Source organism: Carassius auratus, chromosome 5, assembly GCF_003368295.1.
Source record: "Carassius auratus strain Wakin chromosome 5, ASM336829v1, whole genome shotgun sequence".
Classification (NCBI taxonomy): Eukaryota; Metazoa; Chordata; class Actinopteri; order Cypriniformes; family Cyprinidae; genus Carassius; species Carassius auratus.
The window spans coordinates 11,986,564-12,058,652 of NC_039247.1; the positions used below are offsets into that span (position 1 = coordinate 11,986,564).

General features: G+C 38.2%; 2 protein-coding genes across 2 annotated transcripts in view; one reads left to right on the forward strand and one right to left on the reverse strand.

Moving 5' to 3' along the window:
* Positions 1-6,427: 6,427 nt before the first annotated feature.
* On the reverse strand, positions 6,428-54,053 carry LOC113087641 (carboxyl-terminal PDZ ligand of neuronal nitric oxide synthase protein). The gene is made up of 11 exons (XM_026255604.1): positions 53,424-54,053; positions 47,555-47,626; positions 30,708-30,800; positions 30,498-30,556; positions 30,298-30,406; positions 28,693-28,789; positions 28,415-28,560; positions 25,883-26,038; positions 24,461-24,626; positions 20,651-20,942; positions 6,428-7,053 (listed from the first exon to the last, which is right to left on the reverse strand). Exons 1-11 carry the CDS (start codon positions 53,532-53,534, stop codon positions 6,489-6,491), a joined length of 1,866 nt encoding a protein of 621 aa, XP_026111389.1. The 5' UTR covers positions 53,535-54,053; the 3' UTR covers positions 6,428-6,488.
* Positions 54,054-57,080: 3,027 nt separating this feature from the next.
* ttll11 (tubulin tyrosine ligase-like family, member 11) overlaps positions 57,081-72,089 on the forward strand; it is an 18,894-nt gene continuing 3,885 nt past the window's right edge. The window contains exons 1-7 of the mRNA XM_026248559.1: positions 57,081-58,467; positions 62,827-62,926; positions 64,088-64,221; positions 65,550-66,125; positions 66,370-66,465; positions 67,321-67,436; positions 71,831-72,067. Coding sequence (XP_026104344.1) covers positions 57,955-58,467; positions 62,827-62,926; positions 64,088-64,221; positions 65,550-66,125; positions 66,370-66,465; positions 67,321-67,436; positions 71,831-72,067 — 1,772 coding nt within the window. The 5' untranslated portion in view covers positions 57,081-57,954. The remainder of the gene's footprint in view (positions 58,468-62,826; positions 62,927-64,087; positions 64,222-65,549; positions 66,126-66,369; positions 66,466-67,320; positions 67,437-71,830; positions 72,068-72,089) is intronic.

The window sequence follows — 72,089 nt, forward strand, 5'->3', positions numbered from 1 at the left end:
AACAGCGATATGAATGAGTACTCGTGCCCTGAGAGCAGCACATATTTTAGTAAAATAATAGTAATATGAATATTGAGTACTTGTTCCCTGAGTGCAGCACATAATGCACTAAAAATAACAGTAATATGAATATTGAGTACTCCTGCCCTGAAAGCAGCACATATTTTAGTAAAATAACAGTAATATGAATATTGAGTACTTGTTCCCTGAGAGCAGCACATAGTTTAGTAAAATAACAGTATTATGAATATTGATTACTCGTGACCTGAGAGTAGCACATAATACACTAAAAATAACAGTAATATGAATATTGATTACTCGTGCCCTGAGAGCAGCACATATTTTAGTAAAATAATAGTAATATGAATATTGAGTACTCCTACCCTGAGAGCAGTACCTTAAACTAAACATAACAGTAATATGAATATTGAGTACTCATGCCCTGAGAGCAGCACATATTTTAGTAAAATAATATTAATATGAATATTGAGTACTTCTGCCCTGAGTGCAGCACAAAATGCACTAAAAATAACAGTAATATGAATATTGAATACTCCTGCCCTGAAAGCAGCACTAGCAATATGAATATGGAGTTTTCCTGCCCTTAAAGCAGCACACAGTTCATTAAAAATAACAGTTATATTGAGTACTCCTGCCCTGATAGCAGTGCTAATGCTAATGCTAATGCTAACTGACTGATGTAATGTCAAGGAGATACGAATGAGTACTTTTTTTTCGCTCATTTCTGTTTCACAGACAGCGTGGAAACATTGGAAAAGCATGTTTTACTCCAGTTACCTCATAACCAGCTTTGCTGCAATTAACTGATGAAGCAGTCAAGTGAAAATGCATGATTATTTGTTCTGTGTATCTTTGTTTGCTAATTATCTTTTATGTTAATAATGCTGTGTCTAATTATCTAAAATGTTAGAGATTTTCATTTTTTTCATGAGAATATATGGTTGCACTTTATTTTACAGTACGTGTACTTCCATGTACTTATAGTGTACTTACAATGTATTTATCTAAGAAAGTTCTGGTAATACAAGGTAACTACATGGGGTAGGGTTAGGTTTAGGGGTAGGTTCAGGGTTAGTACCTAGTTAATACATAGTTATTGTAATTACTATAACAAGTACATAGTATGTACATGGGGAACAGGACTGTAAAATAAAGTGCTACCGAATATATGGTAAATGAACTTACCTTGCAATAAATGCCTCCCACGAAGCGTCAGTAATGTATCTGTCTGAAGTATTCCTTCCACACGTTCAAATTTCCTGACTCCGCCTCTGCTTCAATTTCATTGGTATAATCTGTAAACCAATCATTTTCCTTTCTGCCCTCAGAACATGTTTGAGTAAGTAAAACTCCCATCTGCATTCTTAAGTGGCTTTAAGAAAAGTGCTACAGCAGTGAAAATTCCCATTTCCACCATCAGGGCAATAATTAAGAATTTCCAATCAACAGAAAATGTTACGAAACTGTCTGGAAGAGTATGTGTGTCTATATCGTGGTGAGAAGGAGAGTTCGAGTCGCTAAAGACTCTCCAAGGATCACAGCTGGAAAACTGCAGAAAACAGTTGAGTCTCGGGTTCAGAAAACTTTACAAAAACATTGTCAAACAGCACCTACATCACCACCTGTTGTTTGGAGGGTTTCAAGAAAAATTATCCTAGCTCATCCAAAAACAAACTCCAGCATATTCAGTTATCAGAAATGACTGGAACTTTAAATGGGACCGGTTTCTATGCTGAGATGAAGCTAAAACATTAGCTTTTTAGCAGAAAAACACTCAAAGGGGTTTGGTGGACAGAGATAAAAAGTACCCCATGTGTACAATGAAATATAATGCTGTATTTTTGATGTTGTGGGCCTATATTTCTGCTGGAGGTCCTGGACATCTTGTTTAGATACATGGCATCATGGATTCTATCAAATACAGACAGATAAAAATCAGTAAGTGACTGAAATCTTATAATAGGCCATGTTTGGATCTTCCAACTGTACAATAATCCAAACACAAACCTCAAAAACACAGAGATGAGTCACTGAGCACAAAAGCAAGCTTCCAGCAGAGTCACAGGGCTAAGCAATCAGGGTTGAGTGATCTCATACCAGCACAGGTCCCACATACATGCTACCATCTTCCTGCAGCATGATGATTCACCGGTGCACTTCTCACATGAGGATCAGCAGCCCTCATCTGCAGTTAGTGGTTTGGTCTCTTTCGGTGGATTTAATAACTCTAGGCTTGGACCATTCCCGAGCTCGGAGCCCTTCCCCGGACAGCATGCCAAATATGCATTACCACACTTCAACTAATTATATGTAAGGGTGAACTTGTGAATCTCCTATATGATTGGAAAAGGTTTTCATTGATATAGACCCTGGCCTTGAGATCTTGGAGATCTCATTATTTCCGGGGTTATTGTGTCCTTAATGGCTCATGCTTTTTAGGGGCCCTCACTCATAATTTTAAGAATGAGAGAGAAGTGAATTTTAAGAATAACAAATGTCAAATTAATCTGTATTAAAGATTAAGTAATACAATATTACTACTTACTTTAAAGGGACACTGAGTAGGAATTACTCCCATCTAGTGGTGAAATTGTATTTTGCATTCAAACTAATTTTGCTCTCCAGCGCATCGCTTTTTCAAATGCGCATTGCATCTACGGTAGGCGATATGTACCAAAAAGCTTTGACAGGATGTATTCTAATAGCACTTCGTCGAGTTTTCCTTCAGGTGAACAGGTGTGTTATTTCAAACAAACTGCAACATGACAACTAACAAACGAATGTTACAGTATGAATTACTGACTGTGGAAAACATGAAATATTGTAATTAGTAGTTATGTCTAATTTATTCGTTATATTTTCTGAATTATATGCATTGTTAGATATAAAAAAAATATTATAATATAGACTGTAACACTGACTTACCTGTCGAGAAGAAAACTGGCCACTTCAGCGTCTCTTTTGAAATCTTTATCAAGCATTAGCTCTTTCCACCTAGAAAAAGCTTCCCCGACATTAACTCTTGTTTTCTGTAATCTACGGTCACGTTTCCTTTTACGTTCTATTTTTGACTGTTTTGGCGACGATGTTTTCTTCTTCTGTGGCGCGGCATATGTATGGTCCATAATAAGAATGCAATCCAGACTTTTACACTTGTCGGTGCAGTTTCAAGCGCCTCTCAATGCTCTGCACCTGCGTTTCTGGCTCTGACCGAAAACGCGCTGTGAAAACGCGTTGGCTTAGTACTTTTTGTCCCCCTCTGCTATTATAGTTTTGCAAGATGGCGGAACTACATGGAAGCCTCCGTCGACCTACCCGTCCCATGTATATAAAGATAATAAATTCTTCATTTACGAGGATTAGTTTAAACATTGGCATAGGTATTTGTACACCATTGAGGGCATATTTATGAATAAAAATATTGATTTTAGATAATAAAATACCTAAAAAGTTACTTATTGTCCCTTTAAAAATATTATGTATTTCAGGAAATATCCTAAATATCTTTCTCTTATTCTAATGCATCTAAATCTATTGCAGGTATGTGTGTATTGCTGGTTTAGTGATAGTATGGTGAGTATCTTTAGTGCATGTGTCAAGGGCCCAGAATTGCACTAATAGTGAGAAGCTCACATATGCCTAAGACTGTCTTCCTTTCCATTTATTCTTTATTATCATCCCCTCTGCTCTTTTCCTCTCTCAAGGAGGATGAAGTAAGAGGAATATCCCATGTCCTTTGTGAAATGAGTACCCTGCAGAAAATGGATTTCCTCTTTGCTATAAGTGGAGTAGAAAGCAGGGAAAAGTCCTACAGACTACCAGAAGACTGTTTATATGGTAAGTTTTCATTTCTGAGCATGACAGTATGTATTAAAGTCTGCATGAACCGGAAGTTGCAAACAACTTTTTGTGTTGTGATATATTTGCGAGAGAAACGGAGTACTAAATGAGGAAAAATAGTAGGCGTGGCTTTATTTTCCAACTAGCACCTGATTGGATCTAGAAAAGTAGGTGTTTTATTCATGGAGGCAGATCTAAATGCAAACAATCAGCTTTTGAAGCATACCTCATTCCTCGGAATGTAAAAATTCGAGCCATCTGGACCGTAACATGGGAATTTTAGGAAATGGGAAAAGTGTTTTGTGAGTGCCACAACCAAAAATGCACCTCCTCGCCATCTCCCTTTCATGTGCTGTCAATGCTTGCAAACACACAGGCCTGTCTACTGTTAGTTGGAGGGGCGTGGGTACGGATGCTAAGCAGACACCCAAACCATCAAACCTACGTCTTCACGGAAGGTCCTCCAATGCAGAGGGGAGGGGCATTTTCAGATTTTGATTAAAGATTAAGAAACCAAACATTTTTTTTTTGTGTGGATTGACTTGCATAGATGAATTGTTCACCGCAAAACGATCAGTTTAGGCCAACAAAGTAAATATAGTCAATTTTGATTTCAGTTGGACTTTAAGTCAAATAAGATCATGTTGTTTTCTCTAAAAGAGTAAAATGATGAAAGTTCAAATACTTGACCAATTCTGTACCATCATAAATCAATGGTGTCTCGAATTCTCCCCCTTGAGGTCATAAATTAGTCTTTTGTTAGTAGGATTGCTAGAAAGAGTAAGAAAAAGTATTACATAAGTATTACATAAAACATGAATGTGAGAATTTTTAATGACCAAAATACAACATTGTTGAAGAAAGATGAATACAGCTGAGATTAAAAACTGGTAATATAAGCATGCATGATTATTTTACTTTGCAATACTTAGGCCCAATCCCAATTCTACCCCTTAGCCCTTCCCCTTTCCCCTACCCCTCCGTTTCGCGCGTTCACGTGAAAGGTTTGGGGTGTCTCGATTCTATTTTGGTTGGAGGGTAGGGGAAGGGGAAGGGCCAGATAGCCCCTCAAACGAAGAATTTTCGGGACCACACTTTAAACGAAGGGGTATGAATTATCTCAGCAACATGGCTGCTACTGAGAACAAAAAGACACATAAATGTAAGATTTTTTGGCATAAATAAAGATTTTAACGAAAAGTAATCATTTGTTTTATATTACATTCAACTGTGAGTTCATATTAACGGTCGTGCTACTCATATCATTACAGACTGCATGATAGTGCCACAGCATATGTCTGATCAGGGCGAAAACTGCCGTAGACTAATTGTATCCTCTCATCGCTGGAAAATATAATGTAGTGATTCAGTATTTAAACTGTATGTAATAAAAGTCGTGGAGCAGCGTTGACCAGTTTTTTTTTCTCCTGGATGTGTGAGCTGCACGATTTCCAATATTTGTGTGTGTCAGTAAGCAGCTCATTAATACAGAACATTAATTAAAGGCTCTAATGCACACCAGCACACCAGTATGTGTGTGTATTGTATGAGCTAGACGACGAATGATGACGTGTGACGTCATAGTAGTGGTGTCCCAATCCTTAGGGGAATATCTTCTCCCCTACCCCTTGACACTTTGTTTCAAGGGACAAGGGGAAGGGGTAGGCGGAGGGGTAGGGGAAGGGGTATAAAATAGAATTGGGATTGGGCCTTAAGAAAAAGCATTGAAGGTTGAAACGACTTAGAAAGGTAGGAATGATCGGAAACACTTGGACTTGTTTTACTATGAACGATCAATTTAATTAAAAATTTTTTTATTCCAAAGTATATAATCTGGTGGTTTATTTGAAGAAGGGATCAAAAGGACAACAGTGTGAAACTACAGTGAGATCTGTGTAGTGAGTACACATTCACAGGATATGAAAATTATTGCATTTATTGCTAATGCAACTCTTTCTACCTGGAAAAGGTGATAATTATCTTCCTTCATTTTACCTTGATTGGTGAAGTGTTCAGTCCTCCAAGATGTCTAGACATAATCAAGTCTGTCTTTTTCTGTATTTATCTATCCATTCCATCTGCCATTATTGTATAAAGCAAAATGTGCACAATTTGTGAAATGTCTGCCATATTTTTTCCCCTCCTCGATTTCTTCATATTTCTATATGTTCCTCAACTATTTCTCACCAGTCATGTCTCTTATGTTAACATACTTTGGTTTCTTTACTACATAAATAACAATAAAAATAAATTGGACTGAACTTATTATATTAAAAAAAAACAAGCATCAGCAGGTTCTATTTAGCTTAGTAGAAGCCAATGCACTTCATTCATTACTAAAAATAACTCTTAATTTTAAATCAAAAAATACACTATCCATCTGAAGATAGTAGTCTACTCTGTGTCATACTAAATGTTATTTTAGCTAATTTTATAGATAAAATAATTTGAGGGCATTGCAGGTAAAGAAAGATGCGAAAAACCTGTGTGACATTATATGCAAAATAACAGTGTGAGCATGTGGCTAATATTACACAGTTCATTTGTCAGAAATGCCTCCTTTCTTCATTATGATTGTTTTTTTTTTAAGTTTCTCAACACTGTGGAGCTGTTATTATTGTGATTTCTCACATATTTTCCATGGGATCATAACTCCTGCATGGGGTGGAGACATTATAGGTGGCGTCCTCCAGAAACTCATCTTCGCTTAGGCTTATATGAAGGCAGGTGTCATTGACAGGTGAAGAGAATGGGATGGTTTGCTCATATCCCAGCGGTGTGGTAGAACGCAGTGGGGTCGCACCATCCACAGTTGGATGATCCTCTGGTAAGCTGCTGCAAGTGCTAGAACTGGAGATGAACGCAGAACTCTGGTCATCAGAGGGGTCATCTCTGGAATGGGGGAATACAAGGGATTTGTCATCTGAGCGCACGCCAGAATCCTCACTGTTTGAACATGACACACTGCTGCCGTTGATGTGAGAATAGAAATCCCCAGGTGAAACGGAGCATAGAGTGATGCCAGGAAATGAGGAGCTACCATTCACATTTGTGAGTATGTTTCCATTGACAGGTGTGGCTACAGCTGAAGATCTTGTCTCTGCCTCAACACCCTGAGAAAGTGTCCTGTTTGAACGCTTGTGGTTCAGGGGCTGAGGAGGAGGCTCCAGTTTAGGGATGGTTGGTTCAAACCTACGGACAAAAAAAGGTAACAAATTTTGTTAGTCACTGGGCTTGTCTGGGTAAAATTATTGTATAAAAATAACAAATAACCATACATTGTTAAAAGTGCTAGGACATCTGTCCTAACCTGGCACAATGCAGCAGTCTGATTTGTAAACAAATTAGTGTTTTAAACACTTTTTACATTCCAGTACTTGCAGCAGCTTACCAGAGGATCATCCAGATGTGGATAGTGCGACCCCACTGCGTTCTACCACACCGCTGGGAAATAATAATTTTTAGTCTGCTTCCTGCCTGAGGGTGTATTCACACCAGGAAACTCCACACATGACACACCCACAGCCAATAAAAAGTATTTAATGATTAAATATATGTGACCATGACCAATGACATTTCAGTGGGTGGGGCCACACAGCACATCACTGTAGAAATAGAACCCTAATTAAAATATCCAATTTATTGTCATGATTGCAGATACTTAGCAGTTAATTCATGGAAGAAAGCATTTTATCACTTATCATGGTTCTTCTTGTCAGGACATTGTGTCAGAACTGGAGGGAAATCATAGCAGGAAGATGGGCTTGTGTGGTGCACAGTGCTGATTCATCAAAAAGAGCTCATACACAAACAATTCTTTAAGACACATTCTCCATTCTGCATGTGCATGTGTGTGTGTGTGTGTGTGTGCTGGATTGCTCGCTGTCTTCCTGCTCGGTTCCGGTGGCTAAAAGCTTGAACGCTGCTCGGTTGATCTGTTCAGGTCCATGCCTCGCTCGGGACGCAAGCATTCTTCACCAATGCACATTTGAGTTTATTTAAGTTTGTCTTCTGTTACACTCAACACTTGTACTCATACACATCATACATCCATGCATTTGCCCTACACTACTGATATTGACATTCACACACCCCATATTTGGGTTTGTTGTTTAAACTTGTGTTGGATACACAATAAATGTATATTTTGTACCGTTTGATTGTGGCATGGTCTCCTATCGCTTGTTATGGCTCTTAGTTAATCGTAACAGAACTGATTCTGTGCTAATGTTATGAGCATGGGAAAGGCTTGAATGAAGGCAATCATCACCAATGACGTCATTACGTCGAGCGCAAAAGAACCGGTGAACCGTTTTCTTCAAACCGTTTATTGAATCAAACTGTCCAAAATAAATACTGGTGATCCAAAAACTGATGCAACTGGTTCTTTACTAGTGAACGAGTCAATCTTCATTCATTATCTGGCTCGGCTCGGTGTTCATCTTCAGTTCTCTCTTCAAAGCAGTTCAGTCAGTATACTGTTTGAGTAAATGAATTACTCCGGGATATTGGTTTGTTTTAATTCAGAGGGAGTGTCAGCCACATTAAAAAAGTTAACAGCTTAAGTCATTTATGGATTAATGCGTAATGGAGAAGTGAACCGTTTAAAATGATTCAGTTCGATTTGGTGAACTGGTTCAAAAAGATCCGGTTACATCGAATGATTCGTTCACGAACCGGATATGACAAACTGCTGTGTTTTGAACTCTCTCTCACAACAGACACGGAAGAGAAGACAATGCTAAATAAACTAAATAGCTAAATAAATAGTTTTTGCTATTTTTGGACCAAAATGTATTTTTGATGATTCAACAAATTCTAACTGACCCTCTGATGTCACATGGACTACTTTGATGATGTTTTTCTTACCTTTCTGGACATGGAGAGTATACCATACATACAGTTTCAATGGAGGGACTGAGAGCTCTCGGACTAAATCTAAAATATCTTAAAAAATAATTTTGATTTTTGGTTTAAGAGCTACCTTTATTGTAAGTTTATATTTTATGTCTGTTTTATCCAAATTTTAAGTCTGATCTCTTAGACTTAGTAATGATACACTTTTTTTCTGAATCATCCAAACATTTGGTCAAATCCCTAATCCTATATGAACAACTCTTCAGTAATACACTACTAAATATGCATACAATCCATCACAATCAGTGTAACTACACATACAAAGCTACAGCCTTCTGATCTTGGACTTTGGCTACAAGTTTAAACATTTTCTGTTTCTTTTCTATTTTCTTTCTTTCCTCCAATTAGCATATGATCACATCAGCAATTCTATCTGGCCTCCGACCAAACACTGTCACATCTCCTCCTCCACATCTTTCCAGAGAGCACTCTGCCTCCTGCCATCCCCTCGTCTCTGGGGATCTTATATTAACTCATCTTCCTGTGGGTGTGCAAATCTCAGTAATTTCTTTTTCAAATTTTTTCCATAATATACTGTACGCCTCTCCTGCCTAGTATTGCAATATGATTTTCAGTGTACATGTACTGCTATATATGTGTGTTTTTGTAAATGTGAAAAGCCCTCATTAGGCCATCCTTAAAAATATTCTTGTTTGCCGTAACCCGACCGACCCTGTCAATTTAGCACCGACTCAATTTTCTTTTTGCTTTTAGTCCGACCGACTTGCCGATTGTAAATTTGCGTTAAGACCGACCAATATTTTTTTTACTCTTCAAACAACTAATACAAACGCAATAAAATACGAATAATTATATTTAAGTAAGTATTGTAAATATATAAATTGCCTTGGCCTACATACAAATGAAGGTTATCTTCTTTAATCAAAAAAAAAACCCTTGACGTCATCGGTGTTTACACGGATGTCACACTGTGGCCTGTACGTTCGCTTCGTCTCTCATTCTCTGTCAGAGTCAACAGTTCGCGCTTGGTAAATGGCTAAGGCTGCAGTAAACTAAATGTTCGCGGTCACTGTTCAAAGTCATACGGGTTCGGGCAACATAATACATCTAAAATAAAATCATTAAAACAGCTCGACATCGCATTAACTTGGCACGAAGTTCTGGAAAAACTGTGCCCAGGTCTTTTCCCACCCCTTCTCCTCTCTAGTCTAAAACCGTGACCGTGTCGACTATCACTTTATGTTCGAAAATCTATTGCACGAATCAAGCACGAATCAACCAACACAAGTTTAGAAAACGAAAATAAGAAATTGATTTTAACGACCTTCTCTCGGAGCACGTCCAGGTTTTTTTTTTTTAACAGGCGCCACACAGCAACTGCAGCTTCGGACAAACACGCATAACAGCAAATAATACTTCTGCACACAGTTTCTCTTTTTACAACAGAAATGTGAATTCTGCCGGTATTCAGACAGTCTCATGCATACAGATAGGCTACAGATTAGGGTTAGAATCGCCTAGGGCTGTCAATAGCTGAAAAACTAGATTTTTTTACTTAAATATGATCAAAATTGTATTTGAATTTTAAATGCATAATTTCAGTTAGGTTGAAGAAAAGCTTTTTTATTCTTCATAATATTTAAAATAATGTTTATGAACCAATTATTATTAATTAAGTTGCTTAAAGAACTATAAACAAAACAGCATCATGTGTGCATGCATTGTTAAATAAATAAAAAGGGCTGAAAACATCACACAGAATACAATTTTTCATTGAAAAACATGAGATGCAGTGGGATGGGGAACAAAAACCCAACATAAAGTCTAGAGATATTTTTAGAAAATTAAATTAAATACATTAATTTTACATTTCTCTCTAAACATGCGGCTCTCTTGTGCGAGACGCGAGTCCAACGGTGTCCCTCTAGAAAATGCGTGAAATATGCGTTCAGTGTGAGCGGCTTGGTTTCAGTTTTGATGTAAACAAGATCTTCTCCACATTGATTTTTTTTAAGTGGCTTCAACTGGATAGGCTAACATAACCTTATAATGCAATGGCACATACATCATACATCGTCATCGCATCTCGTGCGCGTACACGAGGTGAAAGATGAGAAAGCAGATACTGTGTGTCGAGCTCGTCCGCCTTTGAAAGTTGTGTAGACACAGCTGTGTGCGCGGCGAAATGGAATAGAACACGTACCGGGGCTCATAAGGCAGCTTCCTTAATGCACACCTAAAATTCGAATGCGCATTCGGATTTTTAAGAATATTCGAAAAAAATATTTTTTTGACAGCCTAAAAAAATCGCCATGTCAATGCGATTTTTTTTGTTCTTGTTGAAATTTAATCGTAAACACAGCCATGTTGAAGCCTTGCAGTAGGCCTAAATGTTTTGCATTATGGCAGTCCACTCTGCTTATTGTTTTTCAAAAATGTTGTAGGCCTACTCCTGTTTGTCATTGCGCACATAACTTCACACAAATAAATCATCAGAAATATTGGTCTTTACCAATATATTGAATCTTTACATTCCTCCTGCCTGTTGTACGTGGATTTACCTATATTTGGTGTTATTTGCCATATAAAACTTTAGACATGCAAAATCGATTTTACAATCGATTCAATGAAAATTCGTCACTCAAAAATAACAGGATTTATTTCACAAAAGTGACAACCCAAGAAAGCAAAGTAAACGTTCTCTCATTTGTAGGTTGCATTGATACGTAGCGGTGGATGCAAGTAAAACAGTACCTCATTTTTTCTCACCTGAAATTCAAGCATTAAACATGTTTTTGAAAAAGATTTAAATTTGTTTGTGGTCTATATAGCCTGCATCAACATATATGTGCATAATAAAGTATTTAATAAAATATTAAACCCTATTGACATTCGACAGCAAGAGAGCACAAACACACAAACAATAAACTTTCAAAAATAAAATTCACTTTGCTAGTAAGAGTGTATGCCAGTGTACTACATACTGCAAACACACACACACACACACACACACACATGGTGAAGACTTTCCATAATTATGTTTAGAAGTAGGGAATGAAATAACAGCATAAAACAACAGAAGTTTTTACTTCTTAACCTACCTATTATAATTATTTTAACATTTTCAATAAGACAGTTTGTAATATGGAACAGACTTTTTTAGAGATGCACGATAATGTATATTGGTACCACATCAGTCAATATTATAAATATTTTAAAATGCATTAATTAGATTTTATTATTATTTTTATTATTATTATAAATAATACTTAATTGTACATGCTAATTCCCCCATTCTAAATGTAAAAAAATGGGTTATGAGGATAAACCAATTAAATATTATTTACACTAACATTATATGTTTAACATGCCGGCATAATAAAAGAAAGTACAAATACAGTTATACTCACAGGAGGCTGGTAAAGTGCAGAAGAGAGGAAAGGAGTGGAGAGGAAACTAGGTCTAGAGGAAGATAGGTCAGGTGAGGGCATGAGATGGAGACAGCATCAGAGAGGGTTAGAAGATTAGACAGGAGGAAGAAGGCTGTTACAGGAGGAAGTGGATAATCAGAAGAGGAGGCTCCTCACGTGTGCACCTGAGCAGAGAAATACAAAAATAAGTCTCTCTCCCTTTCAGCCTCACACTCACACAAACCTCTTCACCTAAACAGCTGAGAAAACCATCTAGATAATCATCCGATCTGACTCCCACTGTAACAACGCAATTACTGTCATTTTATAATCCTGCCAAATGCACTTTCCATTGACTTCAGTTGTTTTTATACTAAACTGATTTAATCTATTCCACACAGTCCATAAATGAATTCTCAATCTCAGCCATCATTTTGTATTTTCACATTTTCATAGGCATTATTTAGTATGTTCATCAAGTCATTTTATTTTCTTTAGCATTTGAGAATTAAAAACATACATTATTTGCCTTATTTATGAATCTTTTTTGTTTTCAGCTGAAGACCAAATGACTATTTTTTAGCATTTCCCTGGACCTGTGAGTGTTTTGTCAGTTTATAGAAATCAATAAGTGTGTTTTTACTTGTGTTTTTGTGTGTGTGTACAAGTATGAGTTTTTCTGGTGTCTCGATTCTCTTTTGGTTGGAGGGGTAGGGGTAAGCGAAAGGGCCAGATAGCCCTTCAAACGAAGATTTTTTGGGACCACACTTCAAACGAAGGGTTATGAATTATCTCAGCAACATGGCTGCAAGAGCGAACAAAAAGACACATAAATGTAAGCTTTTTGGCATGAATAAAGATTTTAACGAAAAGTAATAATTTGTTTTACGTTACATTCAATAGCGGTCATACTCAAATTAATGTTTGCAAAAAATCGCTGATATTTGCTAACGTCATATCATTACAGACTAATAATTAGAAATCGCTAAACCATTTTCTCAAATATTGTTTATTCGAGAGAAAGAGAGAAAAATGGAGGTTGCGTGTATTCGCGTCTGTGCGTTTTTCTTTTTAGAGTGAGTTTACTTAAAAACAGTGATTGTATCTTCTCGACGCTGGAAAATATAGCAATTCAGTATTTAAACTGTATGTAATAAAAGTCGTGGGGCAGCGTTGAGAAGTTTTTTTTTCTCCTGGATGTGTGAGCTGCGCGATTTCCGATATGTGTGTGTGTCAGTAAGCAGCTCATTAATACAGAACATTAATTAAAGGCTCTAATGCACACCAGCACACCAGTATGTGTGTGTATTGTATGAGCTAGACGACGAATGATGACGTGTGACGTCATAGTAGTGGTGTCCCAATCCTTAGGGGAATATCTTCTCCCCTACCTCTTGACACTCTGTTTCAAGGGACAAGGGGAAGGGGTAGGCGGAGGGGTAGGGGAAGGGGAAGGGGTATAAAATAGAATTGGGATTGGGCCTAAAACTCAAAATTGGAATCTGTGCCCATCATATACTATGCAGTTTTCTGCTTAATATATAAACACAAAGACTGCTGACTTAGTTTCCACAATTAGTGTTGATGCAGGCAAACTGATCATTGGGACACAAATATTGGTAAAAGTCATGTACTGTACTCCAACTTTAATTAAACTCATTCACACACACACACACACACACACACACACAGAGAGATAGAGAGAGAGATGCGTGTGATTAGTCGGAGTAGCAGTAATCAAGCAGCATGTGGAGATTATGGAAGATCAATGCAACAGCAGATAGATTAATCCATGATATTAAATCTGTCCATGGAATCATCCCTCTCACATTAACACAACACACACACAGATGCAAGCTCACACACACACACACACACACACACACACACACACACACACACACACACACACACACACACACACACACACACACACACACACACACACACACACACACGACATGACACACTGAAATCCTGTCTGACTGTTTCTAGATTGTGCCTCTTCTTCCTCATTATTTGTGACTGTAATGCTGCAGAGCATTGAAGTATACTGTAAAAATTGCTCATATGTAGACTTCATATTATTAAAAAAGTTAAATGAAATCCCACACTACAGTAAAAATATAACAACAGTACAAGTCACCTCTCTCTACAGCATATATAATATACTACTGTTCAAAAGTTAAAACAATAATATTAGTATGTTTAAATGTTATATTGAAATATAATTATAATTGAAAATACCTTCTTTTTTGCTTATGGTAATATATATTATAATGCAATTTATTTCTGTGATGGCAAAGCTGAATTTTCAGCATTTATTACTCCTATCTTCAGAGTCACATGATCCTTCAAAAAATCATTCTGATATCCTAATTTGATGCTCAATAGACATTTCTTGTTATTATCAATGTTGAAATGGTTGTTGATACATGTATCATTTTGTATTAATAGAAAGCTAAAAAAAAACAAAAACAAAATTTTAACAAGTGTCTTTACTGTCACTTTTGATAAATTCAATGTGTCTTTGCCTAATAAAAGAATAAATTTTTTATAAAAAATAAATCATACAGACCCCAATGAACTGGACTGCACTTATATCTATGAAAGTGGCATATAGACAAATTAACCTGATTGAAGCCAGCCATAACTAGAATTAGAAGTTTAGAAATCAGACAAAATCATAGATTAGCATGTATCTGCATTAATTTTCACATAAATAACTTATTGTGAATATCTACCTTAACTGATATCTGTTAACTGTTTAGCTGCATGTACAAATACAAGTTAATTCTGGGAGATTTTGTAAGGAGCAAAGTAACTAGTTGACCAGAATATAGAATACAGAATATTCCTGCACATGCCCTGGCTATATCCACCTGTGCCTTTATAGTTCATTTGTTTAAATAGTGGTTTATCTAGTGTAGTCTGTATGTAGCCAAGCTGTTTTTGGTAAGTGTTTTGAGAATTGTCTTTCAAGTCAAGTCTATTCAGAGGTCTTGTTATATCTTGTTTAACATTCAATAAAATATATTGTGACTCAGTGCTGGGCTGGATTTATGTGTTACAGTGACTGTGCATATTTTTTTGTGTTTCCCTGGACCTGTGAGTGTTTTGTCAGTTTATAGAAATCAATAAGTGTGTTTTTACTTGTGTTTTTGTATGTGTGTACAAGTGTGAGGTTTTCTGCAAGCTCTAAATTGCCCTAATAAAGTGTGAAAATTAATGTTTTCTGTGTGCGAGAGACTGCAGCTTTCCACGATAACTGTAAAATAAATAACTCTCCCAGACTAATGCACACATAATCTTGAATACATTATATAGACACACAAGCAGATCGAGAAGCAAGCATATATGCATACTATCACAAAAACACATATTTACATGCTTTCACTCTTTTTTTGTTACAGAAAAAAAATTGCAATCAATGACAAACAACAAACCAAAAGATTTTTACAATTGAAAATATTTGTATTTATATTTTAATATATTACATTCCTGTGATGGTAAAGTTGAATTTTCAGCAGACATTACTCCAGTCTTCAGTGTCATATGATCCTTCAGAAATGATTTTATTATGTTGGTTTTGTGCTCAAGAATCATTCTTGCTATAATTAATGTTTCAAACAGCAGTGCTGCGAAAGAAAAAAAGACCTGTCACAGAGGTTATGCACAACTGTATTCTGTTAACGTGCTCTCGCTACTTCTGGTTCAAGTGTTTGCATATGCTTGATTAAATATGAAGCAGTTTTAATCAAGATGCCTTCAAAGTAGATACAAAAGATCATAACCAATGTCCATCACATATGCAGAATGATATCTTAAAGTTTATTTGCATCCTTTTCATTAAAATTTATATAAAAAAATAATAATAAAACATCTACAATAAAATCAGCTAGCTAGATTATCTGATTATCATAAAAGTTCATAGATATTGCTATTATTTATTACAACTGTTAACATTCTCTGACAAGCGGAAGTAATGAGACTTGTTTTCCAAGTTTGGTCAGGTGATGTTCGACATACACCCTCTCCACCGTTTGCTCGTGGAAGTAAGCCTATGGGTAAGACTTCAGTTTCATTAGCTGCTATAGGTAAGTAACGAGGAGAATAACAACGTGCAGTAAACGGTAAAAAAGTTTGCAGTACATTTACATTTACATTTATTCATTTAAATGTACAAACCAGTGTTATTTTAGATATTATTAAGATAAAGATTAAAATAACATGATATGACACATCAATTGCCAATATCAAGCAGCCAATATCAAACTGTTTTGTACAGCTAAAAATAGCTGGACTCAAATGAGAATGGCGGAACTCATTTTTTTTTTTTTTTTGTCATACTTTCATGTGTTTAAGTGTATATCTGCAGGATTTGGCTGCATGAATCATATCAATGGCTTCACCTACGGTAATCTTGTATCACTGTGTCAGACAGCTCAGCTTCAGGGAGATTCCTCAGTATATAACATGGCTTTGATCAATGCACGCTCTCTGGTAAACCAAACTTTATTAAACAACTTTTTTTACTTCACATGCTTTGGAAATACTATGCATCACAGAAACCAGAAACTTGGATTAAACCTGGAGACTTAAGTCATTTCACTGAGCTAGTGCCACAGGGCTGCAATTTCTTTTAATTTCCCTTGGTTATCCGGCCAAGGAGGGGGGATTAGCGACAGTTTTTAAAGACTCTCACCTCTGTCATTCTTTATCAACTGGGACTCATAGTAATTTTGAAGTTCAGGGATTTTCTTAATGAGTTTGCTGAATTAATGAGGAAATTGTCACAAATCATGATAGATGGCTGATCTTGGGGGATTTTAACATTCAGGTCTGCTGTGACTCTAAACCACCTCAAAAGACTTTCTTAGTTTACTTGACACTTTTTACTTTCTGCAATGGGTGTCTGGACTAACTCGTGTTCAGGGCCACATTCTGGACTTGTTTTTATCCCGTGGTTTATCAGTGTTGGACATTATTATCGATGATGCAGGCTTGTCTAATCTTAAACCAGTATTATTTACTATGCCATTGGATGGGAAAGCTCATGGACATTCTCCTCTCCCACGATGGATTCGAATCATCACTGACAGTTCAAGTGACAAATTTTCCTCCATGTACGTACATCTCAGTGCTAATCAGGATATCAAATCCTCTACGTAACACTTGGATGCCAATAAACATCTACGTCTATTCAATGCTACCTGTTCTAATATTTGAAACACTATTGCACCACTAAAGTTGAAAAAAAAAAACAATCCAATACCTTGGCAAAATTATTTCACTCGTTCATTCCAACAGACCTGTAGAAAAGCTGAACGTAAATGGAAAAAAAAGACAAACTACAAGTGTCATATGAAATTTAAAGTGACTCTCTTTGTGCCTATCGGTAATCTGCTAAAGCTGTAAAGTGGAGTTAATTTTAAGAAATATATTCCCAGTGAAATGCTCTTAGACAGCAAATGCAATGAGTTTGCTTCCTTCTTTTCTGATAATATTATCAATATCAGGAAGGTGATTAGCACATCCTCAAGTAATGCAGAGGTCAGACAGATTCGGCCACAATATCAAAAATATACTATGTCTATTTTTGAAGCAACTGATAGCAAATTTCTGGAAGACATAGTGCACCACCTAAAATCGTCAACCTGCTATCTTGACACACTTCCCACATCTTTTTTCAAAAGTGTGCTTAACTGCTTAGAAGCAGATCTTTTAGAAATCATGAACACCTCACTTCTTTCTGGGACATTTCCAAACTCCCTAAAAACTGCAGTTGTTAAGCCCCCCCTGAAAAAGAGCAATCTTGATAACACCATTTTGAGCAATTTTAGACCAATATCTAATCTTCCTTTCTATAGGCAAAATTATAGAAAAGGTAGTTTTTAATCAGCTGAACAAATACTTAAACTCAAATGGATACCTGGACAATTTTCAATCAAAAATTTTTTTCAACCACAGCACAGAGACAGAACTCATTAAGATAATAAATGATATTCGCTTAAATTGTGACTCTGGCAAAATATCGGTGCTGGTATTGCTAGATCTCAATGCTGAGTTTGACACTGTCGATCATAACATACTTCTACAGAGACTGGAAAACTGGGTCTGGCTTTCTGGGATGGTACTCAAATGGTTCAGGTCATACTTAGAAGGGAGAGGCTATTATGTGAGTCTAAGAGAGCATAAGTCTAAGTGGACGTCTATGACATATGGAGTCCCACAAGGCTCAATTCTTGCACCGCTCTTGTTTAGCCTGTATATGCTTCCACTAAGTCAAATAATGAGAAAGAACCAAATTGCATATCACAGCTATGCTGATGTTACCCAGATTTACCTAGCCTTATCTCCAAATGACTACAGCCGCATTGACTCCCTCTGCCAATGCATTGATGAAATAAATAGTTGGATGTGCGAGAACTTTCTTCAGTTAAACAAGGAAAAAAAACGTCATTGAATTTGTCATTGAATTTGGAAACAATGATGAAGTTTTCAAGGTGAATGCATACCTTGACTCTAGGGGTCAACAACTAAAAATCAAGTCAGGAATCTTGGTGTGATTCTGGAGACAGACCTTAGTTTCAGTAGTCATCTCAAAGCAGTAACTAAATCAGCATACTATCATTTAAAAAAACATTGCAAGAATTAGATGTTTTTCTTCCAGCCAAGACTTGGAGAAACTTGTTCATGCCTTTATCACCAGCAGGGTGGACTATAGTAATGGGCTCCTCACCGGCATTCCCAAAAAGACCATTAGAGAGCTGCAGCTCATCTGGAACGCTGCTGCCAGGATTCTAACTAGAACCAGTTACATTTAGGATTCATTTTAAAGTACTTTTACTCGTATATAAGTCACTAAATGACCTAGGACCGAAATATATTGCAGATATGCTCACTCAATATAAACATAACAGACCACTCAGATCATTAGGATCGAGTCAGTTAGAAATACCAAGGGTTCACACAAAACAAGGGGAGTCTGCCTTTAGTTACTATGGCGCCTGCAGTTGGAATCAGCTTCCAGAAGAGATCAGATGTGCTAAAACACTAGTCACATTTAAATCTAGACTTAAAACTCACCTGTTTAGCTGTGCATTTATTGAATGAGCACTGTGCAATATCTGAACTGACTGCACTATATTTTCACTGTTTTTTTATGTAAAATCATTTTCTAACTGTTTTTAAATTCATTTTAATTAAGTAAATTTTTAGTCATTTTAAAAGTTTTTAGAATTGCTTGATTTATTTTTGTTATTATTTTTCTTCATGATTAATTTACTTTCTTTTATGTAAAGCACTTTGAATTACCATTGTGTACGAAATGTGCTATATAAATAAACTTGCCTTGACTTGCCTTGCCTATATTCCACAGTTGAAGACAACGTATTTCTCCTCCTTGGCATTTACTATTTTATGACTTGCTGTGCAATGATCTTTTATTTGAATTAACCTCGTCCATTTTAAAGTGTTTGTTTTATAATTTGTGTTTTATTGTTTATTATCTTGTTGACTTGTTTTTTGCATTCTCTGTGCAGCACTTTGGTCGACTTTGGTTGTTTTAAATGTGCTTCATAAATAAACATTGTATCGCATTGTTTATGTCTCATCTTTTCTTGTCTTTATCAGCATTCTAATCCATCTTGTAGATGTCCTGGGAACTAGGTCCACTTAAAGTGGGAACTAAATGTCTTTTCCAAATCAAGAATTATACATTCACAAAGAATTAATTATTATACACAGTCTGTGCCAATGTCGCACACCATAATCATTTCAGCATCACTTGACCATTGAGTGTAGTTTGGGCTCCTCCTCAATGCATCTTATAAATGTAGTCATATGTCCTGTACACATCCAGTCTCTTTTTCTTCATTAGCAACATGCAGTTATATAGGAGGTGTTGAAATTTACCATTAGCTCCTTGCATTCTTTCATTTAACAAGTTAAGTAAAACTATGAATATGCAATATAGTGCATAAATTGAGCAAAAATGCTCCTCTTTATAGTTATTTTTTGTAGCTGACGATGGATGAGTTTATGGATGCTGAATGGTTATTCTGAAGCAGATATTTTTTACGTGGCATTGATTACAAGCTTTTCAAACACTGAATGAGCAGTTACATGAGACATTCTAGTAAGATGTACTGTATCTTATAAAATACCTTTTGATGTAATTTCATGTATATTTCATGCTATAGTAGTAAAGAGAGATTTGTTGGGTTCACATGCTGCTTGAATTGAGGTGCTAAAGAACGCCAAAACAGTATTTTTATTTCAGTTTAAATTTAGTTATGAATTTGGCTGATACTTGTTTATTAAAATGTAACAAAGCATGAAGCTTATTGCGATTATTGAGGGGGTGAGAGGTTAATATTTCCAATAAAAAATTTACCCCCTAATAAGGGCCACCCTTATTTGCAAATCTTTGTATGGCAGACTAAAACTAATTAATCTGTATATAAGTCAATTTAAGTGCTATTATCTTGTGTTGTTACCTCTCATCAAGCGCTGTTGAATTCTGTGTTTTTAGCTTAGCAACATCCCTTCTTGCTACATCCAGTCCTGCTTCACTTCTTGCACTCGCTGGCTTCCCATTGGCTGTAACGGTGGGTGCACCACATAGGTTGAGCAGATTGAGGTAGGACTCAGCGTGGGAGGAAACAGGAGGATTTTCTGGTGGTCCTGCTGGAGTGGAGATGATGGGCTGGTCCGAGCAAGGGGTGCAGAGGCTCTTCAGGTTCAGAGAGTGAAAACGAGGGGGCACGCTACTCCATGGTGATTCTTCTTCTAGAAGATACAAATTCCAGTTTGACACATGAAGTCAAGGTCTTAATAGCCAACTTGAAACAGTCAGTAACAATAGAGGATGGGGATATCATACCTACAGAAGTTTTTGAATTTCAATGCTTATGTAAATTAAGCTTATGATTGGAAAAAAAATGCTAATGGCCATACAGTAGCTCTTCAGTGACAGACACTTAAGGGTATAAGCATATGTATTCACACATACCGTACACACACACACACACACACACACACACACACACACACACACACACTTTCTGAAAGTGAAATTCTGCATGGAGCCTAGTGCTGATGAATCAAACCCAATAAACTCCTGCACTAAACTCTGAAATAGATTAGTGTACACCAAACAACTCAATAACATCCCAGCCTGCCAAAAAATGCATGTGTGTGTTTATGATTGTAATAGCGCATAACAGTGACTACCCAAGTATTTTTCCCATTCATTTCTTTTGTACCTCTCCTTGAACTGTCACCTTACCGTGGTGGAGAGGTTTGAGTACCCGAATGATCCTGGGAGCTATGTTTTCTGGGGCTATATGCTCCTGGTAGGGTCTCCCAAGGCAAACAGGTCCTTGGTGACGGGACAGTCTAAGAACAGTTCACAAACCCCTTTATGTCGACAAAAACAGCAAGGACCGAGATGTGGGGCCCCACATTGGAGCCAGGCCCTGGGTTGGGGCTCGTATGTGAGCGCCTGGTGGCTGGGCCTCCGCTCATGGGGTCCGGCCGGGCTCAGCCCGAAGGAGTGACGTGGGGCCGCCCTCCTGTGGCCTCACCACCTGCAGGAGGGAGCGTAAGGGGCCGGTGCATAGTGGATCAGGCGACAATCGAAGGCGAGACCCCCGACAACCCAATCTCTGGACACGGAATCTGGCTTTAGGGACGTGGAATGTCCCCTTGTTGGCGGGGAAGGAGCCTGAGCTTGTGCGGGAGGTTGAGAGGTACCGACTAGAGATAATTGGGCTCACCTCCACGCACAGCTTGGGCTCTGGAACCACACTTCTTTAGAGAGGCTGGACTCTCTACCACTCTGGAGTTGCCCATGGTGAGAGGCGGAGGGCTGGAGTGGGTTTGCTTATAGCCCCCCAGCTCAGCCGCCATGTGTTGGAGTTCACCCCGGTGAACGAGAGGGTCGCTTCCCTGCGCCTTCGAGTCAGGGATAGGTCTCTCACTGTCGTTTGTGCCTATGGGCCGAACGGCAGTGCGGACTACCCGGCCCTCTTGGAGTCCCTGGGAGGGGTACTTGAGGGGGAAGCAGTGCCATACCAACACTGTTTACAGTGGAGATGGGCACCTGTTGACCTCAACTGGGGATATCATCGGGCGGTGGAAGGAATACTTCGAGGATATCCTCAAGCCCACCAACTTGTCTTTCATTGAGGAAGCAGTGGTTGGGGACTCGGAGGAGGACTCGTCCATCACCCGGGCTGAAGTCATCGAGGTAGTTAAAAAGCTCTTCGGTGACAAGGCACCAGGGGTGGATGAGATCCACCCCTTGAGTACCTCAAATCTCTGGATGTTGTGGGGTTGTCTTGGCTGACATGCCTTTGCAACATCGCATGGCGGTTGGGGACAGTACCTCTGGACTGGCAGACTGGGGTGGTGGTCCCTCTTTTCAAGAAGGGGGACCGGAGAGTGTGTTCCAACTATAGGGGGATCACACTTCTCAGCCTCCCGGGAAAGTCTATGCCAGGTTACTGGAGAGAAGAATTCGGCCAATAGTGGAACCTCGGATTCAGGAGGAACAGTGTTGTTTTCGTCCCGGTCGTGGAACACTGGACCAGCTCTAAACTCCTTTCCAGGGTGCTGGAGGGTTGGGAGTTTGCCCAACCAGTCCACATGTGTTTTGTGGATTTGGAGAAGGCATTCAACCGTGTTACTCGTGGAATCCTGTGGAGGGTGCTCTGGGAGTATGGTGTCGGCAGCCCCCTGCTTAGGGCTGTCCTGTCCCTGTACGACCGGAGCAAGAGCTTGGTTCGCATTGCCGGCAGTAAGTCAGACCTGTTCCCAGTGAAGTTTGGACTCCGGCAGGGCTGCTCTTTGTCACCGGTTCTGTTCATAATTTTTATGGACAGAATTTCTAGGCGCAGCCAAGGGCCTGAGAGTGTCCGGATTGGGGACCATACAATTTCGTCGCTGCTTTTTGCGGATGATGTTGTCATGTTGGCCTCCTCAGACCAGGACCTTCAGCATGCACTGGGACGGTTTGCAGCCGAGTGTGAAGCAGCTGGGATGAGAATCAGCACCTCCAAGTCCGAGGCCATGGTTCTCAGTCAGAAAAGGGTGGATTGCCCACTTCAGGTTGGTGGAGAGTTCCTGCCTCAAGTGGAGGAGTTCAGGTATCTTGGGGTCTTGTTCACGAGTGAGGGAAGGATGGGACGGGAGATTGACAGACGGGTCGGTGCAGCTTCTGCAGTAATGCGGTCACTGTACCTGTCTGTCGTGGTGAAGAAAGAGCTGAGCTGTAAGGCAAAGCTTTTGATTTACCGGTCAATCTACGTTCCTACTCTCACCTATGGTCATGAGCTGTGGGTCATGACCGAAAGGACAAGATCCCGGATACAGGCGGCCGAAATGAGCTTTCTCCGTAGGGTGGCTTGGCGCTTCCTTAGAGATAGGGTGAGAAGCTCAGTCACTCAGGAGGAGCTCAGAGTAGAGCCATTGCTCCTCCACATCGAGAGGAGCCAGCTGAGGTGGCTCGGGCATCTATTTCAGATGCCTCCTTGATGCCTTCCCAGGGAGGTGTTCCAGGCACGTCCCACCAGGAGGAGGCCCCGGGGAAGACCTAGGACACGCTGGAGGGACTATGTCTCCCGGCTGGCCTGGGAACACCTCGGGGTTCCCCTGGAAGAGCTGGAGAAAGTGGCTAGGGAGAGGGAAGTCTGGGCGTCTCTGCTTAGACTGTTGCCCTGGCGACCCGGCCCCGGATAAGTGGAAGATGATGGATGGATGGATGGATGGATTTCTTTTGTAGAAATATATTATAAAAAAGTAGCTAAGAGATGAATCACAGCAACATAATTTTTGTCTAACAACAACAACAAAAATATTTTCAGAAATCACAAAAATACATTTAAGCAAATCAAATTATGTGCTTAAAATTCTTGTTAATATACACTACAATTAAAAAGTGCAAAAATACATTAAAACAAAAAATACAGTAACAAGAGCAATATTGGGAAATATTTTTTTAAATGCCAACACTACATTTTAAGCAGTAATAAATAAATAATGAAGGTATTTATAAAGCACAGACAATAACCAAATCATAAATAATGGTACAATATTAAACAATTAATTATGTTGATTATCAATTTAAATACATTATATCTTTAAGATTACTGCAAAATATTCAAATATTTTATTTCTTTTAGAGTGTAGAGAGACTCATTTTATGAAATAACTTGTGATGTTTTATGGGAGTGATTTTAGTCTCCAATCAGTGTAGCTCTCTTCAGGATTCTGGGGAGTGTTGTGTTTACACATATGTGTCTTACTCTGTGTGGCTCCACTGACTCTGATCTCCAGTTGGCTGAGGTGTTTCACCAGCAGGGCAGTATGTTGCAGTAAGTCTCGGTTCTGCAGCAGCAGCTGGTGAGTTCTGGCCTGTGCCTCCATGCGAGCAGCCGTCTCTGCGGCCAGCTGATCCTTCAGGAGCTGCACCTACAGCAAAAACACAATTAATCAAGACAAGGGAATCATGCCAGCCGAAGATGAGTTGAGGACTATAGTGAGTGAAGTTAATTTTAGTTCAGGTAATCCAGGTCATATAGAGTTGATTCTCCAACTAGTTTTTGGTGTATCAGTAGCAATGACATTAATCAAGCTTTTAATTTATTATTCTATTAATTGATCATTTTCAATTGGCTTTCAGCAGTGGTTTATTTTGTTGTCTTCATCATTTGTGAAACTGTTTGAGAAATTCAGCCCAATGGAAAGAAAACAATATCTCTTTAATATCTCAGTTGCATCTCCTAGATAGCAATTAGATAAATGGAGAGCAAATAGAAAACATATTGTGAGAAAAAATTCCAGTAATCTCCTCTGGAGTAGTGGTTTTCCACCTTTTTGTCTCTAAGACCCCCTTACTGTCGATGACAACATTTAAAGGGCAACAAAAGAGATATCTCAAACTTAAACTAGGAGTCATGTAAATAAATAAAATAATAATTGACATAGCTGCTTATTTTGAAACTTTTTTAATTGCTTTAAATTGGACTGGGAACATTAAAATAATTAAGTTCCATAATGAATGTTCTTCATGGCTTATTATTGGCTCATGGATTTGTATTGCAAGTGTGCTGAGGCCCCCTAGAAAACCAGTCCTGTAGACTTTTAAAAGAGATCCCAACAATATCAAGAACTGTGCCAATAACAAAAAACAAAACAAAAAGCAAATACACAATTAAATCAAATTTCAAAGTTTTAATTATAAACTGCTATAATTAACTTTTAATTTTGTCTCAATTGTTCAGAAATCCTGTTAACACCCAAAAGAAACTAAAAACGAAATCTCCAGAGATATAAAAGACCAATCTCTGAGCAACAACATTTTTCTCCGGGCGGGTGGTGATTGTACGTCAATATCATTATCCAAGCTATTGCTCTACAGTAGCATGACTGTGCTGAATCAGAGTTGAGAGCACATCAGCTTCCTCTCTCTCTGACAGCACATTATAACCATAACAGCATCTGAAGCCTATACAGTATTCCAAATGAGATCTAATGTCATTAGTCAGAGAGAGAATGATAAAAATGACTCAATATAAGAACAGGCAAATGCATGGAGATGATTGCCTTGTTCTATCTACTCTGATAATAGTAGATTAGATGATGGTGAAACACGGAATCAACTGCTGCATGTCCCATAGAGCTGTAGCGCCTCCTAGAGCCAGAAAAGGGTAGAAATGATGTCTTACCTGTGCTACAGCGGTCTGTGTTTGTTGCTGCTGCTGTAGCAGTTGTTGTTGGAGTAACTGTAGGTGGTGTTGGGTGGCCAAAGGTGTGAGAGTAGGAAAGCAAGGGCTGCTGGGAGATAGTGTGTAGGGAGAGACACCCTCCTGGCCTTGTAAAGACTGATAGATAAAGATGAGAAAATGAGAGAGGGAAACCAATGTTAACAAACGACTTGCATCTTAAAACATTCTCATTTGAAACATCATCTTCGAAAGGGTTGATAACTGTGCATGTGTTTGCATTGGGAGAGCACTTTAATATGTGGATCCACAGGAGAAAAGGACACATCAAGTGCTTGCTTGAGAAGTGGATCATGTACACTTAGACACAACTAAAGACACACACTGAGAGAGAGAGAGAGAGAGAGAGAAACTAAAATTAGAAACAAACTTTCTCTAAGTAGCTTTACCCTGTCTGTTAAAAACTGAGACAGAAACATGACTCTAGGGATTTAAACACCGAAACTCTCTCTGCTTTCTCACCCACCTAATTATATTTTGGATAAAATTTACAGTATGGTTGCACTGCATTTACTAATAATGAACAGTTGTATTTTACGTTAACAATTTAACGTTAACAATTTAATTATTTTTTCTTGTTAATGCATTACCTAATAAAACCTTTATTTTTTATTCCTAACCATTTATCATTACATAAACCTTTGTACATTTAAAGATTTCCATAGACAGTATTTAGACATTTAAGGAATAGTTCACCCCAAATCGAAAATGATATATCACTATCTACACTCCCCGAGTTCCAAACCTGTATAATTTTTTTTCTTCAAAGAGTCAAAGGGGACCAGAGACTGATTGGTTAATCACAGTCATCACAACTTCTGTTCATCTTGATTATTGATAAATTGAGGCATTCTGGGGTATAATATTTATGCATAATTTTTTTTGTACAGTTAATAAACTAAACAAAATTCGACCATTTTCCCTGGAAAAGAAAAAAATTGAAATGGTGTGATTTCTGATGTTAACCACCAGGAGGAGCTGGAGGTTTTATTTCAGGGGTACATCAGAGTGAGCACGTCTGCAAAAGCAAGTCAGACTGCCAAAATTAAAACGTTCATGAAATCTTTTCATGTCCATTATCTCCACCGTACACACAGGAATGCCTTCCATAAGTAGGATGGCACAGAGATAATAATTTACAACTACATTTTTATAAAAGCATAAAAACGGAAGCTGCAACAATGAATTTTCCCATTCTGTCTTCATCTATCCAGTAGATTCATTTGTCATGAACATTAGCTACAAAGCTAATGAAACACCACTGGATTTTGGTGTTTGCTAGACAAGGAATACATGAATGCATTAAGAATGTGATTGCTGCTAAATTAATAACTGTAAAAGGACTGAATGCATTATCTGCTTTCAGGCTAGCTATCCTTTCTGCACTGGGAATTTTTGTAATGAACGATGGAGAGATATCAAACATCAAACAATTTTTTTAATTAGAATTTTTTAAACTGAATAATCCTTATGGCTCTCTTTTATGATATATGAACTTTTAAACATCGACATGCAGCAAAATCACAGTTTGCCTTTAAATTCATGACAAGTATCCAACAATAAATAAATAATAATACAAATGTAAAACAACAATAATATATTATTTAAAGTCTAAAAAGCATGTATATATCATGGTAATATCTGTTGAATTGATTTGTTTAAATGTTTAAATTCCTTGATCTTTTTTTAATAATGTTTTTGCTTTTATTTACTTTAAAAATACACTACATCTCAAAAGTTTTGAGTCAGTAAGAAGTTTGAAATTAACAATTTTATTCGGCAAGGATGCATTCATTAATCAAAGAATCCTTGGAAAAAAAATGGTATCATGGTTTCCACAAAATTATTAAGTAGCACTACTTCTTTTTACATTGATAATAATACAAATGTTGAAATGTAAATGATATTTGACAATAGTATTGTTTTATTGTAGCTAGTGTGGCAGCCTATCTATAAATGAGCCACTCGTTGATGAAATATTAGGTAAAAATATATGTAATCTTTTACACTATTACAGTGGTCCAAATAAGATCAGAAAAAAAAGATAATAACCACTGAGAATAATGAGCAAAAGTTACACATGCAGATGCATTACACTAATGAGAAGTGAAATTAAAATAAAGACACCATGCCACGAAAATCTCAGTGAAAGGAATATATATATATATATTTTAAATCCTGACCTAACCACATGATTTCTAGATAGATTCATGATTTTCTAGCTAGATTTTGAAAATAATGTGCAGACCAGGGGCAACATTACATTATCACTGAATACCCAGAAGGAGGAATAAGGTTTAGATAAAGGGGAAAAAACAATAGTGAAAGAAGATCAAAGGGCTTTCTTCCATTTATAAACAGCCTTATTTCCAGCTGACAAGCGATATTTGACAGACGTCTGTGGGGAGAAATGATGTAAGAGCTTCTCTTCTGGACAATCCACTCAGTCATACTCATACTCCAGATCGCTCTCACCTGGAGGGTTTGTCCAGGTTTCACCATGCTGAGCTCTGACAGACTCTGAAGGATATCATCCATAGCTTGCTCACTGAGCTTTGTGCAGTGTGACTCCGTTCCAGTGACATCATCCATTCCGTGCTCCGTGCCTGTCAGATGACGAGCTGTAAACAACAGCAGCATTTCAAGAATATGATTACTTTAAGAAACAAATTACACAACAATGTACTTCACAGATTTGATTCACTCTATTATGACGTGTTTCATGCATTAATGCTCTGATGGCATGGTCTCACCTTCAGGGCTGGGCTCTTCTCCAGACTGATCGCTCTGGCCGTCTGCAGGGCCGTCTGGCTGTTCATCTGCATTCTGCTCAGCATGCTGCAGACTCAGCTTATGGACACCTCAAACGCCTGACCTAAGGTATATTAGTGCTGTCAATCGATTAAAAAAAATTAACTAATTAATCGTACAATTTTTTTAAATTAATCGCGATTAATCGCGATTAATTGCAATTAAAAGACTGAAACTTTTTGGATATGTAAATGTAAAATGTAAATAATTAATGTAAACTCAAGACAAAGAAACTATTTAAATTCAAAATATGATTGTTTATTGGAATTTTTGTTTAACTTGTAACACAGATTTTCTCATGTAAACAACATACCTGCAATAAACCATCAATTTCCTCCAAATTAACTGTTGGCTTGAAAGCCATATTTATTACAGAAATAAAAACACAGGCATGTAAGTACCATTTGAATTTCAAAACAATCAATGCCAATAAAAAACAAAAATGATTTCCATGTTGAATTCTAAGTGGACTGCAAAAAAATTCCAAAGTATAGTCATTGCCAGTGCTTCAAGTGGGCCGGTATGCACCGGTACTCAGTACCGCCACTTCCAAATATAGCTCTTGAGCGTACCGCCACCTCTCCGTGCACCCAGAACTTGCTTGTAGCGTACCGGTACGCTCATTTGGACATCTATTTTAATAGAGGTTTTAATCTTTTACCTGCACTGCCGATTTTCAGAGCGCCCTTCACAATGCAAGCTTCCTAATTCATCCCACCCAGAGAAGGTGTGTGAAACTCGTTGTGAGTTATACTAAAGCAAAATCTTGAGTATTTATTGTCTGATAAACATTAAAAACTGTCTGCGGAGGTTGAGTCGTCCTGCAGCCCCCGCTGGCTGCTCATTGGCTGCAGCATCTTTTTTCTAAGTTCTAAAAAAATACCGTAGACGGCAAGGCACAAATTTAGATATTCATTTATCTAATTAATCTATAGCCTATGCACAAAGACAATATGATCTTTTTGTCCCCTTTTTGTTTTAAAGCTTGATGAAGAGAGCGCAAGTTGCTGCAGCTGCGAGGAGGACAGTGATGCACGCGCACAGGAGTGATTGACAGTTCGCGGCACTGTGTACAAAAAATACTCCGCTACACAATTATTTCGTTATTTTCGTTTAAGCTTATTAACGTTAGCTTTACAGAAAGGTCTGATTTACGCACTGTTACAGTCATTGTTTTTTTTTTTTTTTTAAACAATGACATTTGAGTTCATGATTTTAATGTTGATGTTTCTTGTGGCAGACTAAATGAAGAGTAATGTTTCTTGTGGCAGACTGAAGAGTAATCCGGCAGAGTTTTATACTGAAACTTTCCGTCTAAAAGTCCTTCCTTGGTCTTATCCATATTTCTTTGCACGTTGAATATATATATATATGTATATATATATATCATGAAAAAAGCAAAGGGCAAAGAATGACAGAAAGAGCAGATACAACAGACAAATAGGTGAAGAGTATCAAGGTTAAGGCCCTGTACAAAATTCATCACTTGATCAAGGACAAAAAAAATGGCAAGAATATTAATCCTATGTGAAAGGAGACTGCTCTACCTTTTTTTTGGACTTGAATACATTGCATCTGAACAAACTGCTGGATCCATCACGAGCAATGTAGCTGAAAATCTTCAGATCCTGAGAATCATGGGATACATAGAAGATCCTTAGAGCAAACAGGAGAGAAAATGGAAAACATAGGTGAAAAATTAAGACATTAGGTCAAAATACAATTTATTTTGTTCTGCGTGTCTCACCTGTATACGGGGTCGTGCATAACCAGCATCTTGCTCTCATCCCACGTCCATTCTTTCCTCTTGAGGTCAAAACAAGGCAAATGTCAGGGACTCTCATTATGAATGTGGACAAAAATGTAAACTTCAGATTTTTAGTTCTGTAATTCTGATACAGAATAATGATGTTCATGTGTTATGTCAGAGGTGTAGAGCTGATGACATCACACATGCCTTGGGTTTCTTGCGCAGCACCACTTTGACCCCGTCTACTGAGACCACTATGCTCACTTTCTTCTTCTTCATGCTCTTTGCCTTGAACTCATACTGCAAGGAAAAAGCAAAGTGATTTAAAAAAAAAATCTGAGAACAATCACAGAACCAAAACACAGCTGCCTATTCTAAAGTTTTCCATTAAAAGATCAAAGAAAACATCCAATGTCCAAAACTTTAAAATGCAAACTGAAGTACTGGGACCAATCCTAAACTCATTAGCACCTAAACAGCTAAATTATGGAAACAGATGAATCAACAATCAGTCTTGCCCTGAGAGCCTGGTTCAAATTATACTATAATGAATCATTTACAATAAACAACAACTTTCTTAAAAAGCTGAAATTGATGTAGAAATGTGCGACTGTTATCTTTTATGGTGTGTAATTTATTCCTTTGATGGACAAGCTGATTTTTATCTTCCATTACTGCTTAAGTGTTTACTGTCATTACAGTCTTCAGTGTCATCTGATGAATAAAAGTAACAAAAATATATATAAAAAAACAGTATTTATTTGACATAGAAACCTTGTGTAATATTATAAATGTTTTTACTGTCACTTTTGATCAATTGAATGCATGCTTGTTAAATAACAGTATTAATTTATTTTAAAACAAATGTCTTCAATCTTAATAATTTAGATTGACCTTATTTAAATTTTTTGGTTCTTTGAAACTCTTTTGAGTTGGATATGAATCGTTTCTGCTGAAAGTATACCTATTCATTATTGAAGTCAAGTCCTGGACTGAACCGAGAAAGCTACACTCATTCGCAGGAACATTACGCTGATCTGTCCATCTCTTGTAGGTCAGAGGAAAACAAGGAGTGATGGTGGAAGCATAAAGACTCTATGAGATTTACTACAGGAAAAGGACATGACAGGTCTGTCCACGGGTGCAGATGACAAACCTTTAGTCTTGCTGAAGAGCTTGAGTGTGTTGAAGTTGCTAAAACTTTAAACTACCCTGTCAGAGTTAATCACCATCATGGCTCTCTTTTAAAACAAGATGTGCTTATATTCACTTAGACCACATGTGTTAGATTACTCATCTATTTGTAATTTACTTTGGGCAGCAGTATCTGTTAAAGTGATAGTTCACCCGAAAGTTACAATTCCGTCATCATTTACTCTATGGAAATCAATGGCAATGGCTCATCTGTATGGTTAACTGTAATATCTTGACTGCAAATGCAATGAATGAATGAAAGTTAGGGGGTTAGTGTTTCCAAGCGCTTTTTTGCAAGTAGCAGTCAACCTCGTCTTGCCAGTGTGCTAGTTTTAATGGCTGCAGTTGATGGAGAATTCAGGAAAACATTATAGTTTAAAGAATTCATATTCACATGAATTAAATGTATTCATTTCAAACATATAAGCATTTAGAATGAATTCATCAAGTACAATAAATGTTAAAAGTTTATAAATCTCTCATAGACTAACATTGTTGAAAACAATTCTTACACATATGTGCATAATGAAATGTAATGGTCTTGTCTTATAAGGCATATACTGTTTTTAACAATTTGTAGTCACACTGTATTATAGAGTAAAGAAGACAGGGCTTCAAATGTGGGCCTATATAGGCTAAACACTATTCTTTTGCACTATTCTATTACCTTCAGGAAATGTACATTATCCATACTTCATTTCTTCTTTATTAGAAGGATCAGCACATAAATTGAAGAAACAACATAATGTCCCAAAAATCCCATTTACTGTTTAATATTATTTTATATTAATATTTTAACTAGGAAATTCACAAGGGACAATATTTATGGCTTACTCTACAATACAGCTTTCTATAAATTCATACTATAGCCAGAACGTCAAAAGCACTGAAATGAATGTCCTCTGACCAGAGATGCACATTACTTAGTATGCATGCAGCTATTTAGGACCAAGGACAGCTCTAGACCAAGCAAAATAAAAGCAAAAGAAAAGAAGTTGGGAGTCGGCGGACAAGACATGGCTGGGAGTGAATACAAAATAAGGCTGCTTGTCAAATGCTCCACACCAATTGACCATTCAGCCTTCACGGTTTCTCTTCCATATCACTCTAAACACTACCATCCCAAAACTGCACAAAACACAAAATACACTGTAGATTAGCTCTATCTTTTCTATGGAATATGGCATATGAGACAGTGAGAAAGGTAATAATACATAAGGGACCCACCATAACTACCAATCAATAAATAAAAAAAAATAAACACAAATAAATATAACACTAAACAGTATCTTGCCTTCTTGTTCCTTCTCTTCGTGTTCACTTGCTTTTCCTTGAACACCACTTACACGTGTCATGTCATATATATATATAGTCAGGATCTGATTCAAGACATGACACGTGTAAGTGGTGTTCAAGGAAAAGCAAGTGAACACGAAGAGAAGGAACAAGAAGGCAAGATACTGTATAGTGTTATATTTATTTGTGCTCATTTTGTGCAAAAAGTTAAGATGTCAAAATGTCACCTCTTAAAGGACAAATAGTGAATTCAATTTTAATCTTTCTTATTGCTCAAGTGCAAAGTGCACCGAAATATTTAAGATACATTGAATAGCCATTGTTCTCTATGCATACACATTTCACTGAAAAGTTTAAAAGCTGCAGTTGACATTAATAATAATAATAATAATAATAATAAAATACAATTAAAGCTAAAGAAATCTCCCAGGAGACAAGGTGGTCAGACTTCAAATTTGGGATTAAGCTGAATCCAGACATCTTTAATCCTGCCCTGCTTTTATGTCTAATTTCCATTTTGTTAAAAAGCATCTGTATAGTGGGCTTAAAGTTGACAAATCGGACACACTCAACACTTAATGACATTCCTTACTGATCTTCCTCTTGCCTTTCAAGTGAATTTAGATGCCAGAATATGAAAGAAAACAGACATCAAAAGCATTTACTCAGCGACTCAGATGTTGTGTGTTTCATTGTGAAAGTGAAGCTACTTTGTCTGGTCTTCCAAAAGAGGACACAACTACAAATCAGCGGTTAAGTTGTATTTACAACGCTGTTCCAGAACAGTTCAACCCAAATATTCAGATGTGTGCTGCACATTTTATGGAGGACTGTTTCCTGATCCTGAGAGAGAAGACTACAATGCCGGCTGTTCTGACTCACAGTCTCCAAGCATATTAACATATTTAAAGGATTTGCCACTGATGATTCAAATGCAGAGTTTTGTGCAGTTTATAGTAATGCTTGTTGTATGCTGGTTCTCCGATCACAAATGCAGACATGGTTTTATGTTTGTTCAGCGCGATACACAACGCAACATGTATTAAGACAGTATTTTAATTAAATAAGTATATGGTCCATTAAGCTGCATGTTTCAGAGCGAAGCCTGTCAACATGCTCTTTGTTTAAAATTATTAACATACTTATTACTAAAATACTAATACATTCAGTTTATATTTTACAGTGCAGCTGTATTACAATATATTTTTGTCTTAGAAATAATAATAATAATTGTTGTTGTTTTTAACTGTATTGAAAATGGTATTGAATATGGATATTATTCAAGGTATTGTATTGAAAAGGTATAATATATAATTTAAACATCATGACAACACTACTGAGGATAAATTGATTATTATTTTTTTTTTTTTTTGACATCATGGTGACTTTTTGGTAAATGGAGAAAAACAACTGAATGAAAAGCATAAGAACCCAAGACAGAGAGATAAAGTGAGATCAGTTATTACATAAATTTGAAATAAATACACTACATACAGTGTCTGTTGTCATACCACTGCTTCCATCATACACACAGCAAAAATATGTATTTGTAATGTTAGTTGTTTCTCTTAGGAATTTCACCTTTGGCTCAAGGGATGCAAGAACTGGCGCTGCCATTGGAAATGACCTTGACCAGTGTGGGATGCTGAGAGCGTGTTAAGTTCCCTGCTTGATTGAGATTTCCGCTTGACTTCAGACCAATGGGGAGTGTGTGTAATTATGACAGAGTGTACTTCAAGAAGTGAACGAGAGAGATCATGCGACAGACCCGGAGAGAGGGAACACTAAACAGACTTCCGAACTCATTTCTTAGAAGCAGAGTTGACAGAGCTACCAGCTGGGAGTGGGTCGAGTCGAGGGCCACATCAGTTTATCAGTTTATGTCACGCACCCCATGGGCGGGATTTAATAACCTTTACTGTGCTGCTGGCACGCTAGAATGGCTTGACATTTCATAGTGTGTATGTGAAAACAGACCATAAGCCATATTACATGAAGCATTAAGGTTTGTTCCAACAAGCTGTTGTTATTTTTGTAGACTTTTATATATGCATTTCATGCTTGCATCTGTCAGACTGCAAAAAGTCATGCTGGGAAAACAACAGTCAGGTTTCAAATTTGCACAAACTTGAGGAGGCATGAGAAATATTAATATAGATGTATATCTGAATAAAATATTAATACTTCCTTCGGAGAATAGATATTTTCTTAAGATTAAAGTTTAACACTGTTCTTACTTCATTACTTCATCGTTCTTACTTCTTACTAAATTTGTGATGTATGTGCCTAAAAAACATTTTTTATAGATTTTTGTGTGTGTGTGTGTGTTTGTGTGTTCATCAATCCAACCTTGCTTGTGTTCATAAGCTGAATAGGTTCTTGACTGAATAGATGACAAGACGTGAGAGGAACTCCCTGTAGTACCATCTCACAACCGCAACCATTAGAGTTTATGGGCCCTATTTTAACGATCTAACGCAGTGTGTAAAGCGCACAACACAGGTGCACTCAGGGCGTGTCCAAATCCACTTCTGCTATTTTCACGATGGAAAAACGGTCCGTGTCCCGGGGCGCATTTTTGGAATGGGTTGTCCCTATTCTCTTAATGAGTAATGGGCGTAACCTTCAATACACCAATCAGAGTGTCATCTTCCATTCCATTTAAGAGTGAGATGCGGTTGGGCCATGATGGATCGCTATGGTGCAATTTGTTGGGGGAAAAGCTGAACTCTTCTCAAGCGAAGAAATCGATCTGCTCGTGTGCAAACTTAAAGCAGGTATCCACCAAAGCTCTGTGCAATGAGTCAGTATATATATGTGTGTACTGGCACAACTGTTCAATTAATTCACCAATTTTATTCGTCATTATAAGTAGAATTGCAAATAGGTAGACTAATTCTTATACACCCAATTAATATCAATCATTACATTTTTATATTTATGTAGCCTACACAATAATATTCTTTTACACTGTACCAGAGGCGCATTTTCTACCAACGCGCTCTTTAAAAAATAAAAAATAAATAAAATAAAACAGTATTGCGCCATTGACTTTAGACTTTAGTCCAGGTTTGAGTTGGTCTATGGCGCAGTCTATTTTCAGTTCCTCAAAATAGCAATGTGCCTGTACACACCTATTTTTTAAACCAGCACGCCCATGGGCGCAAATGCATTTGCTAATTAAACAACGTGGCACTGGACGGGAAAATGCGAACGGCGCCGGACTGAAACTAGCAAACACACTTTCGCTGCGCCTTGTGTCACATTGTGCCGCGTGTATGATAGGGCCCTATGTGCGCAATTGTGTGTGTGTGTGTTATAGCAATGAAGTGAAAGAGACTGCTGACTTTGTGATTCTTTCTGCTGGGTAGATGTCAGTACTGGGCTTTGAAAAATCCATATTATTCAACTATTAGTTTGGGCCTAACAACATTGTTACCATTTCAGACCCATCAGTGAATGACCTGGACTTCATGTGCATAAACAGCACAGTAACCAGTGTGAGACCAGTTCAAAACAACACCTTCATTCTGATTAAAGTAGTATGGTGTTTGGACATTTGTTCACACAGAAGGACAAGTATGAGGGCAACATCTGTCCCATGTGCATGTCTAAGTTTGTGTTTGAACAACAATGTCAACATTCCAGCGACCAAGTCATATGGACTGTGCGAAGATTAAATATAAAAGATTATTGTTTTATAGATTAAGGGCAGATCTTTGTTAAATAAACAAGTACAAGCACCGGTCATACACTTGCATTCAAAAGTGAGGTCAGTGGGATTTTTTTTTTTTTAAGACTATAATACTTTTATTCAGCAAGGATTACTTAAATATATGTATTTTGAAAGTACATGTATTTTACAATGTAATAAAAGACGTATCAGCCAAAGAATGCTGTTCTACTAATCATAAAAGAATCCTGAAGTTTTTATATTGATTTCCATAAACATATTGAGCGGAATAACGGTTTTCAACATTGATGACAATAATAAATGTTTTCTCAGCACCAAATCAGCACATTAGAATGAATTCTGAAGGATCATGAGAAACTGAAGACTGGAGTAATGGCTTTTAAATAAGTTTCCAGATTCCTACTAAATTAATTTTATTTACAAACATTAATTTGAATTACAACTGGGTGGCTTATCTGCTTCCGGGATTTAGATTTTGATGTCACATGCCTAAGGATCATATATAAATACATTATAACATTAAAATAGACAGTGAAAAAAATAAATATTTGATCTTTATTTGAAATTTGGTGGCTCTTAAATGAAAATTATATTTACCCCGTAACCTTGATAACAGGAGGTGCAGAGCCATTTTCGTTTCAACATCTTTCATACAAGTTCATGACTTTTTTACTCATTTATCTTAATTACACATCTGACAGAAATTTGTAAAAAAAAAACAAAGTCATTGTTTCATAAAATAACAAATTGTTAATCTTATTTGGCAATAACAGGCTCAAACACATTACCTTTCAGGCTCTCTCTTAACACAAGAAGATGAGAAATGACAGGCTCCACAGAAACAGGGAATGAGAGAAACTCCCAGAGAGAGAGAGAGAGAGAGAGAGAGAGAGAGAGAGAGAGAGAGAGAGAGAGATACAATAGAACAACCATCTCTCCCTCTCTCAGTTTCTTTTTCTCAAGCCCTGAGGCGGTTGTACCAATCACAAAACAAACTAAAACCCAACAGATGGAGTTCACTTAGAGTGGTGTTTCAGCATGCCAGTGAGTGCAGGTGAATGTTAAAAGTGTGCCATGTTCGTGCGGGTGGAGTTTGGCCGAATGCACTTGGTGCTCAAACACCCTGAAAGTTTCAGGACTCAAGGTGAGTTTCGCCAGAGTTAGTGGGGGGGGTTGCCATGGTAATATGGGGGCCCGGTCTTGCGTACGTGGTTAACACTGACAGAATTAATCAGAATAAATGAAAGAGAGTGTGAGAGAGAAGACTAGAATAATAGAAGAAAAGCAGCAAAAGAGGGAGGAACCCTGCTGAGTGTGGTGGGACAGAGGATTTACTCAGGATTTCCTTTCCATAAGACTTTCAAAAATGAGAACACAAACATTTTGAGTTTGTGTAGTGAAAATGGAATGAAAAGCATGTGTTCCTGTTTGTACATGCATGCATTAAAATGTATCTAGTTGTCTCGAGAATGTTAATTACTCAGTCATTTCTCTCATTTAATGTGATTTAAAAGAGAATCTTGACAGCTTGTAGTTGAGGAGGGAGAGATGTCATGGTCATGGATGCAAGTCCATGTCAGCCATTACTGCATCTGTCCCTGGGCTACTGCACAACAATGAAGCATTTCATTCTCTCTGTTGCCCCATATAAGCCCCCTCCCCATGAGACACACACACACACACACACACACCACCCCTAACCCCTACTACCTCCTCTCCACTCCACTCCACTCCACTCCACTCCACTCCACTCCACTCCTCTCCTCTCGACCTCTTTATCACATTCTCTCGTGGTTTTCTGAGACTGCCAGTAGCATCAGCTTCACAGTCGAACATGGACACATGATGATTCACGATATCGATATCAACAAAAGATAGATTCTTTTACACACACTTTATCTGGGAACAAAACAATATTTTAATGGAACATTTATTTATTAAAGTCCAAACAGGATTTTCCATTAAGTGATGTATGGTTTTTGTATGGTGGATCAGAGCTCAGCTGATTTAACATTTAAGGAAAATACCATCAAATGTTATGGTGGAATATTAAAATGTTATATAAAAGGCAGATGAGAAACTAGAATCCACTGAAATCAAAGTGAAAACATTATCATTTAACCAATGAGTCATACTTAACTTATATTTGCTCATTCGTGCATTCATTCACTGACCTACAAAATCCTACACTGACAGTGGCAGATGTAGAAATTAAGTTGTCTAATTAAATATGACACAAGTTAGTTTAAGCACTGGAAATTAGTAATTACTACAGACCTGATCTCTGGATAAATACATCAAACTATTAATTCTCAAAATTCATTGTTGATATTGTATGTATCTGTTTCTACAAATGTAAGTATCAGTCGCTACATAAAGATAGGCTACTTACACACAAAGAAAACACACAAAGATAGACATAAAATCAAACCTCCATATCCAATATACAGTAGCATGTGTGTGGGTTTACTCATTTAACCAAACCTAGTTAAACTTAGCTAAATATTGCTCATGGTCCCAACAGGTAGCTAAATCTCCCTTTGGTTACATCTGACTGACAAATTCTCAATTACAAAGTTTTTGTAATTGTTCAAAAGATGTGTAATAGCACCCCCGAGTGTATAACAGTAAAAACACGAAAAGCCGTGTCAGTGGCGGGGGAGCGTTGTCTTCTAAATGACGAGATAACTCATAAATGGCGGGGAAAGAATTAAGAAAATAAGTAGTACAGGTCAAGATAACTCTTAGTGCCAGGATGAGTGGTGTGTTATTCAATGTGGCTGTTGTTAGCTGGGATAACATACTGCTGGATGGCGCCATTGACCAATCAGAATCAAGTATTCCACAGAGCCATGTAATAATGCTATTTAAATAATATTTTTAGTATTTACAATATGAATTAAGTTTAATGTTTCTCCTTAAATAAAATTTAAGACATATTTAGACAAAGCTGATATCTCAATGAAACGTATAAGAGAATCAGCCCTTAGTATCCTGAGCGTAGAGTAACCTGTCAGCTCCATAGCCCTGTGGGCAGCACATCGACATAAAGGCACAACTGCACTTCAGACAACATGGGTTTGAATCAAAGTTAAAGATACTTTCCTGCTCCTGTTCAATTCTCACCTGTCCAAATGTTTCCTGTGTCTACTTCTAGCTGCCTCTGAGAAGTAAAACATTTTTATAATGGTGTCTTGCTAGATATTGCAGCAAGACAATAAAGAGATCTCCCATGTTTCTCCCACATTTCTCTCCCATTGCCATTTTGGATTCCTTTATTTGTCTCAGTTGCTTATACTTTTATCTCTCCTAACGATTTTTAGTAGAAACTTCTGAGACACTGTTGAGACTAAAATGAGAAATACATGAGAATCACAACCAAGTCTCTTGAGGTTAGAAAGAGCAACCACTGAGCAATACATTTTTCCTATGGGGGAGCATGTGAACAGTGACAAGTGAATGTGGAACTTATCATTTTGCTCAATTATATGAAACAACAGACATCTAGAGTATTCGCACATTTAGACAGCTAAGTAAAGATATGTGAGGGCTCAGCAGACATCACTGTTGCCATTGTGTCATTCTGCATATATATATATATATATATATATATATATATATATATATATATATATTGTGACGAGTCAGCTGCCTCCTCCCTGATTGTCACCGGCACCCCGTCCTAAATCGCCGCCCTTCACCAGGCTCCCCACTAGAGTGGGTGTGTGAGAGGAGGGGCGCTGGACGAGTCAGGGCTGGCGGCGTGTGATGGGGCACACCTGAAGGAAGTGGAGCCTCATTACCGCCGCTGTTTAAAAGCCCGATGCGCCTCTCCTCAGGAGACCGGTCTCTTCCCCGTGCATGCACACTGGTGTCCTTGTGGGTCCAGGAAGGGTGCGTTGAGGGACTCCCGCGCCACCAAGACGTGAGCTGCCGGACCCGCGATCCGGAGTAGAACCGCACCCGTTTACACGGCCGACAGGCCAGGATGCCGGGCCGTCCATCCCCTACCAGCGCCGCGGCCAACGAGAGAGACGCGGCCGCTAGGAGAAGCCGCCGCCCCTCGCGCCCCGGACCGAGGAGGGGAGTGCGTGCGGCCGCCAGACTCCGCCCCTTGCCTGGACCCTTCCTCGATGAACACTGCCCGACCTACACAAACCCCGCAGCACGACGAGGACACCAGATTCCCTGTTATTTTGGACACTTTCCCCCTTTGGCCACTTTTATTCCTGTTATTTTAGGATTTCTGTTAATAAAAGCCTCTCCGAGGCCTGACGCCACGCCCACTGTGTCTGTCTTGTGCTCCTCCCGTGACACTGGTGGAGAATGCGGGCAAGACGGAGCCTAGACAGCGCAGTTGGGAAACATCTGGTGACGTCACTCCCTCTCGCTTGCAAATGTTCGTGAGAACCCGGACTGGGACGGAGGAAAACCGGGGACAGCCTCCCAGCCACAAAAGGGTAAGTGACTTCTGTTATCGTCATTTTGCCCTGTGGTTGGTTGAGGCTGTCACTAAAACCCGGTTTCTCTGTCCCTGTTCCGGCGCGCTGCGAGAGGGAGGACCGCCCGGAGAGGAATCCCCGCCCACTCCGACCGTTTGGAGTCTGGTTGAGGATGGTAGCACTCCCGTGTGGGTGGCGCCCTGGGGACGGGGATGTCGCTTGGGAGGGGGAATGTGACGAGTCAGCTGCCTCCTCCCTGATTGTCACCGGCACCCCGTCCTAAATCGCCGCCCTTCACCAGGCTCCCGACTGGAGTGGGTGTGTGAGAGGAGGGGCGCTGGACGAGTCAGGGCTGGCGGCGTGTGATGGGGCACACCTGAAGGAAGTGGAGCCTCATTACTGCCGCTGTTTAAAAGCCCGACGCGCCTCTCCTCAGGAGACCGGTCTCTTCCCCGTGCATGCACACTGGTGTCCTCGTGGGTCCAGGAAGGGTGCGTTGAGGGACTCCCGCGCCACCAAGACGTGAGCTGCCGGACCCGCGATCCGGAGGAGAACCGCACCCGTTTACACGGCCGACAGGCCAGGATGCCGGGCCGTCCATCCCCTACCAGCGCCGCGGCCAACGAGAGAGACGCGGCCGCTAGGAGAAGCCGCCGCCCCTTGCGCCCCGGACCGAGGAGGGGAGCGCGTGCGGCCGCCGGACTCCGCCCCTTGCCTGGACCCTTCCTCGATGAACACTGCCCGACCTACACAAACCCCGCAGCACGACGAGGACACCAGATTCCCTGTTATTTTGGACACTTTCCCCCTTTGGCCACTTTTATTCCTGTTATTTTAGGATTTCTGTTAATAAAAGCCTCTATGAGGCCTGACGCCACGCCCACTCTGTCTGTCTTGTGCTCCTCCCGTGACTATATATATATATATATATATATATATATATATATATATATATATATATATATATATATATAATAAAATCAATATGCGCTACAGTGTAAATAAATGACTTGCTTTCTTTTGGCGGTTGGCCTCTAAAGAGATGCATCAGAACTAATAAATTTACATTGCATACAGATCTTTCTTGTGTTTGCTTTTCTTATTTGGTCAGCTATAAAAATATAGAAACTCCGGCAAACTACTAAGCATACCTGGGAATAAATTCAAACTTTATAAATGAAACTTCATAATAGACACTATATATAATAACATTACATTACACATTCATCTTTTAAAGACACACACTGCTTTATGGTCTTTTAATAGCTTCTACAGATTAGACCTGTTGAGAAATGAAGGCACAAAATAATTCAAGTCTTAATTATGTTAGCCTACAGTATTACCTGGCTGAAATGTTTCCCAAAGGGAAGTGACAGAATGAAGAAGTAAATGAGAAAGAGAGAAAATAAAAAAGGGACAGGGTCTCAGAAGGTCAGAGACATGGCTGTGTCATTTTTTCTTCATTGTAAGCAGAGGATTTTGAAGTTATTTTTAGGTCTGATAGCACAAGACCTAAGTAGCTGTCAATCACATACTGCCTGGCATTCTTAAAGGGGGGGTGAAATGCTTGTTTTCACTCAATATCCTGTTAATCTTGAGTAACTATAGAGAAGTACTGCATCCTTCATAACTCCAAAAAGTTTTTAGTTTTATTATATTCATAAGAGAAAGATAGTCTGTACCGATTTTTCCCGGAAAAACACGACTGGCTGGAGGCGTGACGTGTGGGCGGAACTAAAGAATCACGAGCGCGAGTAGGCTTTTGCGTTGAGAGCGTTTGGAAGCTGTGACATTACCGTGAGGGAAAAACCATCATCCAAAACAAACCATGGCTAACAGTCAGATTCAGCCGTTTATTTATGATCCAGAATCAGATCCCGAGGCTGAAACTGAACGAGAGCAGCAGCAGCAACGACTCGCTCCGAGCGGGGCTCGAACCCGGGTCTCCGGCATGGGAGGGTACGCACTAACAAGGAGGCAGAGATATTTTAAGCAGTTTTACTCATCGCCTGCGGTTCCAACACACGATCGTGACCCTTTTTCGTTGGGATTGCATCATCCTTAAGAAATAAACAATACGCAAATCCGTCGTCAAACTGGGCCTTGTTTGTAAAACAAGCATCTTCGAAATGCAGGGAACAAACAAAAACACTTGCACAACTCCGTTGATGCTCTGTAAAATTAAACTCCATCCACTGGTCCCTTAAAGCTGCAGTAGGGAACTTTTGATGCTCTAGCGGTTAATAAACAGAACTGCTTGTGTCTTGCGGAAGAACATCGTAGCCGGAACTACTTCTCTCTGTTTATGTCTATGAAGAATCACAAAGGTACTGGTTACTCCGCCGCGGTACCCCCGAATCAATCTAAAATAGTCCGAATTTAAACACTTATTATAGGTGCACCCTAGTGATTCAGGACAAGCTAAAAACACGGTTTGGAAAATGGATTCATGGTGTACTCGCTTATTATGTTCATTTTTCTACATTTTGAACACAAACAAAATACAGACCTCAGCTCTGATTGGTTGTTTTTTACGGGGAGCGCATGACTTTCTGCAAATGGCAATAGGACCACTAGGAGGAGCCAGAGGAGCTTGATTTTTTTCACAGATTATATGTCTCATATTCTACTGTCAGGACATAATGACAGGTTTAATAAATATGTAAAAAATATTTTTTTACAAAAGTTCCCTACAGCACCTTTAATGCTGTTTTTTTTTTGGTAATCTGTGCAGGGTTGTCTTGCCCTGGCAACCAAAAACACACTCCTTTTGTGACATTTCGCGACGCTCTCGCTCTGATCAGTGAATGCCTGTTGTGCTCTAAGTGCTCTGCTATACAGGAGCGCGCGCTCTTCCGGCAGACGTGCACTTGGGACCCATATAAGGAAATTCCGCTCCATCTAACGTCACACAGAGCCATACTCGAAAAAAACTTTCAGAAACTTGTGACAAACCGGAAGGATTGGGAACAAAAATACTCCTTCAAACGTACAACTTAATTTTTAAAACTTTGTCCATGTTTAGCATGGGAATCCAACTCTTTAACAGTGTAAAAAACTCAGTATGCATGAAATAGCATTTCACCCCCCCTTTAAGAGACATTCAGCAGGCTGACCTTTCACCCAAACATCACAGAGGGACTGACAGAAAGAGAACACTGTCAGGTAATGTATTTGCTGCCCAATGCTGAATGATCTCAGAGCGAGTTTGTAAAAGAACAACTCAATCTTCATCGTCAACATTATCCTGATACTCTACACACTTAACATCTGTGTTGTATGAATGTCTTCACAGTGCAATAGCAGAAACGTATGAATATTGTTCACATGAATATATATATATATATATATATATATATATATATATATATATATATATATATATATATATATATATATATATATACAGTGGGGCTCGAAGGTTTGGGCACCCCTTGCAGAATATGTGAAAATATGAGTAATTTTCAAAAAATAAGAGAGATCATACTAAATGCATGTTATAAACAAGATGCATTAAGAGCTGGGGGGTGAAAACTTTTGGAATTTGAAGATCAAGGTAAACTGTACTTATTTGTGTACCGGGAAACATACAAGTATCTTCTGTTGCTTACTAAGGGCAGAACTAAATGGAAAAAAAATTATATTTCTACAAAAAAAGACAAATTTGGCCATCTTCATCGTGTTCAAAAGTTTTCACCCCCCAGCTCTTAATGCATCTTGTTTCTTTCTGGAGCATCAGTGAATGTTTGAATCTTTTTAAATAGTTGTGTTTGAGTCCCGCAATTGTCCTTAGTGTGAAAAGATGTATCTCAGAATCATAAAGTCACTGCTGAAAAGGGTTCAAATATGCAAAGATGCTGGAAAACTGAAGAATCTGCATGACCTTAAAGATTTTTCTGAAGAACGCTGCTCAGTTTAACTGTTCAGAACAAACAAGGGACTCATGCACAACCATCACAAAACAGAAAGACAGTCGTGGATCATCAGGTGGCCACACACAGTACTAAGAACCAAGGGTTCCCAAACTTTTGAGTGGGGTTATTTTAATAATTTCAGCATTTTTTGTCTTGTGGACTAAATGTTAATATATTTTATGTACAATATCTTACTCAGGACAGTACTAAATAAAAAATAACATGCATTTAGTATGATCTCTCTTATTTTTTGAAAATTACTCATATTTTCACAGATTCTGCAAGGGGTGCCCAAACTTTCGAGCCCCACTGTATATATATATTTTATATATGTGATATATGCACATGCCTATGAGTGGGTGAGCCTGCCTCCGGACATTTACACTTAGAAGTGAAAAATATAGACAAGGGACAACTTCAGTACAGGAAAGATAGCAAGATCCTTCAGAAATCATTCCAAAATGCTGATCTGGTGTTCAATAGTCTTCTATTGTTATTATAAATGTTGAAAACAGTCGCAATGCTTAATATTTTTGTTGAAATGTGATAGATTTTTGTAGGATTCTTTGAATAGAAAGCATTTATTTGAAACAGAAAAAAAAATATTTAGTAACATAATAAATGTCTTTACTGTCACTTTTGATTGTTAAATGCATCCTCGATGAACAATCGACCTTGAGCTGTAACAACTGTTCATTCAGATAGGCTTCTATGAAGCCCCATCATGGAAAGCTTCTTTTCCATTGTGTAAACTAAGCTATTTTAAGTATTACTTTGTGGTTTCATGTAGACACGCAATCAAACACACATTCACAGCTGGTGAGTAAGAAATCTGCTCATCAGGGCTGGTTTTAAAAGGGCTGAATTGCCAGGCAAAACTTCATCTGATGACAGTTATAAAAGCTCATTTTGATAAATTGGGGAGAAACTTTTAAAGAGAGAAAAGAGAGAAGGAAAGATGCTGCAAAGACGGTCTAATTATTTACTGTTGTTTTCAGCAGAATCCAACATAACAAGGGCATGAATTCTAGATTTGTCTCTGAGGAAAACCACTAACCCAGAAAATATCAGCAGTGAAACAAATTAAACAAACTGACACTGACATTCCTCTTAAAAGCCCAGAACAACTCTATCAGAAGGTCCTATTTAGAAATGTCAATTTTTTCACTATTTTCACATCCACAAGCAAGTCAAATATCCCCTAAACCTCCAAAGGGGGTGTACCCCGACATCCTTTGTCATTTTTATACTTTCCAATCTAAATCTATACTATCCATATATATATATATATATATATATATATATATATATATATATATATATATATATATATATATATATATACAGTATACCCTCAATATATTTTAAGACTTTTAATGTATGTTGTCCCTTTAAGCAATTGTAAATAAAGTATACTTCACAAAAAAAGGGGGATTTTTATTTTTTTTATAACATACATTTAGTATACATCTTAATGCGGTCATGTGATGTTGCTAAAAATAACATTATTTTGTGTATTTGGTGTGATGAAATGTGTTTATGCCATTTAGGGTAAAAAAAAAAAAATAAATAAAATTTTCCACATAATGTACTTTATTGTTTCTAGTCTATGTCCTGCCTTCTGAAATGCATAGATTTTTACAAGGCTCGTCGTTCTGAAAAGCAAGGTGTGCTCTGATTGGCCATCCAGTGCGCTGTGATTGGCCAAATGTTTCAAGTCTTGACTTTTATAAAGAATATCTCTTTGGAGTTGAGACTTTGGTCTTTGCAACTTTACAAATCTTCTTTATGCATAAAGAGCTTGTAACACTCCAAAGAGAAAGGAAAAATTGAAATCGAATCATTTGACCCCTTTAAATATATATTACATGATAACTATATGTACAGAAAAAAATATTTTCTATGGGTTAAATATAGTAAGGAAATTTATATGTAGACACAAGAGGAGAGGAGAGAAATAGAAAGGTTTATGAAAATCTTGTAGCTGAAGCACTTTGATCTCCTGGCTGGCTTGTCACACGCTCTAAAGTTTACAAGTCATGCACACACACAAATTCCCACTCTGTGATCAAGCAACTTAAAACTTGGATAAACCCGCACACACCCACACACACACACACAAACTGACCAATCAACCAAAAAATGGGAGTCATCTTCAATTTCCATTTGCTGTAGACACCGCAAAAATAATTCATGGGAAATAACAAGGGTTTCTGTGCCCCGGTGGCTGAGTATGTGTGTGTGATCTCCCTTTTATCAGTGCGTGCAGCATGAAATATGAAACCTCAGGTGCAAAAATACTACCAGGATACAGCCTAAACTAAGCACACACTGGTAGACTCTGCAGAGTATGGAGAATGTAATAAATATAGAGGAACAAGCTGTTTTTTTCCCATCTAATGAGTCTTACACTGCAAAAGACGTATCTGAGAAAACAGCTGATGAGAGCCAATCAGCAATGATTACTCAGCACTCATAGAGTCTGTGTCTGAGAGTGAGAGTGTCTGATCTTACCCTTATTCTTCTCATAGCAGCGACTATCTCCATACGACTGTTGGGTCTTGGGACATCCAGGCTTCCAACATACTGCAAAAGAAACAAATGCTTGAAATGTTAGAAAAAGAGTGTTCTGTTTATACTCCATTATTAACTGCAACAGAGGAATCATCTAGTCTAAAATTAATGAGGCAGTTTCATTTGCACAAACACACACAAACACACTTTTTATGTTAATAATTGCCAAGTTACTTTTGCATTGGCAGGACATTGGAAGCCTCATTTCTCAAACTCAATTTATGCTTAAAGGGGTCACCTGGTGCCCATTTTCCAAGTTGATATGATTCTTAAGTGTCTAAATGAAAAATCTGTAACATAGTTTGGTTAAAATGTCTCAGTGGTAGTGTAAAAAAAAACACCTTTTTATCCTGTCAGAAACAGCTCTTTTCAGAGCAAGCCGTTTTGTAGCATTTTGCTTTAAATGATAATGAGCTCTGCTGACCCTGCCCGTCTCTTAAAAGCCACTCTCTGAGGGACTGTTTACTTAAGCCACATTCATCGTTAAACCTGCTAATTAGCACATTATTAGGAAAGGCAATTTGCAAAGATTCATTAATAGAACTTATAATCACTTTTTCTGTAGGTGAAGCTGGACCACTAATGATTTGTATCAAGATGGACACATTAAGGTAGACACATCGACGGTGCACATCTAGGGTGCACTCCCTTCAGAAACAAATGTAATACACTGCTTTTTCAGTGGCTCAAATGTCAGGAGTAAAATATATTCATTATTACATCCAACAACAAAACACCTTAATCACTTAGGAGACATTTTTGTCTACACCTGGTCCAGCGTTGAAACACTGGCTACATTTACATGCAACCAAATTATCCATTTGTAATCAGATTGATTGCTCAATCACACTGAAAAACCTTCATGTAAACACATTAATCGATCCGACTGAGCTCGATCGGAATGAAATTTAGATTGGATTGAAGGGGGTAGTTTGTTCCTCTTCGAAAACAATTGAGAGTGTATGTAAACACTCGATCGGATTGAACCGTGAAACTGCAAGGACTGCACATGTGCAAAGACGCAGAAATAACGTAATGACATTGTGACGAGTGGGGCAGTGGAGTGATTGGAAAGAACGACACCTGCGACACTCACCGGTCTTGAGTCCCATGGAGGATATGGAAGGATACAAAAGAGGACCAACGACAGTGAAGGACGAGAGAGGACCAGGCCTGGATTTTAGTTGTGTTTCGTTTTTGTTTGTCTGTAGCAGTCGTCCGTGAGGGGCTGCCATGCTGTTTTGTCTTTATTTTATTATTAAAGCTTATTTGATTGTCCGCCGGTTCCCGCCTCCTTTCTTCCCACGAAAGAACATTGTTACATTGGTGCCGAAGCCCTGGAGGAAGGACGGACGAGCTGCCGAAGTTCCCTCGCCTCTGGAGTGAACCCGTGGTGCCATCAAGCAGGTGTAGCAGTTGGGCGCCGGGGATGCTCAAGGCGGTGGGCTGGAGTGAGTTGCGGGGGACGGACGAGCTCCCATGGAGGAGATGGAAGGATACAAAAGAGGATCGACACTCTCTCTCTCTCCCCCAGAGGTATAGGCGAATAATCTGGTTTCCAAAAATATCGATGAGAGAGCAGTTTTCTATGTCTCTGGGTCCCAAGGCACAGAGCGTCGTGGACAGACCAACACCTGACCACACTTATCCTTCTCTCTCACCAGCAGGCAACAGCTGGCAGTTCGAGAGCGTCATCAAAAGCCCTACTCCCGCACCCTCTGCCAAACCATGAAAACAGGTAAGCGTTGTGCCGCACACTCGATCATATTACCCCAATTTTACAGTCACTGGCTGCACTGGCTAACTTTTAAGTTCTGTATCAGTTACAAAATATTATTACTTACCTATTAGGCACTTAATGGGTTAGCTCCTGTGTAAGGGAAACAGGTCAATTTAGCTCAAAGGGAATCATTTAAGATTTTAAAGAGAATTTGAACAGAATCACTGTTTCACAGCTGATCACTGAGGCGCCCTGCGATTCATTGAACGAGCCATTTAACATCAAATCTGCACTGGATATCAATATCCAAAGTATAGTGAAAACACTATTAATTAGCACAGTAACAAGATCGGCAGTTTAAGACATTAAATTGTAAGCACAAAACACAAGATACTTCTCTTTTCAATATGATAAGGATTTATTAGATACATCTAAGACATATAAACTAATCTAACACATAAGCAGACACTCTCACACATACACACAAGTTGCAGGAAGATAGAAAGTTAGAAAATAATAAGTTTAAGAGAATGAAAATGTGAAATCCCAAGTTTACAGCAATACGTGAAATTGCGACATGAACAGCCATCAATCACTCCATTAACCCTCGCATTAAGTTCCTCAATGAGGTTAAATTATATTATATACACCAGTACAGATGTGAGACTGGAAGTGTTACTTGCATTGCCAGTGTAAAGGGGTTCTCTTTGTTGTTGTTGAAAGGGGGTTTCCCGAGGTTGCTGATTGACTGGAAGTTCAGTAGTCATTGAAGTGGCTTGGGTATTTAAACTGGCCTTTTGGCCACACCTCAAATGTTGTCTTGACCAATTAGATATTGTCTTTCAGGATATCATAAATCATAATTGTTCTAATGGTGTTAATGTTGAAAGCTGTTCTGTGAAAGAGTTGGACGGTTGGTTATCTTGCTTCTGACTTGTGGCACTAGGAATTGATTTACAACGTCCTGTTGCCTTTCTGAGGAATTCGGCTCTTCTTGTTTCAATGCTCCGGATCGACTCTATAATTTGTCTGGTCCGGGTGTGATATGCAACACCTGCATACCTAAATAGTCTTCTACCACATTACAATCTATCACGCTACCTAAGGTCGCAAAACTCTCGAATTTTGGTAGTAACCTATGATAGTCCACTAAAGGAGATAGAGCTTTTTCACATTTGGCTCCCAAACTCTGGAATAGCCTTCCTGATAACATTTGGGGTTCAGACACGCTCTCTCCGTTTAAATCTAGATTAAACACACATCTCTTTGGCCAAACATTCAAATAATGCATCTCATAATCTTGTACTGCAGTTATATCTGATCAAATGCACATTATTCTTTAGCTTGGGTTAAACAAATCAATTTTGCTTGTTTGGAATACCAGCTATGCTAATTATTATTAATCTATTTGTTTCTCTATTTTTGATAAGTATGTCACTAGGATTTACACAAGCTTCAGTCTGGATCCAGAACACCTAAGAATAGAAGATGCAAACCCCTTCAGAAGACCTCAGATGATGCCAACCCTGAAACAACAACTAACCAATCAATTCTGCTATAAGTTTGATTGCAACATATAATAATTGCTGTTAATAGTGTTCATCGTCTGTTTGATTAAGTCTTCAATAGATTTTTCTGTACATCTCTGTCATATGAACATTAACTGACAGTGACCATTGATAAGCTACTAATAAACATTGTAGAAACTGAATATTTTTCTAAATTTCTTCAAAATGATTTGTGTCGTGAAAAGCGCGATACAAATAAACTTGAATTGAATGGAATACTGAGACCCTCTTTGGTCCACCCACGAGCCGCCTGAGATGGGTCCCTGCATTCCACCTCGCTGCCCCATCAGTCTCAGCTGTGCGACACAGTTTGCCCGGCATTTCCCCAAGTTCAGTGGAATCTGCTTCACAGCAGTGAAGCTGGCCGATGCTTCTATTTTGCGTGTGGAGATTGCTGTCCTACTGGCAAAGGATGCAATAGAGCCAGTCCTTCCAGTCAATATAAAGATGGGGTTTTATAGCCCCTATTTCATTTATTCCCAAGAAATGTGGTTGGTTTTCGACCAGTTTTGTACCTGTGTTTCTTGACCTGGGCCGTTTATGCAGAAACACATCTTTGGGTACATCCGTCCCCGGGATTGGATGTACTTCCATGTGTTAATCCTGCCACCCCACACACCGTTTCTGTGGTTTGCATTCAAAGGACGTGCATATCAGTACAAGGTCCTGCTCTTCCGGTTGTCCCTGTCTCACCCTGTCTTAACGAAAGTTGTGGGGGGAGGCTCTTGCTCCCCTCAGAGAGCAGGGTTTTCGCATCCTCATCTATCTCAACGATTGACTTATACTAGCACAGTCTTGGCATTAGTTGTGTGAGCACAGAGACCTGGTGTTCAGGCACATCACCTAATTGGGTCTTCAGGTTGGGTGCGTGTTAGGGAGTGAGTCCCTCTCTGTCCGTTCGAAGTCATGTTCCGGTGGGGGGGTCCCCTCAAGCACGGGGCTTAGTGCGGCTGCACCAGTTACACCCCCAAGGACGGCCCTGTGCGCAAATATGCATTTCCCCCATTTTCACAGATGCTGTGCAAGGTCAGGGAGGTTGAGGCGCAGTTCCTGCTTGTGGTGCTTTCTTTCACTGTATAAATCCAGCAGAGAGGGACAGCAAAACTGACAACAGGTCACCAAAAATAGCAACTTATACCGCTGATTAAAGCTGTAAAAGACAAGACTGCAGGACTGCAGTCAGAATGAGTGACTGCCATTGTGAGTGGTTCTAGGTCTTGGCTTTCCAGCTTTGGCCAATAAAATTCCTGGAAGATAATCCTGCATCACAAATTGGAGCTAAAATTACTCAGCGATAGGCTTCTGAGTGGATCAGTATACAAAGCTTTGGGTTTCCTGAGGCATTTTGCTGCCTGCAGATTTGAAAAGCTTACAGAAAAGCTCTATGGGAAACCACCAGCATTTATGACACATGAGACAACAGACTGTAATATTTTAAATATGCAATTGTCTGAGTATATAAATGTATTTAAAAAAATGTCTGTGTTAAAAATAGTTAGAGGAGTTATCTGGGACCTTAAAGCATGTCCTAACTTTCATTAATGGGCACAAATTAAATATTTATAAATTAGTCATAACCAGGCGGTCATAAATGATATATGCTGAATAGGACATTGGTTGCTGTAGGCAATATGAATATAAGCAATAAAGACAATTATTGTATAATACTAAAAATAATGATTATCCAGCAGAAAATCTAGCAGAGTTTTGTGACTTATAGTGATTGACAAAATACAATGACTATCCCAAAACCTCAACCACTGATTGAGAATTGATGTTCAGTGCTCTCGCTACCAATGTGGCTGAATATGTTTTGAGACACAGCCACAAAGTAGGGGTTTATTCAATGAAATGTTAATGATCCAATGTCCCAGTAAAATCTTTCCACAGCTTCTGAAGAAACCAAATACCCTCCAGAGTTTAAAAGACGTTTCGGCTCAGTTAAAGTACCAGTGTGACCAGCCATGCAGCCATTACTAAGAAAGTTGTACCAGACACCAAAATTGTTTATGCATGTTTTCAGTTTTTGTTTTTTATATTTAGGGGGCTTAGAGTAAAGAAAAAAATGTCTTGACTGCAAAAGAATAAAGGTTGTAATTATTATCTAAAGAAAGACGGTAATCACCTAATCTAAGGTAGCAAGTTACAATCACTATCTAGAAAGCATTTGTTGTCATCTAACAAAAAAAAAAAAAAAAAAAATTAAGAGATTATTTTTATTATTTTAATATCTTAACTGCTTTACAGAGCAGACCGAGTAACCCTAAAGAAACTTATCCATGACTCAAAATGCCTAAATATTTGCAAAGAAAATATTGCAACCAAACCAAAATTTAAATTAGGATTACATTTATACGAACTGTGCACGTGTTTTAAATGTTAAATGTAAAAAGATTTATCCTCAGCATTGAGTGACCCACTTTACGTGTAGACTACTTCATTTGACTACATAAAAGTATCGGTTAATATAACCAGCAGTAATAACAATGGCAATGTTTACAGTAGATATAGTCTGTTTCACCTTGGCTTGGAAGTGTATTCCGTGTTGATACGCTTCCTCGTTGTGAAGCGGGACGCGCGAATCCGCCACATCCTCCACCAGGTTGTACCTGTTTCTCCCCTGCATTTTCATTGGGACCCGTCCGGATGATCGGCTAGAAATTTCCTCAACCTGTCCCAAAGCATCAAAACTACTACCAACTAAAAAGATTGCTCTAGTTTAACCAACGGAAAACATATCGCGGATGCAAGACCGATTCAATGCGAGGGAGCCCATTATAGTAGCAGCCCTGGAAAAGCTCAATGAAATCACAGACGCTTCAGCACAAAAGAAATGGGTTGGGCGCCTCTCAACCCTCAGACATCAGCTGCGTTTATACAAGCCTGGCCTCGTCTCAAGTTCAAGTGTCCCAGCAAGGAGAAGTTTAATAAAAGAAAAGCTATGGATGAATTCTGCACGCATCGTATAATGACATGCTTTATTTGCGTTGCTCTCTTCAACCTCTAATGCAGTTCTCATGGAGTAAAGTTCTGTCTGCTTTAGTAAAAACCTTCAAGAATTTCATACACTAGGCCTACATTTAGTACTAAAAAGCAGCAGGCTACTGTAATCAAAACAGTACTTTCTTATTCATAGATGAATAACAATAGAATGCCACCAGTTTCAATTCATGCAAAAAATAAATAAATAAATAAATAAATAAATAAATAAATAAATAAAATAAAAAAATAACCGGTGTGGTCCAACTGAGTGAAGATATCTGAATCAAAAGAAGAGAGTTTTGGAGAGGTTAGGGGAGAATGAGGCTAGTTAATCACACATTATTGTCCAAACATTATTTCATTTTAAAGGGATGATTCACGCATATAAATAAATAAATAAATAAATACATTAATAAATAAATAAAACCGAAACATTCTTTTGTGTTTTGAGAAATGTCTCCATACAAGAAAGTTGTACAAACAAACATTTTTCATAATCGTCTTTTGTATTCCGCAGAATGACATAAGAGTGAGTAGCCTAAATTATGATAGTATTTTTTCCCTTTTGGTTGAGCTATTAATGAGTCTGTGTTCACTGGGTAGCCTACTGCAAAATATTGCAGAGATGAGAGAAAGTGAGAATTTCTTTATTCAATACTGACACAAGTGCTCCCTCTGCTGCATCACAGAGGCATATGGGCACAATATGGGTTTTCAGATTAAAAACTATTGCTGTGTCCCAAAAGCACAAATGTCAGGGCATGACAAAACTTCTCCAGGCCCCAAAAAGACCCTTAGACTCCAGAGGGTTAAGTACGGAAGTTCTAAGTTTCTTATCAAAACCAAGGTTGACGTCACTGTATTCTGTTTGCACATATATCTTTATTTGTGCTTCTTTTAGGCACATGATTGTTAGTTAATAAGCGGAGATGTTCTGTTTATCTACAGTAGGACGGGATTTAACGATAGGCTATTTGTGCTTCTTTTGCTATTAATTTTTATTGTTAACCATATTGATGAGAAATTTGATGTACTGTATATGTAAAGTGCACAGGCTAATTTAATTCAGTTTTGTTCTATAATGTATTATCTTTTTTTTTCTACAGCATATAATATTTTTCACAAAACATTATTTTATGTTTATTTTTATTTTTTGTCCTGTAAAAAAATGTTTTTTACACATTAAAACAAATTGTTCTGTACATAACTGAAAGTACTTTTTACAACCATTTACAGCATTGCTTAGTTTAACATCAGAAAAACAACATCAGTTTGAGCCCGGCCCTGCCTTCATGTGTTCTGCGGTCTTCAGGAGGTGAATGGCCAGCACCTCCTCAGTCTCTCGGAGGACAATGCGGTGACAGTGGAAAGAGGCACATGTCAAACATTCTGGAGACCACTCTGTATGATGTACCACAGGCAAAAAGAAGAGAAACACCAGGGTCTGGGTTGTGGCACCCATCACTGTTGATGTTCACTTCTCAAAAGTTCCACTGTCCAAAACCAAAACCCAAAACCATTAAAAACCTTTCCAGCGCTGCCACATTCAGCTTTATCCAGCAGTACAGGGGTCTGGTCTGATTTAGGGAAAGAAGGAAAAGAGAAATTGTTTAGAGCTATGACAATGTAATTATTACAAGAAATATTGAGATACTTTAGTAAACTACTTTTAGTGACTATCAATACCATATTGGGGAAAAACTACTAGTCATATTTAAACCTTATAAGGTTAAATATAGCTAAAGGGTTAATTCACCCAAAAATGTAAAATCCAAACCTGGAGCAACTTAAGGGAAATCAAATGATTACAGAATTTTCATTTTTGGCTGAACTATCCTTTAAATAAAAGTATTATCTTGCATACACTAATATACTTAAGTAAAGATGGGCAGTATTGTTCTTAAAAATAAATGAATTTATCAGGATGGTTTTGCATTAATATTACTGCTGCACTACTGTGTATGTTGCAGTTTACTTCTAAATATGTTCAATGTTATTCAATTTAAAGTTGCCTACTAAATATACTGTTGGGTATTTAATCTACAAAATTGCATAATGCTGTAAAATACCATATTTTTTGTAGTGCTGCTGTACTGTGAGAAAGAAATAAAAAAACTTAGTACTTCATATTTGTATGAGTAACGAATGTACTTCCTAACAGTCCACCTCTAATTATTTTGAAAATGAAAGTAACAACATTTACTGTTAGAATATTAATAAATGATTGCTAACTATATAAAATCGCACCTTTAAGATATCAGTCAGCATTTGAACTGCTACTGTATGTGTGTATGTGTGTGTGTGTGTGTGTATTTTGTAGTTTTTCATATGTATCATTACAATTTAATTTGACAGGCATTATCATAGCCACCTATGTAAGAACATGACCTTGGTGGGAATATTTCAAATGTAATTTTTAAAGTTAATACTCATTTTTATAATAATGATGAATTATCAATGTATTTCTGAGGTCATACCAATGTGTACCTAAAAGTGCCTGACCATACCCTAAAAATGTTAAATTATCTCACATTCTAAAGAGAGTTACTAACATTTGCATGCAGCAGTTAGTATCTCCAGAGGTCCTTCTCTGTGATAGAATTTCCTGTCACATGATATTCTTGCAAAATATTAACAAAATGACTCCTTGAATGGTGGTACACCGCCTTGACCCTCAAGGAATTTGACTTGACTCCCATAATTCCCCAAATTAATTATAATATTCAGAACAATGATGCTCCATTTACTTTAATTTACTGTTACATATTACTTATGTCAGATTATGACAAACTAGCTGATCTGCTGTTTCATTGAGAATTTCACCTTTTTTAAACAAGATCAATTATTTGGTAATTTTTTTTTTTTTTTTTACGGTTACATCACACTGACATTTTGCAATCATCCCCCAAAATTTTACTTCAAAATGAATTAAAACCAGATTTTTTTTTTTACTTGGTTCATAAAAAAAGAGAATTTATGCAATTAATTTGCACATTTATTTTTAAATATTAACCCTTTTAAATTTAATTAAACCATATGCACACAAAAAAAATTAGCGTCACGTCACTGACCCATATTAAGATAATTTATGCAATTAATTTGCACATTTATTTTTAAATATTAACCCTTTTAAATTTAATTAAACCACATGCACACAAAAAAATTAGCGGCACGTCACTGACCCATATACCCATACACTGAGAGAAAGAGAAACAAAATGTTCTGTTTCCGTCCACCGTCACACTCATTCTGGTAAATGATTTTTCGCTTCGCGTACAGCTCTAGTTTAGTGCAATATGCTGCCGTCGTGTGCCTCTGCGGCTTCCGTCAGCTGCGTTGCGTTGTCAACAGGACCAAAACACCAGCAGCAACAGCACAAGGGAGCTTCACTTCTGGACTGTCCGCTGGCCATCAGCTGACATCTTACCTGTCAGGCTGCATTAACTCTGCCATATCTTAGACAACAGCCGGTAAACGGAACGCACCCGACGTTTTCATTTGGAGACACGACGTCCGTTTAAAAGCGCAAGAGCAGTCAGTGCACTTCACCGGCTTTAACTGACCGAAACTGACAGGGGGAATGCGGAGATGCGCCCAGCCATGCACTACGCGCGTCTTCTCCGTATATATGCCGCGATATGTGCTGTTAGTTGAGATTTGACATATAGAGAATGGGATGAATTTGGCACAAATGTGTTTATATGCAGCTTGTGGTATTATTGTAGGCGGTTAAGACCCTCCTTTTCCCATTAAAAGGACACTGGACAGCTCTTGTGCCCCAAGCCACTCCTGCCCCGTTAGATCGCCATCAAAAACATTCAGTAGTGATGTGCTATCTGTCAGAATTAATAAGGTTTATATAATAATCAGACTGTAATTATGGAGTCGGTGCGTCTTCAAGATAATTTATCAGACTTTATAGTTGGCTTTTATAGACTACTTTTCAGCTTTTGTGCCTTAGTTTAGACAGCAGCAGCTGGTCCACGTTAGCACCTAATGCTAGTAGATTGTCCTGACATATTCACCAAACCTAGATGACATAACAAACAATCCGACCATTAACTAACACTATGAGCGATCACTACGAGAGAGTGAAGATTGAGCTCCAGCAGATGAAGGAGGAGGAGAACGAGGCCGCGGCCGCCGAGGAGCAGCTGTCCCCGGCCGCAGTCCCTTCAATCCCGGCTGAAGTTGCCTTTACGGCACGGAGAGACCTGTCCAGAAGTAGCATTAACGGGAGAAGTCGGAGTAAAAGTAGGAGCAAAGCAGACGGTCACGAGAGACAGGTTAACGGTAAAGAGCTCGCGGATCTGAAGTCAAACTCTTCACAAGGACAGAGCCGTGTGAACAATGATCCCAACCTTCACATTAAAGGAACGGCGAGGCTTTTAAAGGCTAAAACGGCGTCAAACGGTCACGTTGAGTCATGCCTGAGACACACAGATGGGAAATGTGAGCATCACGGCAAAGAGGGCGAGAGCAAAGCGGCCAAAAAGAGGAGAGCTGTCACGGTGGACACCTCCAAGGCGAAGACGTCTCTCGAGGCGCTGAAGATGAGCATCAGACAGCTGAAGTGGAAAGAGGTGAGAAAACCCCTGTGTCCTGACCACCACTTAAACTTAAACTTTATCTACCTGCCATTCCGATTACAAGGACTAATACAGTTGTATCATATTGGTTATTTTTGGATTTGGGTATTAGTTAGTTAGTTAAAAGTAGGCCTATACCGCAAATTAATAAATCTTTAGACCTAGTGTAAAATGATTTAGAGTGTGTGTGTTTGGAATTACCTCTAATATTTACCTCTAATACCTCTAATATTTACATCCAATACATCTAATATTTGATCTAATATTTAATTGGTATTTCTTTTGTACTGTAGAATAAAATGCACTTGCAATTCAAAATAATGAGTACTGAATGCATCAGTCAAAATTCACAACATTTGTTTGAACGATTTTGTAGCGAACCACTCAAAATGTTTTTTTTTTATTTAATTTAATTTTATATTTATAATTGCATTGTTTTGGTTAAAAGGTGTAAGAACCAGTGGATACAATTCTACCTGTACAGAAGCTCACTGCTGTAATGAAAAGACTAGTAACAGATCTAATCCTTATCCTCATGGCTAAGTTACCCTCAAGTCACCCTTAACCACACATCTCAAGACCCTAATCAGACCCACTGCAGGAAGTATAGTACACCTTTTTTTTTTGCCCTCATTTATTCATAAAATAATTATACACTCCATTACTTTTGCATGGATTGGATTGTGTATGAAGGAGACAGACACTGAGGATCCATCCGTGTAATTCTATCTAGTCAGAGGAACTCAAACTCATTTGATATATGTCTGGTAGTGTATGATGCAGTTTTTCCTCTGTAACCAACTCGGCAAGTATATGAAGACTAGTGTTTTAAAACCTATTCAGTTTTTAAAAACCGTAGTGTATTCCAGCCTTTTTATGCAACCAAAAAAATGTCACTGTAACGAAATAGATTTGTTATACTTTTTTAATGCATCTGTGATTCTGGTACATCGACATTAGATGAATCCATTAGACTTATCTACCTTTTCTTTAGGCTTCTGCAATGTAAACAAACACTTACTCATGACTTGTAGGCTTAATATTTCAACAGCCATTGCCAGTCTTTAACCTTGTCATTCAACACCATGTGAGTAATGCACGGTTACACTTGACTGTCCTGTGTGAAGTCACTCTGCATTACAAAAAAAGAAACCCTTATTAATACATTGATAAGATGTCAAACTATACCATGTGGTACACAACACCTGGCGTATTGGAGATAGTGAATGGTTCTACTCGTCTCCACTGAAATATAATGAGGCTTTGTAATTCAAAGCTGCCTTGTTAAAGGTTGGTTTCAAGTTTAAGTGCGTCAGTTATACCTTTTATCCTGTCTGCTTCACCAAAGATTGATTCAAGGGCAGAAGGAGTTCCCACCTGTGGTTTTAAATCAGTTATTTAAGCTAGAAACATAGATCCAAAGATCGATTTATGACAGTTAGAAACAAGTAGGGATGCACGATAATATCGGCACAACATTGGATATGAATATTTCTGCCGATGAGCCAAACCGATAGGCGGGCGTGTGCGCGCGCGACGACCATGAACGTAGCTTGAGGGCCAAAAACTTAAACTTACAACATGTCAGCTGTGTGGAGGCATATCGAGATCTGTCAAACAGATAACAAAGTTGCTATTTGCAATATTTGTAAAGGACAGGTGATGCGAGGAGGCGTAAAACAACAGTCTTTCAACACTACAAATATGATTACACATCTTAAGAGCCATCATCCTGAGCAGCACCAAGATCTGTTTTTCAGGTGTGAATGTCTGTCTACATTTGTAAAATAATACATTTATGGTAGAATCAGTATAGAAGAGATACATGGATTTCTCTTCAGTAAAATTAAAGTTTAAATATATCAGGCAAAAAATTTGTATATATATATCGGTATCGGCATCGGGCAAAATTATTTTGAAAATATCAGCATATCGAATATCGGCCAAAATCCAATATAGTGCATCCCTAGAAACAAGATATGATATAATCTGTAAGCACTTGATACAGACTCATTAGGTTTCATACCTGTTACATGAGCTAAAAGAGCCAGAATTGTCTGTCAGCAAGCTGGCAAACTGATGGCAGTTGTTGTCATCACCCATTCAATATCTTTATTGGGTTCAGCTGAAGTTTTCTGTGAAACTAAGATGGGCTTTTGAGAAACTGGATACTGCAAAAGGCAGACTTATCACAGTAGATCATCTGTGATCTGAGGTCTGTAGTAACTATAGTGTTGTGAATATCGTAAACAATTTAGTTGCATTCGTGCCTGTAGAAAAAGAAACCATTTAAATATTTGGATCTATGATGCTGTTTGACTCTAAAAAGGTCTTATAGTTTCCCATCATCTAAAACTGAGTTCAATACATTTACATTTTTGACATGCGGTGGCAAAGACACATAAAGATCTAGTAATACAGTTGAATGCTGACTTTCACCATATGGTTGTACCTTCACAGTGGTAAATGATTAAACTAAATCTGGGATAATCCCATATGCCTGTATTCCCACTGCTCTCCATGCCTGTATGGAACAGAACAGCAGGAAGCAATGCTTACACTGCAGAGCTACATGTGCGGTCCTTGTAATCTGTAAATTTAGATTAGTCTAGTAAGGATTTGATACAGATTCTCCACACTGAACATAGTTTACACAACTCAGCACACAGAGGTTTAGCCAGACCAGGTAAACATATCAATTTGTCTGTAACACATGAGAAATATCTAAAGGGGGTCCAGGCTGATGTGACAGGGGTAATGATTGGGTAATGGTTATTTGGTGTATTAACACCATGGTGAGTAACAGCTTACAATAACATAAACGAGCAATTTAAAAACCTGTACAAGATTTTTATAGATTGCTTTAGATAAAACCTTTAATATGAACTATTTTATTTTTATTTTTTGAAGTTCTTGGTGCACAAGTTGTCTTTTCAGTGTTTCGTGACAGTTTTCACGTGTCTTGTACCTGCTGCATGATTCCAAGTAACTTCATTTAGTTACAGCTCAAGGTGATTGGATTGAAAAGGCATGTCCTCCTTTTTCTGACCTTCTCCACGGCACTCTGATGTAGTGATGAAGTCTTGTTCATGTTTAAAAGATCTTTGCCAACCCTACAGGGTTAAGGTTAGACCAGTTTTATTGCTGGATATTGCATCAAACAGGTGTTAATATATCGACTCAAAACTGTATGAACCACTTTGAGTTATTATTTTAAAGGATTCTTCCCAGTTCACAAAAAAAAAAAAAAGAAAGAAACTTTTATCATCATTCACTCGTCTCCATGCCGTTCCAAACCTGTATAATTTTCTTACTCCTGCAGACTATAAAAGAAGATATTTAGAAAAATATACGTTAGAAGTCGATGGTTTTTGGTTTGAAACGTTTTTGATTACCAACATTGTTCAAAATCTGTTCTTTTGTTATCCGCAGATGAAAAAGCAAGTCATACAGGTTTGGAACAGCATGGGGATGAGAAAATAATCACATAAATTTTGCTTCAATATTTTTTTATTAAAACACAATGCAAGAAGAATGTGCTGTACTTCAGATTAAAGCAACTGGAGGTCACTCGTTAATTGTTCTGGCTTGTGATATGTGTGTTTTTTGAACACATGCACACTTTGGTTTCACTTTATGAATATTGGTGTATATATGTTTTATATTTGCCAGAAATTTGCTACATTTTTTACTGAATCAAGCATTTGAAATAACAAGGGCCATTTAAACCTCATCTGTTGTTGTTGACAGGTTACACTATATTTGCTAGGACTTTTTTGAAAAATTGGCTCACACAACTGTAGCTATACCTGTAAATCTGCATGAACTCCTAATCTGATCACAGATTTCTGGTTTCCTCCGCATGCCAAGTGACCAATATAGAAGCACCTCTTTGCATTCCATTAACCTGTTAAACAGTGACATAATCCTCCCAAAATCCAGCCCAAGACACGCAAGCTAGCCTATACTAAGCACACTACCTGCATTCTGACCGATGACCTTAATAACTAACTTGATAACCTAATTCATACTCAATTTACAATGTAAACATCATATACAGGGTATCAGAAATGTATATGAAGCACAGTAAAACAGTACCTGAAACTGCATTTTTTCACCTGTAAATGAATGATGGTAGTAACATATCTAACCCCTGCCTTTGGAACTGAGACTACTGTTGTAGAAGTATAACTATTCATTGAGAATATAACCCTCAGCCAGGATGTGCATACCATAGGAAGGAGTAGAAATTGTTTGCTGAAAGAATTATTGAAAAAAAAAAGTCCTGCAGAGGGGAGCTGTTATTTTTCTGATACATTTAATCATACCTCCTGTATCTTTTGGATCCTGCAGTTTCCAATGGGAAGGCGGGCAGCCTGTGATATCTACTGGCATGGCGTCTCTTTCCATGACAATGAGAACATCGTCTCTGGGCAAGTCAACAAATTCCCAGGTAAACTTCATAAAAAGTAGAAACATAGAAACATGATCTTTCATAAGTTTAATAGGAAGAATTAAAAATCAAAGAATTAAATCTAAGAATTAAAATGATATAATATGCACTTTTGCAGATTTTCCTAATCTTATTTTCAGTGTTTAGTGAGAGCCTCAGATATGAGATTTTTTCCTTTGCGATTACAAGCAGGTATTATGTTGTTATGTTCTTACTATGGCAACTGCTTCTTGTGTAAGAAAAGTATACCGTAGCAAGCCTATTCAACTATAAATATCTAAATAATAGCTTTGGTCAGTTAACATGGCAAGCAGGAGATTACCAACATTAAACTTATTCTTTAAAGCGTTATTGATGGGGCTGTTAAATACAGGGTTGCTGTTGTAAATATAGACAAAAACAAATGATTTGAAAACTTAAGTATAGTATAAGAAATACTAAACTAAATTCAGTGGACCACAAAGTTGAATGATCGGACCTGCTTGTGTGGTCGATGACGTCCCATCGATTGCGACCTGGTGATATTCCGTATCCCGTGTTTCTGATTCCTTTGTGAATACATATACAGTTTCTTGTTTTAATGGTTTAGATAAACTAAAAGAACAATGTTTTTGTTGTTTCCTTAACTACATAATAACTAAGACTAAAATTATTTAAAACAAATTACATCCATAAAAACTGCAACTATTGAAACCATTGCTGAAACTAGTTTAACCAAATCTGAAAATTGAAAAACAGTTGTAAACTTTCTCACATAAGCATTTGTTAGTTAGTGTAGGCTTCATTCATTCTGTACTACTTACTCTTAGAGGAAGGTTATCAATCATACAGTATGGTGAATATTGTTCACTGGAGTGTCATAAAGGAGTCTCAAGTGCTGCCGACTCATGGGTTTGGTGTAATATGGCTGTTTTCATAGCTTTATTGACAGTTGCTGTCACACGGTCAGCTTTTCCAAGATGTGTGCCTGTGCATGCACTGTTGAGCCATTGAAATCAAGTGATCAAGTGATTTAATAAAACTGCTGGGAAATAGGGCTCTAAAATGTGTCATGTTTGGAGAGAATAACACCCCTGTAGGATCATAGGCTGATGAGGAACTGTAGCCCTTCTCTGGCCTCTGTGCCGTTTCTCTCTCATCAACTATCCTGTCGGTCAGCAGGAATGATAGAGATGCTGCGGAAGATAAACCTGAGTCGTGCCGTGCGTACCATGCAAGAGCTGTTCCCAGAGGAGTACAACTTCTACCCACGCTCCTGGATACTGCCTGAGGAATACCAACTCTTCTCCACACAGGTACAAACTCAATGAGGAAACTCCTCAGTCAAGATTGTGTGCTTGTTTAGGACACGGTATCAATCTGTGAAATCCCAAAGAGGGCATTTAAAGAAGCCATGTCTTCTTGCTGGATACCCACAAGACAAACGCACATGACAAATTGTCTTTTTTTCAATCTTCCTCCAGCAGTATTTCTCTCAGTGGTGGATCTATAGGTAGATTGCTGTAGTAGTAATTGGTCAGGACAGAGTCACAGTAAAACCAGGTTAAGCAATTTAGTGGCCAGCAACAACTAATTGTGAATGACAAGATTGTTACAAGATCTTGTACAGTAGTTACTGGATTTACACGGTTAATCTCCCACATATTACCGTTACTTTAGCTTTGCGCTTTATTTGTACATATGGGCTGCTTAAAGGGGGTTTTATCTTACACGCTCCATTAGGTTAAAACAGTTTGTGCTTCAATTTGTTAGTTTTTACTTATTATTTCTCTTTTTGAGATTAATTTTGACTTATGTGTATTTGTTTTCATATGTCCATATCTTTTATTTTAAGCATAAGACAGACAAGTTTTGTGTCTGACACAATACAATTGTATTTTCCAAGAAAAGCTGCAGAGGGCAGCAGAGATCTGTAAAAAAAAAAAAAAAAAAAAAAAAAAAAAAAAGTAATGATGCATCCTGGCTGAAAACATTACATTAATCGGAAATATGAGTCTTTGTTTACCAACCCTAATAACCATAATGTTATTAACAAAAAGTCACATGCATTCATAAACCTTATATAAACCTTTTTTTTTTTTTCTTTTTTTTTATCAGTTGTCTGATTGATTGATTGTTAGGAGTTCAAACATGAAGTGATGGAACCCTAATGTATTTGTAAGGATTTTAATTGTGAAACCCTGTTGTATTTGGAAGTAAGTGTGCAAGACTGTCCACATCTTAAAAAAGCGCAGTGCCCTAAAAACACACTAAATCCACAAATCTCCAGAGCAGTATTCAAGGCTTAGTGTATCCCATCATGTTCTGGAAATAAATCCTGAGACTTTTTGCCAAGATTGCGATAGGTCACGTAAACCTTTGCAATATGTAAGTAAATATTATTAATAATATCTAAGTAAATATTATTAATAATAAAAATAAGAAATTACATATAATTTGGTAATAAAACAAAGTGCTACACATTTTATTGACCATATTTTTGTGTCACTGAAATGAAATTCAGATCTGAAAGGATAACTTTTTTCAAGGGATGGTAAAAGTCCTCTTCAAGTTATTTTCCAAGCATATTAGAAACAAAACTAATGTCACTGCTCACCTTCCACTTTTGTCCTCTTTGTTTAAGATTCGTCTCCTGAAGGACAACGATTCAACCCTCAAACCCACTTACATTGTTAAACCGGACAGTGGATCCCAGGGTGACGGCATCTACCTCATCCGTGACCCTGCTGATCTCCGGGTCATCTCAGGTGCTCACATCAAACAAGCAGTTGTTCAGGACTACATCCAGAAACCCCTGCTCATTGATAAACTGAAGTTTGATATCCGCCTCTACGTTCTGGTCCGTTCATTGGAGCCTCTGGAGATCTACATTGCTAAAGAGGGACTGTCCAGGTTCTGCACAGAACCCTACCAAGAACCCAGCCAGAAGAACCTCAGTCATGTTTTTATGCACCTTACCAACTACTCCCTTAATGTGCACAGCGGGAACTTTGTCCACTCCGACAGCTGCAGCACGGGCAGTAAACGCACCTTCTCTAGCATTCTCTATCGCCTGGCATCTAAAGGAGTGGACATCAAGAAGGTCTGGTCAGACATTATTGCTTTGGTCATCAAGACGGTAATTGCACTTGTGCCTGAACTGAAGGTGTACTACCAGGCAGATATACCACCTGGAAAACCAGGACCGACATGTTTTCAGGTATATTTGCAATGAAATCTTTTGTGTGTGTGTGTGTGTGTGTGTGTGTTTGTGTGTTGTGTTTGGCATATACTGTAGATGGCCTGCATCACTATGGTCAGTCAATGAGAAAAATGAGCACAAACCCATATGGTGTTAACTATGGTGTTTTCCCTTCACCAGGTGACACCTAATCTTGTGCATTTCATTGTTTTCCAAAGTTGATAAATAATTAATAATAGAATATGATGTGTCACAATTTTAGATCCTGGGCTTTGATATCCTGCTGATGAAAAACTTGAAGCCTGTATTACTAGAGGTCAATGCCAATCCCAGCATGAGGATTGAACATGAACATGAGGTGAGGTGCAGATGCTCTTTTAGCGTGATGTGATTATTCAAATACACCGGTACCTTAAAAATGTACTGTGGTTGTACTGAAGATAAAGATAGCTTTGATATAATTTGATATGATTATTTAGGTGGTTACTTATTTCAGAAATTCCATTGTACATGTCAAAAAGTGTTTAATAAAGTTTATAATTATCACAATAAACACATGGTATTGCCACAGTACATGTCCAAAAAACATGATGCTGCAATAGTACACACCACTGTTCAAAAGTTTGGGGTCAGTAAGATATTTTTTTTTTCAGGAAGGCTTCATTAAATTAATCAGGTGACCATAAAGACATTTATAGTGTTACAAAATATTTGCATTTCAAATAAATGGAGTTCTTTTGAATTCTTTGATTCAGCAAAGAATTCGGAAAAAAAAAAGTCATGGTTTCCACAAAAAGTCTAAGCAACTGTTTTCAACATTGGTAATAAGAAATGTTTCTTTAGCAGCAGATCATCCTATTAGAATGTTTTTTGATCGATCATAGGACACTGAAGAATGGAGTAATTGCTATATCGGACCTATAAAAATATACTTTTGCCATCCCAGGAATAAATTACATTTAAACATATAAACTTTTTTTTATTAATTTTTAAATGGCAAAAGTTAATTTAGATTGTAGTTAGATTTCACAACATTACTGCTTTTTTAAATGCATTTATGCTCAAATAAATACATCCATGGTAAGCATAAGAAACTTCTCTCAAAAAGATGAACATTTGTTCTTGCTGACTCTAAGATGATAATGACTATATTAGTGATAAGAGACCAAACATGAGTCTGTTACGATGCTGATCATTGCACCATATGTTGCAGGTGTCACCTGGTGTGTTTGAATATGTACCGAGTCCAGTAGATGAAGAGGTGAAAGTGGGTGTGATCAGAGACACGCTGCGGCTCATGGACCCCGCTCAGAGGAAACAACACACAGCGTGAGTCATAGGCTTTGAGGCTTATGAGACAGTCGATGATCCCGTGTGTTTGTGTGCATGTGTGCATGCCTGCCAGTGAATGTTGTCTTCCGTGCCTTAGGTTTGTAGAGTCGAAGTAATGGTCTGCTGAGCTGCAGTTATAAGCCTTTCAGACGGAGAAATGAAATTCAGGAAATCCAGTGATGGGATTTCACACTTGTGTGGCTACTCTTCCTCTGTCTCTCTATCATGGAAATGCAGACAGTCTCATGTCCCATGAGCAAGTTTGTGTGTCTTATGCATTCAGCTTTTATTGCTGCTCATTGTACAAAGACACCTCAGTGTCTGGGCCTGGGGGGAAATAAAACTCAGACAGCCTCTGGTTTTGAGGAAAGTGTGGAGTCAGCACAGACTATTATTGAGACTTGCATGTGCACTCCGAGCGGAGAAGACCCCGAGTGCACATTTTTGTTTAATATCTGCGAATTTAACCTTTAGATGTGCATTTTTAATGATCTAGCACAGTTGACAGGTTTGTGGTGTTTGAGAAATGAAAAACAGTTTAATCAAGGTTTTCTTTGTGTGTGTGTGTGTGTGTTTGTGTCTGTCTGTTGTTTTCAGTTCTTGATTATAAAGTCTTTCAAAAAAAGTGTAAAATCTTGAGAAATCATTCTGATCAGTCATTCTCTGATCAGTCATTCTACTTTGAAAATGTATCCCTTGATGAACACAAAGCTAAAAAGAACATTTGTTTGAAATATAACTAACCTTATAAATATCTGTAATGTCACATAATACATTCAAACAAATGTAAAATTAGATTAGGTTAATTTGAGTACTTTTATTTGTCTTAAATTTTTATTCTTTTAAGCAAGACACCTTACAGACTCTGCAAGCAGTAAGAAACATTTTCTCCAGATTGCCAGTTCCTACAAGGAGAAAGTTAGTGTCAGTAATAAATGTACATTAACAAAAAAAGAATCTCCCATTAGTGTGTCTCTTATGGTGGAGGAAACATAAGCTCATATCGGCACAAACAAATAAATGAAGGCCACTCGGAGAGAAAGTTCTTCATACTCCGTCACGATCTCTTTCATCTCGTGTCTTTCTTTCAGTGAACCTGACGACTGCGATGGCAGTCTGAATTAACACCGCTCACAAACTCTTCTGATTCACGGCCTTTGATGCTTTCTGAAGCTATTCTGTCCCGAGTACAATTGTCACGGCTAATACTGACAAGTACAAAGTCACTAAGGCTTTATGAAGCCAGAACGTCTTCTCTAGTGTTGTATAATGACAGCCGATTCCTCACAGGGCTCTCCAGTTATATTTGTGCTGCGGCACTATTGCTGTCGATCACGTGTCTTGTTGGACCAGATCATCTTGCACGTTTCCAGAGGCTTCTGTGGGAAATTCATCTGTATGAATATGGCATACAGTATGTTATTAGATTATATTAATAGTGGGCTGCTCCCACGACACTGTTGTTTATAGAGCCGCCGGCAGTCACAGAGACAGGTGTGATATTTTAAAAGAATATTCCAGGCTCAGTGCAAGTTAAACTCAGTTCCAACTCATGTAACTTTTTTCAGGAGTATGTAAGTTTGATGAGTGGTTACAAAATTCTCCGTAAAATTGCTATCCGCTGTGATTACAACAGTAGTAGATTGTGAAGACTGTCATCTCATGAAAGTTGCTGCATTTGTGCTAAAGCTTGTATGTGAGTGAGAAGACTGTTGTGGTCTTTGGGTAAACCCATTAAGTGTGTTAGTTAAGTCGTATCTCGTTAGTACTCGTCGTTAGTACTTCTACCCTGTAATTCTTCAGGTCAGAAGCCATGAAGTACAGTCTTGTTCAAAATAATAGCAGTACAATGTGACTAACCAGAATAATCAAGGTTTTTAGTATATTTTTTATTGCTACGTGGCAAACAAGTTACCAGTAGGTTCAGTAGATTGTCAGAAAACAAACAAGACCCAGCATTCATGATATGCACGCTCTTAAGGCTGTGCAATTGGGCAATTAGTTGAAAGGGGTGTGTTCAAAAAAATAGCAGTGTCTACCTTTGACTGTACAAACTCAAAACTATTTTGTACAAACATTTTTTTTTCTCTGGGATTTAGCAATCCTGTGAATCACTAAACTAATATTTAGTTGTATGACCACAGTTTTTTAAAACTGCTTGACATCTGTGTGGCATGGAATCAACCAACTTGTGGCACCTCTCAGCTGTTATTCCACTCCATGATTCTTTAACAACATTCCACAATTCATTCACATTTCTTGGTTTTGCTTCAGAAACAGCATTTTTGATATCACCCCACAAGTTCTCAATTGGATTAAGGTCTGGAGATTGGGCTGGCCACTCCATAACATTAATTTTGTTGGTTTGGAACCAAGACTTTGCCCGTTTACTAGTGTGTTTTGGGTCATTGTCTTGTTGAAACAACCATTTCAAGGGCATGTCCTCTTCAGCATAGGGCAACATGACCTCTTCAAGTATTTTAACATATGCAAACTGATCCATGATCCCTGGTATGCGATAAATAGGCCCAACACCATAGTAGGAGAAACATGCCCATATCATGATGCTTGCACCTCCATGCTTCACTGTCTTCACTGTGTACTGTGGCTTGAATTCAGAGTTTGGGGGTCATCTCACAAACTGCCTGTGGCCCTTGGACCCAAAAAGAACAATTTTACTCTCATCAGTCCACAAAATGTTCCTCCATTTCTCTTTAGGCCAGTTGATGTGTTCTTTGGCAAATTGTAACCTCTTCTGCACATGCCTTTTTTTTAACAGAGGGACTTTGCGGGGGATTCTTGAAAATAGATTAGCTTCACACAGACGTCTTCTAACTGTCACAGTACTTACAGGTAACTCCAGACTGTCTTTGATCATCCTGGAGGTGATCATTGGCTGAGCCTTTGCCATTCTGGTTATTCTTCTATCCATTTTGATGGTTGTCTTCCGTTTTCTTCCACGTCTCTCTGGTTTTGCTCTCCATTTTAAGGCATTGGAGATCATTTTAGCTGAACAGCCTATCATTTTTTGCACCTCTTTATAGGTTTTCCCCTCTCTAATCAACTTTTTAATCAAAGTACGCTGTTCTTCTGAACAATGTCTTGAACGACCCATTTTCCTCAGCTTTCAAATGCATGTTCAACAAGTGTTGGCTTCATCCTTAAATAGGGGCCACCTGATTCACACCTGTTTCTTCACAAAATTGATGACCTCAGTGATTGAATGCCACACTGCTATTTTTTTGAACACACCCCTTTCAACTAATTGCCCAATTGCACAGCCTTAAGAGCGTGCATATCATGAATGCTGGGTCTTGTTTGTTTTCTGACAATCTACTGAACCTACTGGTAACTTGTTTGCCACGTAGCAATAAAAAAATATACGAAAAACCTTGATTATTCTGGTTAGTCACATTGTACTGCTATTATTTTGAACAAGACTGTACATCTACTTGGACTAAAAGTGCAGAGTTACTTACAGCACTGCTGAACTGCAGTAATAATCAACACACAACAAACTGCTTTGGATCTTTTGGCTCAGTGCATGTATGAGAGGACTGCAGTCCGCTCGGGTGCTTTTGTGATCGTTAAATAATTCATTTTCATTATGTTGTCCTTGGGTAAGCGAAAGAGAAAGAGGGATTTAATTGAGAGAAAATTGTAAGGCTTCTGATGCTATTCACTGAGGATTTCTGTCTGTTTTTGTAGTCCTTTTGGATTGAAGTCCTCCATTCTCCTGCTTGACAGATTTTCTTTTAGGCGTTATGCTGTTATCACAAAATCATTCAATCCACAAACTTTACAGATGATTTGAGTGTTTATTGTTCGTATCTAGCCATTTTTTAAGTGACCTTGACTTTTCCCCCCCTCGTCTTTGGTTTAAAATGTGACAAACTATACAATAGTAGAGATACATATTCTGTAAGGGAACGAGACGAAGAGAGAGTAACTTGTAAACATCAAATTCTCCAGAACTGTTCACTAAGCTTACGATAAAATTTCATATTTGAGATGACCAAAGAGATCTGACAACAACTGTGTCATAACTGTTGTTACCTTTGCTCAAATAGCGTTCTAAAAAGCGTATGCGCATGCGCAGTCCTAAGAGCACGTCTCAGAGCCACTGTTTTCTGACTGTTTCTATAGTAACCATGACATTACCAATTAGCGATTGGCTCTTTCATTCAGAAGGCGGGGCTTCCTGTGATTGAGTGGGCATACTGAGCGTTGCATTTTTTTTTCCCATTCAAAAGTATACGAGTGACATGTCGTGGGTATTCTATAGTCTTTGGTGTTGGTGTCATTGAAAATATTGGCAGGGCAAGTCAAATATATAAAAACATATTCTAAAAATAATAATCTAATGTGTTTGTGCCTTTTTGTGCCAACAGGTCAAATACAGGGGGCGGTTCACCAGAAGAAGCTATTGTTGTAGAGACAGGAAGTGATGAGAAAGAAGGCATGGCGGATTCTCTTCCATCTCTGTGTTTAAAGCAAGTCTTCCCTAAATACACCAAGCAGTTTCATTACCTGCGGGTCGTGGAACGCATCGCTGCCATTTTCCTGCGCTTCCTCGGTGTCAAAGGAACCATGAGACTGGGTCCGACCAGTTTTCGCACCTTCATCAGGCAAGTCATTCGTTCCTATAGC

Coding starts and splice junctions, on each gene's coding strand:
- LOC113087641 (XM_026255604.1), bottom strand. CDS start 53,534: ATGAAAATGCAGGGGAGAAACAGGTACAACCTGGTGGAGGATGTGGCG. Junction 47,627..53,423: donor GAATACACTTCCAAGCCAAG/GTGAAACAGACT, acceptor TTTCTTTTGCAG/TATGTTGGAAGCCTGGATGT. Junction 20,943..24,460: donor AGTCAGTGGAGCCACACAGA/GTAAGACACATA, acceptor TGTATCTTCTAG/AAGAAGAATCACCATGGAGT.